We start from the raw sequence: 55,969 nt of genomic DNA, 5'->3' as shown, positions 1-55,969 counted from the left end.
GGTTAGTCGGATGGGGAAGACCGTCCGACCTTCCTAAATCGGATTCAAACTTTTTTGTTAGACAATCAACGTACACACTACACAATTTGCCATCCTAAATTTAGAACACAGGATCGGATCGGAAGAAACAGTGTTTTATGGAATTTCTGAGAATGGTAAAGCCATTCATAGAAATGTGCCATTTTTTACTGTGTACGTTTCTCAATCATTAATTGCAGTTACCGTGCTTCTTTGTTTGAGTTTGAAAATTTCCAGCAGTATATGTGTGTTCTAACATAATGTTATCACATTTTGTATTGTAATGCAATACAAATTTAAGAAAACAAACTACTAATCGGAACCGAACGCCCGACTGCGCTACACACTATCCGATCTCGGAACGAAAGTGGAGGGATCTGTTCTAAGTCGGGTAGGGAAGACCATGAGACTTTTCTAAATAAAAATTCTAAATCGGATTCAAACTTTTTTGTTAGGACGATCAAACACTATACAATTTGCCATTTTCATCCTACATTTAGGATATCGGATCGGATCGGATAGGAGGGTGTGTCGGGGCCTTTAACAAGGCTGTGCCCAATTTTTAATGATTTGTCGATTTTCAATGTTTTGTTGATATTATTTGATTATTAAACATGTAAAGTAATTTAGTTAAAACATTATTATTTTTAATTGTTACTTCAGAAATATTAATCTCTGCTAATCAAATAACGATAAAAAATACATAAGACTGTATTTCACAAACATGACTGTATTAATGGAATATGTACATTCCAAAGATATTTGCGTTTGATTTCATTTTACAGCCGTTATGTAAAGTAGAGGCCACGGCGTTATTTTCCAAATTGATGAAATCATGTTTACAACCACACCGCTAATGTTAGAGTACTATTTGGTTTTTATCCTAAAACCCCCAATAAAGACAAAATAAACATTTTTTAACCGGGGCTTACGTGAATTTTTTTCTTAAGCGAGTTGATTGTGTTACTGAAATACGGGATGGTCTTTTATTTTAATAGCATAGTCATGTAAACAAATAAAATAAAATAGTGCATTTTACTTCAATATCAATTTTCTATTTAACAAAGCTGGTATTTTCTATGTAGTTACTACTGGTAATTACGTGGGTATCTTATTCAACTGGTTCTGGATTTGAGTACCAACATAAATGATATTAATCTACAGATTTGTTAAAAATATTACTGTAAAACATTAGATATATTAATGTTTAAATGTAACATTTTCTAATGATATTACAGAAAAAAAGCAATTCTTGTGATGGTCAAATTGACCGCTGTTGGATGAATAAGCGGACTTATAATTATTACGACACATTCACATACTGTAAATATACATTAAGTAAACATAACTGAAAATATAATTTCTTCCAACTGGAAATTAACAAAATTACATGAACATATATATAACAAATTTTTTCCCTACAATTTCATGTCTTCTTCTGCGACTATATTAGCAGTCTACGCCCATGAATTCATACTCAAGTTTGCACAGTTGAAATCAAAATCAGCTGGTTTAATGTCAGGAACATATGCTGTTGTAGGACGGTATGCGATAAGAAATACTAACTTTGACGTGCTAAAATTGCTTAAAATTTTTATCTGTGTTCTCTTGGTAAATAGGTATTCATTCTCTTTTCTTCATGGCTGACGTGAAATCGTTAGAACATCCAACTTTAAAGGTATCTATGTTATTGTACTAAGTGAGGGATATGGGTGTGCTTATTTTAGACAATGCAATAAATTCCGCTTTCTTGAGTAGCAGCAGAATATTAGGCACGGTAGCTTGCTTCTGTTTTGTTTGTATGTAACTTTTCAATTGAAATTGTAAACCATTAGAAAGAAAGTTTAGGATTTTTTTGTTGTTAATTTTTTTAAGTAATTCTCCTCTGGACTATTTTTAACCTTAATGTAAAACTCGAAATCACATATTTTTAGAATGTAATTGGAATAACGAAGTTGTAGGTATTCAATTTTAGTTTTAGACGTTGTTTTTCATTAAAAAAATTGTGTTTTGCTTTTGGTATAACAGCCTTGACAGATGTATCGGATTTTTGTTAATTTAATTTTGAAACAGTATTTTCAAATTGTGCTTAAAATTTTAACTTTTTTATCCCGTGTACAATGTATTCATTATCACTGCCAAGATTATAATTGTTTTTAAAATTACATTTTTTAGTGAATTACATTGCACATTTCAATGTTTTTTCATAAACTATAAAAAAAAAGCAATGATGATACTTTCTACAAATGTGAAGTTTAATACATTCACAATATTATAATAATGAGCTGCTTTATAAAGCATTTCAATGTTTGCAGAAGTACTCTCTAATAAGGACAATGTACTTTAATTCCTTTTTATATTTTGTAAAAAATATGAGTTATTAAAAAAAAATTAACTTTTTTTGCCATTCTTGAATTTAATAGTATTGCTTGTGGAGGTAAATAATGATTTATGTTTAACAAAACCCTCCTATTTTTACAATTGATTTTATTTGAAAATTGTGTAATAATGTAATTTCAACTAAAGTAATAAGACTTTACTTAAATTGTAAGTGTTTTCTTGTGGCAGTAGTCCCAGGTAGAATTATTTCTATTTAACCACCATGATGTAATGACAGCAACTGAATTTTGACAGTTGATGGGATACTTAATGTGCTATCTTTGAACTAACTCATTAGTATTAAAAAACCTCATCTTTTTTTTGATTGTGTTATGTAATGTGAGTTTTTTACTGAAACAACTTAATTAAATTCCATAGCAATTTAATTTAGTAAACTTGTATACAAGTTCTCTTCAACTTCCATCATACAAGATTATGGAGTAAATATACAAGGGCAGTTAAAATATTAACTGCCTCTGTAAATAATTTACTGCTAATGTAAAGATTTCTAATGTAAAATAATTGAAAACAGGTAATGTTTGCTTCTGTAAATTTAATTTACCCATATTCAAAATCTATTGCTTATTACCTTTTCCTTGTCTCTACTAACATCACTGTCTCCGTTCCAGCATTTATAAACTTTTTAGTTCCAGCCTTAATAGATTCTTTTGACTGCTTCTTAAACCAGTTATTGAGCCGTAGTGACAACTTCATTATTAGAAGGAATAAAAATCATGTAAGTGACACTGAATTGTAGAATATGGTAACTTTTATTGTGTGTTTTGAAGAATTTATTTTTACTTTTCTTGGAAGAAAAGAGTTCATATATTTCCATCATATAAATTGCTATCCTTAATTCAGAAGTAAAAAGTAGATCTAAGTTATCACATTTTGAAAAGAATCAGAAATTTTGTATTCTACTTACTTAAAACATTAACTTTTTGTAATTTTATGTTCAGTACCTACTTTAACTTTCTCTACTATTAATTTCTAATATCTATGACAGTTGCTAAGGTTATTCAGTGATTGGTCCAAATAATTTCATTAATTTCAATATATTAACAGAGATAGGAAATTTCTGGTTTCTTAGTTTAAGGTTAATTCTAATTTTCCACACGCTTCTTATCTATCCAAATTGATTTTACCCAATTATAAACCTTACCTGCAGTAAATATGCTATGCTTGCAGTCATTAAAAATTTGATATTTGACCCCCTTATTTAAGAAAAATTCTGTAATGATCAGTACCACAAAACTGCTTGGAGAATTTTAAGAGAGAGATAAACTTAAAAGATTGAAAAGGTTTAGCATTGTGAGTTATTCATAAAAATTTGTCTTTTACAAATGAGAATCACCAGTTCTTTAAATTAAATTTTTTTTTTATGGATTTTAATGAAATTTCTCTTAGTTTTTTAAGTTAGTGTATGTTTTTTTTAGCATAAAAGCATAATTACTATATGTATTAACTCTTGAAAGTTATCCGTGGGTTTCATGATGTTATCCATGTTTCCATCAACATTACATCTTATGACATTTTCCCTTAAGGAAGTTTCAAATGCAAAGGATAATGATGGGGTTTTTGTCATTATAAAGAGACAGTCCACATCTGTTGATTGGTGTGCTGGTCAGATCATATGGAGTACCTAATAAAGGAACTGTATCTAAGTTTCTATCCTAAAAGAAGGAATGAATAGTAAAGAAAGGGTGTACTATTTCTCCAACAAAAATAGAACAGTTAGTATATTTAAATTATTTTTTTGATTATGTGTAAACACTAAAGAAGAAATAAGCTGCTTGCATTAATTTAAATTAAAAGTAGTTTTATTTACAAAATAATTAAGTATAATCATTAATTGAATTGTATGCATTTTATGACACCTATTTAAAACGTTCTCGTTTTTATAAAACTTAATCTATCATGTGTATAAATTTAACAGTTATTGATTACAGTTCTTGATGGTTATTTAAATAATGGAATTAACTTTTAAACTTACAGTTGCGTTACAGTATAGTTTAGACACATTAATAGCACTACTAATAAATTATAGTAATTGTATAAATTGACTGATGCAAACTATTTACATATAATTTTGTTATTCAAAATCACTTTAAAATTAACAAAAACCATAGTTGCATGTGGTACAATAATATTGTACAAAATTTCTACAGTGGTATTAATTTTGCAGCTAACATAAGCTATATTCCTGTAAATCCTTTTAAAAAGAAATTTTTAAGAACTATTTTATTAAATATCTTCTATATTCTTCGGAGACTGTCTTTGGTCAATTAATAAGCCTTTTTAGCATCACTACAAATGATTTGATCACATGCAGGTTTATTACCTGTACAATTATAAATACTTATAACCTTACTTATGGTGTTGTGCATTTTTCTGAAATTCAACTAAAAATTATATAGAATTTATCATGAACAATAAAAATTTTTGTTAGAAAATACAATATGCAACTTTCTTTTATAGTTCTATGTTATTCTCTCATCCTTTTACTTTATTTTTCTATTACTACCTGTTGACTTTCCTTCTCTTTTTTCTCTTCCAGGGTCTTCCAAAATATAAAACCTTTGTATTTCATTCATTTCTGATGAAAATATGTACACACCTCATGTGGCAGTATTTTGATTATTTCTAATATAATAAATAACATTAACAGCACTTCCTAAAAATTCAGTAAATTTGAATAATATTAACATTTAAAATTATGTTTTTTTTAAAATAACAACTTTGATTAAAAATGTATGATAAAAGGTTTTACGTTTTTGTACATAAAAGTAAACAAAATGAAATATTTTGTTCCAAGAATAAAAACATCAATCTATATTAAATATATTTTTCAGTTTGAACATACTGATGGTTAGTTAGTTTTAGTTAAAAAACTGATGAATTGATGTTTGTTAAAAAATGGTGAAACTGCACTGTTACTTCTCCTACATTCTAAGCAGATTAAATCTACGTATGAATATATATTAAAAGTATCACCTGTTGACTTTGAGGCAGAGTGTGTATTTTGTATTTGAGTTTGTGTATATTTTACACCAAAAAGGGTATGTTAATTTGTTGTTTACAAATTTATCTCAATTTTTCTGATGGTTCTGATGCTTGTAAAACATCTAGAGAGATATTGTTCACTATATAGCCAGTTCCTGCAGTGAACAAATGAAATGTCACATTAAGACTAATGTCACCTGCATATCAATTGGCTTGGTATGCTGATGTGCAGTGGTCTATTGGACTTAATGAAAAAGGTAACAGAAAACTATTTCATTTATCTCTTCCTTAATAAGTAATCTGGCATGACCTTATTGTTCTTGGCAAGGCTATGGTATTATTGGGCATGAGTGATATGTTCGATTGCATTTATGGGTGTTGTACATAACAAAAAGAAATTGCAAAATTTTCTCTATCGCATTTTTATCATTTGCATCGATCACAGTTTTGCCTAGGATTTTGCAAATCTTATTCCCCCAGCAAAAAAAAGATGATTAATCTCACACCTAGACTACAGTAATAGAAAGTTGCAACAGTTCTGCATCTATAACCAATATGGACAATACTTGCAAAAGTACTGCTGCGTATTTGTGCATATTTTTGTGCAGGATGTAGTGCTGCACAAAAACAGCTCACTGGGCTGGTCTAGTGATTAACTTGTCATCGTAAATCAGCTGATTGCAAAGTCGACAGTTCTAAGATTCAAATTCTAGTGAAGGCAGTTACTTTTATACGGATTTGAATTCTAGATCGTTGTTACCAGTGCTCTTTGGTGGTTGGGTTTCAATTTAACCGCACATCTCAGGAATGGTCGACCTGAGACAGTACAGGATTACACTTCATTCACATTCATATACACATCTTCAATCTTCATTCATCCTCCGAAGTAATACCTAACGGTGGTTCTGAAGCTAAAGAGATAAAAACGTACTTGCAAAAGGTTACTTGCTAGATTAGAGATTCAGTACCTTTGTTTTTCACAGCAAACAACAGCCTATGCAAAATATCTTAAAATTTATGTAAAAACCAACAGTATAAAATGAACAATAACAGTAGTAAAAAGCAAATTGTGTACATTTATTAATAACAAATAGTGTAAATTTAATGGAAAAGCAACTGGTAGGGGCGACATTATAATAAATAGGTATTATTTCAGTTAACAACTGGTGCCAGCTCTTTCCTACAGTTATTTCATGATAAGTTGTTAAATTTTTTTTCTAATACAAAATGTTACATGAAACTGGTATAAATCACAATTTTACATTCTGTATTTTTTGTTTAAATACTAATTGAAGAAGTTGGTGTTCATTATATTACCCATGGAAGTATTCAATAAGTTAATGAGTTGAATGGATAGCATATTATTAAAAAGATTGTTTAGACATTAACAATTTTTATAGATGAATTATATAATATTTTACTTAGCATATGGATTAACTGGTTTCAGTATAGACCAGAGAACTGAAGCTTGAGTTGTCTCAGCTGTTTGAGGACAATAATTTCATTAATAAGTAAGTAAATACCTGATACTGATTTACATTATTGCTGACCTAAGCAGGTCAGCTAGTTGAGTAATCACAGCTAGTTGATTTCTTGAGTTAACTAACTAATTCAATTAATGGAATTAATAAAAATTTTTTAATTCATATTGTCATCTAGTGACCGAAATATCATTTTAAATAAATCTTAATAATTTTTAAATCTTCCATTTAATATTATTACCAGTATGCAAATTTAGAAAATTGGATTTTTGTTTAGATTTTGTCATGGTTGCTTTAGTAGAATCATGGTACTTGGAGTACTTTGTCAGGATTAGAAGAATGAACTGTTGCTTCTGGCTAATATGATCCCACTGACTGGCCCTCCACAATTATAAACAGACAACATCAGTCGCACAACTACATACTTATGACCATACATAAAATTTATACTTATTAGTATTAAATAATGGTTCCATGCATTGCTAACCAGCTAAATTATAAAGTTTTAAAATTTATAAATGAATACTTCACATTGAAACAAGCCAGTATTAGGCAATACAGACTTGGATAATTTATTTCAAATTTAATAATTCAAGGCAGTTAAGAAATAAGTATACATTATAAAAAAGGTGAGACTACGGCCCACCGCTAAAATATTACACGGTTTATGTTTCATTGCACATGATTTTGTTAAATGTTTTTGCCAATCATTGATGAATTTAGCGTACTAACAACAATAACTTTATACAACAAAAGCTTCAAAATCCTGAAAATTTTTAGCTTTTTCTTGAGTTGTGATTTTTTAACACAGCTCTAACCCCCAATATTTTCATTTTTTATCCCCAAAACACAAATATAATTTTAGATAAATCATTTAAACAAATGAATCAATTGTTCATGAGCTGTGCGCACCCACCTGGCACACCCACCTGGCACACCACCATTGGTCCATCCCAACTCCATATGGGAAGACACCCACCCGCCTTATGACGCTTCCGGTTGCCATAGCCCACCCCCATTCTTAGCCCTGATGGGGTTTAACGGGACCCACCATTGGTCAAGTCTGCGCCAATATCTGCTAAAATAAAAATGTGAGCACATATAACAAACTTACACACATTTTTATGGTAAGTGATTATTCAGCCATACGTCATTAATATGTAATAGAATTTGGACTACAAAAAAATTATTTTTAAAGGTACCTGTAATAAATCTTTCTTAAATACATTTATATGAAAGGAAATATAAACAGAAAAGCATTGTACTATGACTGATAATTATATTATTTAAGAAATCTGTTATTCAGAAGTGTGGAGACAATATAAATAGTATCTTTTATATTGTATTTTTCAATAATAAGTAAATTAATATTTTGAAAGGAATTTATTTATTCCTTCAACAATAAATGTACGTAAAAAAGTTAAATTTGTGCTATTAGGCTACTATAATTATGAAAGGATTTCTTGTTTGAAATTTTGAAAAAGGGTAGGATATTGAAAAATTATTTCAGCAACATCTCTGAACTCAGGTCTAGAGAAATTGGGATAAAAGTTTATTGGTAGAAAATAAAAAAAAGTACAGTGATAATTTTATTGTGTTTAGATGAAATTAAGGTTGTTTTATGTATTAGGATGAGGATGATGCACATGATTAATTAGAAGAGAAACTAAGTGAAAAAATAGTCTAAATATATTTTCTTGAAAGATATTGTTAGTTATTTTTAATAAGCATTATTGCAGTGTAAATATAAGTAACTTTTGCTTTTGTAAAACCACAATCTGCGGCTTCCTACATAGCAAAGGTGCAGTGATTCATTTGTCTGGCCTGTAATCTCCATCTTCAACAGAAAGGACTATATCACACAAAAATTACCATATAGCAGTCTCACCTTAAACAGCAAAAACCAGATCACAGAAATACCACTACGTAGCAATATTCTTTGACTAAGTGGGATCAGTTATAACAAGAAAGGACATTGTGTAGTAAGTTTATCTTCAAACATTGAGCTCCATCACCATCTTGGCAAAGATATAATAATAAAGTTTCAATGAAATATGACCAATCTAAAAAGGAATGACATTTGATAGTAATTTTTTTTTTAGTGTTAAGGTAAATTAACTGTGATTTTTAAATATGTTTAAGTATATTTATTATAAATTAAATTTCTTGTTTTTAATTATGGTTAACACAAACCCTTCCAAGCAACTAGCCCAAAAGATCATTGAACTCATTAATAATGTAATTAAATTAAATCTAATGTAAGTATTATTTTTTGTTAAATGATTCAATACTTTTAGTATTTAATGTAGTCTTGAAAAGTAAATTTTTAATATTTTTATTTATTTTTAAAAAGTAAGTGGACTACAGTAATATAGCCTATTATTGTATAGTACAGTATAATTATATAATAGGCCTTTAAACATTTTTTAAAATAAATCTCTTCTACCAAATTTTGACCCTTGAGTTCATTCGTTATACACATGTAGAGATATGTAAACTATAATGTTCTATAAATTGTTAATATACTTCAATAAACTGTTTACAAGGCATAAGATTTCTTTTTTTGTACATAATAATCATTATTATACATATATATGTTTAGGAACAATGGTTTTCTGTAAATGCAGATGTCATATAATTAGCAAGGGATACAAAAGTTATTACAGGCCCACATACATTATTTTTTAAGGAAGCCTCCTGTTATATCATTTGTTTTGTGTAGTGTTTGTGATTACTAAGTTGTAAAAACCTACTCCTTTTTTATTTTCACTTGAAAAAATGTATTATGATTAAAAAGAGATTCTTATAATGTACAGCTTCCTGTGGTATTGAGTAAAACATACAAAAACTTTTTGTCAGTGAAAAGTCATGTGAGTTTTGTATTGTTAATCAGAAATTTAAGCTTTTTATTTCATTGTATGAATGTAATGTAAAATAGTACAATGTTCCTCACTACCTTGTAAGAATAATTAGGTCTCTATACAAGTTTTTAAAAATAATCTTAAAGTAATGGACATAAAACAGAAACGTTTCTTGTTGGTTAGCGAGATATCAAAAATATAATTAAAAAAAATAGTTTCTTTTTTTTAAATGAAGGTTGTTTAATTTTAGTTATTCTCATTTAAAAATTTCAATTATTAATTATATAGCTGAAAAGTGACAAAAATATTTATTTTTACTGATTTTATAATTAAATAATAGATCCAGTAAAAAGGGTTGTTGTGGAATGGAACTGTATATGAAAAAAAACTTTGTAATGTCTAAATTTGTTTATAGGTGATGCTTCGTAAAAAAAAGTGTGTGGCATGTGTGTGTCACACACACATGCCATTTATAATGTAAATAATTTTTTGAAAATTCAGATTATTCGTTAACATATTGACCAGTATGTTAATAAAATTTAATATATGAAATATAAACCACCAAAGCATAGTAATTAGATAATAGATAAGTTAAAATTACCATATTAATTTACAATAATTAATTTTTGCGGTATTCTGTATCTTTAGTTTATATTGAATTCTATAACTACATTAAAGTATAATTTTAATAATTTGTCATTTTATTAGATTGCTTTCTGTTGAAATTTCAAAACAACATTCAGATTTACGTCCGAATGCATATGTAAATGTTGCTGTCTAGCACTGGAATGTAGTCAAATTTTAATGTACTTATAGAATTCAATACCAGTGTGAACGATTTGTTTGCATATTTTCGTAAAAATATGCTTATGTCATTATTTCTTGATTATGAGAAGTTCATTATCAGTTGCTGTAGCCAAAAATATTTGATGTGCAATGAAAAATGAATTTTCTAATTAAAATTCTGCAATTAAAATGTATTTTTATGATTAACTACAGTTGATAACAGTTGCATTAATGATGATAATTCTTGTTGGGTTTGTTATTAGGTGCCTTATGAATTACTGAATAAGAAATTTAGAGCTGCACAGAAACAATTGGATAGAGAAGTTTCTCATGTTCAAGCTGCAGCTTTAGAGTTAGAACGAGGACTTGCTGCAGAATCTGTTGGTGCAAAAGAGATCAGTAGATTATTAGGAGGCATGGTGGAAAGGTTACAAGTTTTGAAAAGAAAGGTATGTTGAAATGTTTAAATTGTTAATTCAACATTTGTAAATAATTGACAAATTAAAAATTCTTTAATATTTTTCTGTTTTTAATTCATTTTACAATTTTTTTTCTTGAGAAATGTTTAATATTAACATATTTTCAACAAATGTTTTTTCTTTTCAAAAATATCTATTTGACAAAACTGTCACCATCTGGTATGGTTAACTTTTTCAATCTTTTTTTTAAATTTATATAATTTTTTATTGTATTTTCTGTGTATGAGTTTATGCTTAGTATATCATCATATTTTGTGTTGTTTTTACATTAATGCATCATTATTAAAAAAAAGAATGATCTGCCATGTTTTTACTGAAATTTTAGAAAATAAATATTTGTAGATTTTGTAGTTCAAGAAATTTAATGAACTCTAAATCAAGAAAATTAGTTGGAAAACTTAAAAAAAAATATTAAAAAAGTAGCATATATTCCTGCATTCCAGAGAGCCAATTCTTCATACTTAGTTGTAAGTTAAGTTATTTTTCTTCTTATTTTTATAAAGATAATTTTCTTGTCTTTGGGTTTCATGCAATCAGCTCTTTTCATATGGCAACATATTGTTGGTCTACATAAATTTTAGATAAAAATAAAACTACACATAAAATAAAAGAAATTTCTTAAAGAAAACACCAATGTAAAAAGATTCTACTAAAAGATAATGCTTTTCCAGATTTTTACATTTCAACTTCTTGAAATCTGTGCTGAATGAGATGGGTTAGTATGTTGTTCGTAGTTTTTTTTTTGTTTTGACTTGAAAATCAAAGCGAAGAGTATTGAAATAGTATTATTTTTTATTGATAGCTTTTTTAAGTTAAGTTTGGTTACAATTTACTGACAGTTTTTATCTCTTCAATTTAATTGTATGTGAATGAATAATTCTTGTACTTTGTTATTTTTTTCATGAATTACAGTTAATTGTGTAATTCCTTTTCATCACTTAAATGAATTTAAATATAAATGTATAATGTAATGTTTATCATAAAGGTAATATATTTTTAGAGAATGTAGGAGATAACAAGTTTACAGCGTAGATGTGTTTGTAAACATTCTTATAATTCCATAAAATAATCACTAAGTTATTAAAACAATTATAAAAAGTGATATCAGTGATAAATTAAAGTTAGTTTTATAGAGAAACCTAACAATGAGCTGAAGGTTCTGAGTTTCTGATTTTTGTCTTGGGTTTAACAGTTAAAATTTTTAATCATGTAAGTTTAACTTATGCAGTCAGATAAATGCTTATATAGGAGTTACCTTTAAATAAATAAAAAAATACTGCTTTTATGTAGACAAAAAATGTACTTCATGTTATGTAAATTCATTTTTATTTTGTGGTAATAAGCCTTATTTTTTATAAGTATTTATATGATTGTTATGAAAAGTTATGAATATTTAAAAGAAATGTTATTAATATAAATTATTTAATAGTTGGCCATCAGTAATTCGTCAACAGTTGTGAAGAAGTGATAAGTGACATTCTGCCAGCCTTGAAATGATGCCATTCAATAGTGTTTTGAACTAACCAGTCTTAATATTTAAATCATCATTTTTTAAAGCCTTAAAATCCTTTTTTAGACTTTCATTTCTGAAAGTCTCAGTAGCTAATTTTCTGAGTTTGATAGGAAATTTTTATGGTAACCTGTTGCTTGAATTTTTCAGCCAATTACAGACAAGTAGTAACACAAGGTTTTAAAATTGTACCGCTAGACTGAGCACCTGCACACAATACGATGCAACTTAGTAAATTGATGGAGTAGGGTTCAGAGTAATGACCTCCATTATCATGTATACTGAAGTTGCTGCAAGTACAGTCTGGTAGTATTCTAATACCACCTCATAGTTGCAGGTACAAGAGAATCAGTACCTGTTGATGACTCTTAATGGCTAATTAATTATTGTAGCAAATGGAGGGAAGATGTTCTTTTCATGGATGAAATTACTGCACTTCAGTGAGCTTGGCATGGTGATCTGCAATATTGTATTCAGCTTAGTGAAGAAGCAAAATATTTCTCACTTCCTTAGTGAAAATGATGTGGGTGCATCTTATGTTTAAATATGACCATGTCTTTTTTTCAGAGTTGAATTTCTTTTGTGACAGATTGCGTAGAACTTTGCAGTTATGACAGCTAACATACGATGGTGACTCAAATTTAAACTTTAATTTTGCTATTTACACAGCAAGCAGTTCCGAGCTGGATGGAGGAGTGGGGGATTAATGTTGTGTTTATTAGTGAGGCAGAACCAGAGCCTGTTCTATCAGTCATGAGTGAGCAAGAGATTCTGTCATCTGTTGCACAACATATAATTATTAAGCTTTTAATTAATGAAGGTGTTAAATCTGCGTGAATATTAACTCGTTTAAAGGTACAGTTTGGAGGACACTACACTGCCCAGAACAGAGTATATATGTGGGCCAGACAATTTAAGGGTGGGTGAGAAAGTGTAGAAAACAAAAGTCATGATTTACGTCCATGGTCAAGTCTCACAACTAACAACATCCATGTCATTCAAGAGCTTATTGCAGGTGATTGCTGGTTCACAATTGAAGAAATCATGTTAGAAGTGGGTATCAGTTATGGGAATGCTCAATCCATTGTCACCGATCATCTTGGCTTTAGAAAAATTAGTGCTTGATGGGTTTCAAGGTTGTTGACTGAAAATCAAAAACAGTTAAGGTTGGAGATCTGTGAGAGAGACTTCTGAATCGATTTCAGCTAGAAGGAGATGATTATTTTAGATGCATCATCACATGTGATGAGACATGGGTCCATCATTACGCTCTGGAGTCAAAAATGGGAAGTAAGGAGTAGTGAAGGAAGGATGAGGGCTGCCCAGTGAAGGCCAAAACGTGTTGTATCAGCTGGAAAAGTTCTTAAGTGATTCTTTTTGACTCGAGGGGAGTCTTACTCATTGATTTTCTCCAGAATCAACAAACGGTGAATGTGGCTTACTATTGCCAGCTACTACAGTCAACAAAAGCCGCCTACCAAAACAAAAGACAGGGTATGTACATCAGAGATGTCATCCTTCTCCATGACAAGCCAGGCCACATGCCACAAGCCACAAGGGATAAATTGGAAAAATTGGCCTTGACAGTCCAGATTTATTTGTCCTTGTGATTATTTTATGTCTGTGCCCTTGAAAGAATCACTTAGAGGGGAACAATTCTAAAACAATGAAGACTTCGATGAGCATATGCGCAATTCGTTGATGACTTGTCCCCAAACTTTTTATGAAGAAGGAATATTCAAGCTTCCAAATCATTGGCAAAGGTGTGTTGATTACGCAGGAGACTATATACAGAAATGATGACAGTATGAAATCTGTATATTATTAATCAGTAAATTTATTTAAAAAAATTACTGTTTATATTTGATTGTCCGTCATATATATGTATTGTTCTTAGTGTATGGCATGTGTACATCTCATAGTGCTGTGATGCAATCGAGATGTTGTTTTGTATTGATCGATGAGTGTCAGTAGTAACAGTAGTGTAAAGAAAAAAAAAGACAATAACAATTAAAAAAAAAAAATGCATGCAGTATATTATTCGTGAATGTAAATTAATATTGGTCGTCAATGTGTGTATTTATTTAAAGCTTTCTGCAACATGTAGATTTTCATACAGTGTCTATGAGTTTGTAATGTATGCTAGCTAGACTTTCATTATATAAAAAGTGTGATTATCTTTTATGTCAATTTCAGGCAGAGGAGAGCATATCTGAAGAACTTCAAGTAGGATATGTTTGTAAAAGAAGATTAGATCATCTCAAAGAACATACTGGAGGAAACCAGTGGCGGCGCAGGCGTCTTGATCGGATGTTAGTTGAATATTTCCTTAGAAGAGGTTATTATAATGCAGCTACTCGTTTGGCTCACACTTCAGATTTGCGAGATCTTACTAATATTGGTGAAGTAATATTTTATCTTGCATATCTGTATTCATTATGATTATCTTGTTAGCTCTTTTTGCAGCTTATTAATTTTTTTTAATTTAAATTCATTCCTTTTTATTTAACAAAGTTTTATTTTAAGGTATTGATTACTAGGGTTGTTAAAAAATTATGTGTTTAACAAGTATTTCTTCAACAGTTATTTAAATTTAGTGATAAACTGTTTTAGTAATATGTTGAAACCCAAGCTCAAAGAAACACAGCAAAAATTTCCGTAGCACTGAAACCCTAGTGTATTTTGGCGGGGTTGCCTTTTTTAATTGGTATAATAGAATTTAGTAGCTTTATTTTAAATGTTTGACTTGAAGACTTGTTAAAATTTTGATTAATTTGCTTATTATTAAAATATTAATTTTTTAGCTAACTGTACTTCAACTAGGGATTTTACTGTTAATTTAACGTTACACAATCTGGTTCTTTTATTGATCCGTTTTGTCTTGTTGAATGCTTTTTGTTGTTATATGGATTTCTGCTTTGCGAAACAATCCTGGGTAGCTTCATTTGAAATGGTCTTTAAAGTTTGTGACAAATTTGCTTTAATGTCATCAATAGTCTCAAATCTGCGTCCTTTCATCACCGATTTTAATTTCAGAAATAAGAAAAAATCACAGGGAGCCAGATCTGGTGTGTAGGGAAGCTGAGGGAATTGTCAAAACTGACAAATTGACAAAGCTGAGTGTGCAGGTGCATTGTCACGATGAAAGAACCATGTGTTGTTTTGCCACAACTCTGGTCTCTTTTTTTGCAGAATTTTTCAGTAACCTTTATTGCTTGGTTCACTTTCACCTTGAGGCAAGAATTCAAAATCCACAATGCCATTAAAATCAAAGAAAAAAGAGAACATCACTTTGACATTGGATCGAGACTGATGTGCTTACTTGGGGGTGTAGAGATCCTTTGCTTTTCCATTGTGATGATTAATCTTTTGTCTCAATTCCGTACCTGTAAACTCAGCTTTTGTCTCCCATTATGATTCTTTGCATGAATGTTTCATCGTCATTGGCTTGTTCAAGAAATTGCCGACAAATGTTCATTTTGCTGGTCAGTCATCAAACTAGGAACAAACTGTGCTGCAACTTGATACATGTCCAATTTTTCAGTCAAAATGTCATGACATGATCCAGATGAGATGCTAACCTCTTCTGCAAGTTCTCTGACAGTCAATCGATGATATGCATGCACCAGATTGTTGATTGTCAAAGGCCTTCCTGGTTGATGAAGGTCATCTTCAGTTGACTGATGACCACTTTTAAATTGTAAAACATTGCATACAACCCAGAGCATTATCTCTGTAAACTTGTTTCAAAAGTTGGAAAGTTTCTGTGAAAGCTTTCCCCAGTTTTTTGCAGAATTTTACATTGTATCATTGCTCCCAAAAATCACATGCTACAAAAGTTGCTACTAACATTTAAACCCGTTGCACTCAAATAACAATAATATAGAAACTAAATAATATATCAACAATCCAAGAACATATGTTTACTATGCGGAAAAAAATGCTGCCAAACGCATGTCACTAAATATTTCTGTTGGCGCGTAATTAAAAATATTCAGCTATTTTCTGAACAGATGTGTGTATCTATGTGGTAGATAGACAGTAATAACATAATCTAGCATAAATCTCTGAATGATGATATTTTTAATTATGCTTTTAAAGGTAAATTTTATGATAAAAATAATTCTGATTTTAAAGTACATTTTTCTGAAGCAAACTTCAATTACATCTGTTTAGGTAGTAACATATTATGCATGTAATACTTAATAGCCATGAAGTGCCATTTTATTTAATTATTACTACAGCTAATAATAACATTTTTTTTTTAAAAGAGGATCTAAGAGAAAAAGAAGTGCAGTAGAAAAACCAGTGACTGATTTAGGCAAGAATAACCCGTTTTCAAAATTTTGATGCATTCTGTGGCATTTGGTATCAATTGATAAAACATCGGGAGAAGTAATTTTTTTTAGAATATATGATAAAAAAGAGTAGAAACTAAAAGGTACAGTAAATTAGTTATAGATTAATTAAAGTGATCAGAACCTTTTAAAGAACAATGTGAAGTTAATTTAGTTTCTTAAGTAATTTGGTTTCAGTAGGGTCACTGTGGTGTGTTTTTTTTTTTTTTTTTGTCTTCAGTCCTTTGACTGGTTTGATGCAGCTCTCCAAGATTCCCTATCTAGTGCTAGTCGTTTCATTTCAGTATACCCTCTACATCCTACATCCCTAACAATTTGTTTTACATATTCCAAACGTGGCCTGCCTACACAATTTTTCCCTTCTACCTGTCCTTCCAAAATTAAAGCGACTATTCCAGGATGCCTTAGTATGTGGCCTATAAGTCTATCTTCTTTTAACTATATTTTTCAAAATGCTTCTTTCTTCATCTATTTGCCGCAATACCTCCTCATTTGTCACTTTATCCACCCATCTGATTTTTAACATTCTCCTATAGCACCACATTTCAAAAGCTTCTAACCTTTTCTTCTCAGATACTCCGATTGTCCAAGTTTCACTTCCATATAAAGCGGCACTCCAAACATACACTTTCAAAAATCTTTTCCTGACATTTAAATTAATTTTTGATGTAAACAACTTATATTTCTTACTGAAGGTTCGTTTAGCTTGTGCTATTCGGCATTTTATATCGCTCCTGCTTCGTCCATCTTTAGTAATTCTACTTCCCAAATAACAAAATTCTTCTACCTCCATAATCTTTTCTCCTCCTATTTTCACATTCAGTGGTCCATCTTTGTTATTTCTACTACATTTCATTACTTTTGTTTTGTTCTTGTTTATTTTCATGCGATAGTTCTTGCGTAGGACTTCATCTATGCCGTTCATTGTTTCTTCTAAATCCTTTTTATTCTCAGCTAGAATTACTATATCATCAGCAAATCGTAGCATCTTTATCTTTTCACCTTGTACTGTTACTCCGAATCTAAATTGTTCTTTAACATCATTAACTGCTAGTTCCATGTAAAGATTAAAAAGTAACGGAGGTAGAGAACATCCTTGTCGGACTCCCTTTCTTATTATGGCTTCTTTCTTATGTTCTTCAATTGCTACTGTTGCTGTTTGGTTCCTGTACATGTTAGCAATTGTTCTTCTATCTCTGTATTTGAACCCTAATTTTTTTAAAATGCTGAACATTTTATTCCAGTCTACGTTATCGAATGCCTTTTCTAGGTCTATAAACGCCAAGTATGTTGGTTTGTTTTTCTTTAATCTTCCTTCTACTATTAATCTGAGGCCTAAAATTGCTTCCCTTGTCCCTATACTTTTCCTGAAACCAAATTGGTCTTCTCCTAACACTTCCTCCACTCTCCTCTCAATTCTTCTGTATAGAATTCTAGTTAAGATTTTTGATGCATGACTAGTTAAACTAATTGTTCTGTATTCTTCACATTTATCTGCCCCTGATTTCTTTGGTATCATTACTATAACACTTTTTTTGAAGTCTGACGGAAATTCCCCTTTTTCATAAATATTACACACCAGTTTGTATAATCTATCAATCGCCTCCTCCCCTGCACTGCGCAGTAATTCTACAGGTATTCCGTCTATTCCAGGAGCCTTTCTGCCATTTAAATCTTTTAATGCTCTCTTAAATTCAGATCTCAGTATTGTTTCTCCCATTTCATCCTCCTCAACTTCCTCTTCTTCCTCTATAAAACCATTTTCTAATTCATTTCCTCCGTATAACTCTTCAATATATTCCACCCATCTATCGACTTTACCTTTCGTATTATATATAGGTGTACCATCTTTGTTTAACACATTATTAGATTTTAATTTATGTACCCCAAAATTTTCCTTAACTTTCCTGTATGCTCCGTCTATTTTACCAATGTTCATTTCTCTTTCCACTTCTGAACACTTTTCTTTAATCCACTCTTCTTTCGCCAGTTTGCACTTCCTGTTTATAGCATTTCTTAATTGCCGATAGTTCCTTTTACTTTCTTCATCACTAGCATTCTTATATTTTCTACGTTCATCCATCAGCTGCAATATATCGTCTGAAACCCAAGGTTTTCTACCAGTTCTCTTTATTCCGCCTAAGTTTGCTTCTGCTGATTTAAGAATTTCCTTTTTAACATTCTCCCATTCTTCTTCTACATTTTCTATCTTATCTTTTTTACTCAGACCTCTTGCGATGTCCTCCTCAAAAATCTTCTTTACCTCCTCTTCCTCAAGCTTCTCTAAATTCCACCGATTCATCTGACACCTTTTCTTCAGGTTTTTAAACCCCAATCTACATTTTATTATCACCAAATTATGGTCGCTATCAATGTCTGCTCCAGGGTAAGTTTTGCAGTCCACGAGTTGATTTCTAAATCTTTGCTTAACCATGATATAATCTATCTGATACCTTGCAGTATCGCCTGGCTTTTTCCAAGTGTATATTCTTCTATTATGATTTTTAAATTGGGTGTTGGCAATTACTAAATTATACTTCGTGCAAAACTCTATAAGTCGGTCCCCTCTTTCATTCCTTTTGCCCAGCCCGTATTCACCCACTATATTTCCTTCCTTGCCTTTTCCAATGCTTGCATTCCAATCTCCAACTATTATTAAATTTTCATCTCCTTTTACGTGTTTAATTGCTTCATCAATCTCTTCGTATACACATTCTACCTCATCATCATCATGGGCGCTTGTAGGCATATAGACGTTAACAATCGTTGTCGGTTTAGGTTTTGAATTTATCCTTATTACAATGACTCTATCGCTATGCGTCTTGAAATACTCCACTCTCCTCCCTATTTTCTTGTTCATCACGAAACCTACTCCTGCCTGCCCATTATTTGACGCTGAGTTAATTACTCTAAAGTCACCCGACCAAAAGTCGCCTTCCTCTTCCCACCGAACCTCACTAATTCCTACTATATCCACGTTTACCCTATCCATTTCCCTTTTTAAATTCTCTAGCCTACCAACCTTTTTTAAGCTTCTAACATTCCACGCTCCGACTCGTAGAATGTTATTTTTTAATTTTCTGGTGACCCCTTCCTTAGTAGTCCCCACCCGGAGATCCGAACGGGGGACTATTTTACCTCCGGAATATTTTACCAAGGAAGGCGCCTCCATTATTGCTTTTGAAAATGCAGAGCCACATTTTCTTGGGAAAAAAAACAGCTGTAGTTTTCCATTGCTTTCAGCTGCGCAGTACTCAGAGGACTGAGTGATGTTGATATGGCCGTTTAAGTCATTGTGACTTACGCCCCTAACAACTACTGAAAGAGCTGCTGCCCTCTTTCAGGAATCATTCCTTAGTCTGGCTCTCAACAGATACCTCTCCGATATGGTTGCACCTTCGGTCCAGCTACTCTGTATCCCTGAGCACTCAAGCCCCCTCACCAACGGCAAGGTCTCATGATTCATAGAGGAGGCTGTGGTGTGTAATGTTTTTATTTTAGTTATTTACACTATAATATCCATTATAGTGTTAAAAAGATATAATAAAGAAATAATTTAATTTATTTTGAAAAGTGGTTTTTAGTCTAAATAATTAGTGTAAAGAACATTCTTTAATTAACAACATGAATTGTAGTTTATTTTAAATTTTGTGGTTTGCTCTGATATTTAAAAAAATAATTTTTCTGATAATTGCAACAATTGATTGTCATAATTTTAATTGGGTGCAATAATTGTACAACTACATTTATGGAAAAATATATTACGCAAACAGATAGTCTTTTCCATGACAGTTTTTTAAAAACTGCATCTCTTAATGTACCATATTCTGGTTATTAACCACACATTTTGTACATTTCTAAAATCACTAAGTTATCTAAATTCAAAAAAATTTCAGTTTATCCCTAAAAACTGAACAATATACTTATAAATTTTTCTTTGTTCAAACATACATTTAACAAACTTTTATCTCCTTCTGTTGCATTATTGTACTGCTGCTGCATACCATAAGTATTCATGCTCTTTGCTAAATTTTCCTTTTCTTGCAGCAGCAAAAACACTTCCTGTCCTTTTCTCTATTACATGAACAAGAGTACTTGCTATAACAAGACTACTTTATATATTTCTTTTTCATGAGTGTATTTTTTGAATCCTACCAAAAATCCTGTAATAAGAGCTCAGAATCTGTAGTACTTCCCCTCTTAGCTAACAAATTATGTGAATCAATTATATTACTGATTGGTTATCTAAGACTTTAAAATTTCAGTACCGCCATAGATATCTTTTTGTACTTAGATTCAGGATGGCATGAATCTCATCCATATTTCTTCTAGGAAAATTTTGAAAATCACTGCAGGTTTTTAACTGTATATATTTTATTTTTTAATGGTTTCATGTTTTCTTAATGGATTTTGGTTTCATGTCAGTTCATTGATTCAGATATTATTCTCTTTTAATCCTGTTTTCTTCACCTTTTTTCTTCTGCTTCAGTTATTTCAGAAAAAAAGGAAAATTCTTCGTAACTTCATTATTAACTGCATCATATTTGCTTGATCAATTATGCTCCTATTTTAAAATATTAAGTTTTTCTAACATGGCACCATTGATAAAATACAATTATTGTGTATAATATAAACTGCTTATGTACTATTTATAATATACTATTGTAATATACTATTTGTAATATACTGCAATGTATTATTTGTTTCACTCGAGTGTATTTGGCTATTCTGCCATTTTCAGGAGGAATTATAATTTATGATAATTTAAAATATTTAAAATTATGTACTTAACAATTGATCGTTATTTTGTTTGTAAGTTTGTCAGAAGTGTTTATGTCAAAGTGACTACATTCGTATTATTGGGACCTCTGTAAATTGTCGAATCACAATTGTTTTGACCTCTGGAAATTGTGTAAAGATGAAATAATCAATTTATTAAAATTATGCCTTAAATATAATTATTTTAAATTCAATCATAAATTTTACCAACAGGGGAAAGCCATGGGATCACCACTCTCAGCAATTCTGGCAGACATTTTTATGAATTATTTTGAAGAAAACAATTTTACCGTCAGTAATTAATAAACATCAAATCATACTATATAAAAGTTATGTGGATGAAATTTTAATCATATTTAATCAAAAAACTAATAATGAAGAGAATATAGTAGTTAATGAAATCAACTGAGATGAAAATATTAAATTCACTATGAATCAAGAAATTATCATCATCAATATTGAGATACAATTAATAAAAATTTCAGTAATAATAAATTGTACATTAACATATATAGGAAACAACCATAAAATAGTCACATTCAAATCATTAATTTACAGAGCAATTGAATATCTCAAACATAATTTAATAAAATTAAATAACGAATTAAATAATATTAAATACATTGCTACATTGAATGGATATAATGATAATTTAATAGATAAATTATATATAAGAGAAAAAATAAAACTAAAACATAATAACTCAGGAAACGGTTATGTAAAAATGGAATATAATTTAAACTATAGAAAATTTAATAAAATATATATCATTTAATTTAAAAATGCAACTAATAATAAAATCATAAATTATATTAATAATAGAGATCTAACTAAAACCTTAATAAATGGTAATTTGAACAGACTAAAAATACAGCTAAAAATACAGTAAAAATGTGAAGATTGCAAATTACGATATATTGGTGTGATGAATCTGTTATTTTTAATTAGAACTAAAGAATTTGTTAATTGTATAACAAAGAAATATAAAGACCGTTCAAATTTCATGGAAGTATTTGATTGCTCTAATAATTGTTATAACATTTTTAATCTCAAAAAATCCCATATATACAATAATAATAAAAATAATAATAATAAATTAATAAATGAACAAATTAAATTTGATGATGATATTTTATATAAACAAAAATAATTAAGTTTGCTAAACGGATTCCACAATTTACAGAGCTCTTAACAATTGTGATACTATTACAATACAGACATAGTCACTTTAAATTAACTTTAACTTTTGAAGAACTTCAACAAAATGGCGATCAATAGTTATGTACACAATTTAATTATGTATGTTTTATAATTTTATATATTTTATATTGTTTATTTGTAATTTCCTCCTGAAGATGGCAGAATAGCCGAAAGCACTTGAGGGAAATAAATAATATATTGGTAAGCAGTTTATATTACATATAATAATTTAATATATTTTTAAATAAAATTTAATGGTGGGAAAATTTTTGTGTTTTTAACTTGTCATATAGAATATAAATTTAAACCTTAAATTATTGGGGAAAATTGGGAATAAATTACATCAATAATCGCTAATATATGTGTATATGGTGTAATGTAAGTTAACAAGTACATAGTAGCTAATAGAGTGTTTGATCACAAAATTATGAAAAATAAGCAGAACAGGTCTTCTACTTGATACAATCTTGCAGACCACTTATCCTATTACTACATATTTACTATTTGTACTTTGCATGTTGAAAAGTACAAGTGATATATATTTTTTATTATATTTTAATTATTTTTTAATTAAATAATAAACGATTGTTAACGTCTATATGCCTACAAGCGCTCATGATGATGATGAGGTAGAGTGTGTATACGAAGAGATTGATGAAGCAATTAAACACGTAAAAGGAGATGAAAATTTAATAATAGTTGGAGATTGGAATGCAAGCATTGGAAAAGGCAAGGAAGGAAATATAATATATAGGAAGGAATACGGGCTGGGCAAAAGGAATGAAAGAGGGGACAGACTTATAGAGTTTTGCACAAAGTATAATTTAGTAATTGCCAACACCCAATTTAAAAATCATAATAGAAGAATATACACTTGGAAAAAGCCAAGCGATACTGCAAAGTATCAGATAGATTAGATCATGGTTAAGCAAAGATTTAGAAATCAACTCGTTGACTGCAAAACTTACCCTGGAGCAGACATTGATAGCGACCATAATTTGGTGATAATGAAATGTAGATTGGGGTTTAAAAACCTGAAGAAAAGGTGTCAGATGAATCGGTGGAATTTAGAGAAGCTTGAGGAAGAGGAGGTAAAGAAGATTTTTGAGGAGGACATCGCAAGAGGTCTGAGTAAAAAAGATAAGATAGAAAATGTAGAAGAAGAATGGGAGAATGTTAAAAAGGAAATTCTTAAATCAGCAGAAGCAAACTTAGGCGGAATAAAGAGAACTGGTAGAAAACCTTGGGTTTCAGACGATATATTGCAGCTGATGGATGAACGTAGAAAATATAAGAATGCTAGTGATGAAGAAAGTAAAAGGAACTATCGGCAATTAAGAAATGCTATAAACAGGAAGTGCAAACTGGCGAAAGAAGAGTGGATTAAAGAAAAGTGTTCAGAAGTGGAAAGAGAAATGAACATTGGTAAAATAGACGGAGCATACAGGAAAGTTAAGGAAAATTTTGGGGTACATAAATTAAAATCTAATAATGTGTTAAACAAAGATGGTACACCTATATATAATACGAAAGGTAAAGTCGATAGATGGGTGGAATATATTGAAGAGTTATACGGAGGAAATGAATTAGAAAATGGTTTTATAGAGGAAGAAGAGGAAGTTGAGGAGGATGAAATGGGAGAAACAATACTGAGATCTGAATTTAAGAGAGCATTAAAAGATTTAAATGGCAGAAAGGCTCCTGGAATAGACGGAATACCTGTAGAATTACTGCTCAGTGCAGGTGAGGAAGCGATTGATAGATTATACAAACTGGTGTGTAATATTTATGAAAAAGGGGAATTTCCGTCATACTTCAAAAAAAGTGTTATAGTCATGATACCAAAGAAAGCAGGGGCAGATAAATGTGAAGAATACTGGACAAGTAGTTGTAACTAGTCATGCATCAAAAATCTGATCTAGAATTCTATATAGAAGAATTGAGAGGAGAGTGGAAGAAGTGTTAGGAGAAGACCAATTTGGTTTCAGGAAAAGTATAGGGACAAGGGAAGCAATTTTAGGCCTCAGATTAATAGTAGAAGGAAGATTAAAGAAAAACAAACCAACATACTTGGCGTTTATAGACCTAGAAAAGGCATTCGATAACGTAGACTGGAATAAAATGTTCAGCATTTAAAAAAAAATTAGGGTTCAAATACGGAGATAGAAGAACAATTGCTAATATGTACAGGAACCAAACAGCAACAGTAATAATTGAAGAACATAAGAAAGAAGCCGTAATGAGAAATGGAACATCCGACAAGGATGTTCCCTATCTCTGTTACTTTTTAATCTTTACATGGAACTAGCAGTTAATGATGTTAAAGAACAATTTAGATTCGGAGTAACAGTACAAGGTGAAAAGATAAAGATGCTACAATTTGCTGATGATATAGTAATTCTACCCGAGAGTAAAAAGGATTTAGAAGAAACAATAAACAGCATAGATAAAGTCCTACGCAAGAACTATCGCATGAAAATAAACAAGAACAAAACAAAAGTAATGAAATGTAGTAGAAATAACAAAGATGGACCACTGAATGTGAAAATAGGAGGAGAAAAGATTATGGAGGTAGAAGAATTTTGTTATTTGGGAAGTAGATTACTAAAGATGGACGAAGCAGGAGCGATATAAAATGCCGAATAGCACAAGCGAAACGAGCCTTCAGTAAGAAATATAATTTGTTTACATCAAAAATTAATTTAAATGTCAGGAAAAGATTTTTGAAAGTATATGTTTGGAGTGTCGCTTTATATGGAAGTGAAACTTGGACAATCGGAGTATCTGAGAAGAAAAGATTAGAAGCTTTTGAAATGTGGTGCTATAGGAGAATGTTAAAAAGCAGATGGGTGGATAAAGTGACAAATGAAGAGGTATTGCGGCAAATAGATGAAGAAAGAAGCATTTGGAAAAATATAGTTAAAAGAAGATAGACTTATAGGCCACATACTAAGGCATCCTGGAATAGTTGCTTTAATATTGGAAGGACAGGTAGAAGGAAAAAATTGTGTAGGCAGGCCACGTTTGGAATATGTAAAACAAATTGTTAGGGATGTAAGATGTAGAGGGTATACTGAAATGAAACGACTAGCACTAGATAGGGAATCTTGGAAAGCTGCATCAAACCAGTCAAATGACTGAAGACAAAAAAAAAAATTAATTCATATAGATTTTGTGATAGAGTGATGTATATTTTTTGGTTATAAGGTTTGTAATGTTTTCCCTTTTTTTAATTGGTTTATGTATTGATTTTTAGTATATTGTTTATACAGATGTCTTCCTGGTTTCTCGTGAAGTAGAAAAATCCTTAGCTGAAAGAGAAACAGCAAAATGTCTTGCTTGGTGCCATGACAATAGATCAAAACTGCGTAAATTAAAATCATCAATGGAATTCAATCTACGTATCCAAGAATTTGTTGAACTCGTGCGAGCAGACAGGCGAATGGATGCAGTCAAGTGAGTTTTAGTGGAAATCTATTGTCAAAAATGTGCATGATTAAATTTACGTACCTGCAAAATGCTACCATATTATTAAAATAATGATACAGTATATAGCAGTGGTTCCCAAACTTTTCCGAGTTGTGGTGTCCTTTTTCAATTAAAGTTTTTCCATGGTGCCCTACCCTAAGTAAAAGTATGACTACTCGTAAGTAAGAGATAAAAATAAATAAAACTCATGTATCATCATTATTTTTTTTACTTTATTAAGATTAAATTAATAATTATAAATGTCTTAGTTCAATTAATTATGAAGTTTTTACAATATTTTGCAGCATCCCTGTGAAGAGGCCATGTTTCCCCGGGGCACTGCGGTGCACAGTTTGAGAATCACTGGTGTATAGTATATAGTATGTATTCTATAATTTTAATTATATGTTTTTCTTTTGATGTATTGAAATGAAAGAGATAAAATTAAAGGTAATTCTCACCTTTATATTCGAGAAAGCAGGGATGTGAAGTTTCCAGTTCACGTGCTGTAATTTTATTCTAAGGTAGAATGAGGGAACTGAGTCATAGACCCAAAAGGTGTGTACTACTTTTTTTATACCCTCTGATTAAATGGCAACATAATTGAAGGAGGACAATTATGTTTTTGTAACACTTAGATTGACAGTAGCAAAGTTGAATTATTACTAATGTGAATGACCTACTCATCAACCAGTTAAAACTAGTTCCCTTTCCACCTCTGTTAGCTTCAAATGTCAGTATTATACTTTAAATAAAGTATAGCTTTACATTCACATTAATATAATAAACAGATAGAAAGAGCTAGTTGGAACTGGCTGGTGGAATTGGAAAAACCAGAAAGGGTTTTAAAAGTTATTTACAAAAAATAATTATTTAATAAATCCTTTACCGAAATGACCATTTTGAGTTTGTTAAACATCATTATCCGCCGATACTAAGAAATTAGAGTATAAAAAAGTAATGAAATAATAAATAAATAATTCTAATGGAATGCCACAGATGAGTATTTTTACCAGTGTTTATTGAATAAAAATAAAAGACTTAATCACAAAATACAACAACTATTGTTTTAGGTGATTGTAATTGAAAGTATAAAATTAACTTAAAAGCACTCTAAGACACTGAAACTGCCAACTTATGATCGCCCTCCACAATGTAATGAATAAATGAATCTTTAATTCTTATTGGTACATAGTAGATTATGTAGGCCATGTCAGGAATGTGTATAATTAATCTTTTTTCCCCATAAAAAGGGATGGTGCTTGGGTTTGTTTGTTGATATATGTGCTCACATTGTTATTTTAGCTGCTATTGGTCAGAGCGGATTATATGGTGTATCAGGCAGCTGTGTGTAGTACACAAACAATTCATTCGTTCAAACGATTTATACTTCTTGAATGATCCATTCATTTGAATGATTTATACTTCTTTATACGAACGATTTATTTAAAATGATGTTTGTGTTTTGGGGATAAAAAAGGAAAACATTGGAGTTTGAGCAGCGTTAAAAAATCAGAACTCAAGAAATGGCTAAAAATGTTCAGGATTTTGAAGCTTTTTGTTCTAAACATTTTTGTTGTTAGTATGCTAAATTCAACAATGGAACAGTTTTATCTACTTTTAAAGTAAGATGATTATCCATCCAGTGAGTAATTTTTGAGTTGCTATCGTAATATTTTTTAATTCTTTATAAATAATTATTTTATGTAGATGCAGTTGTGTTATCCACAAAGAAGGTAATAATGATTGGTTAAAGATTTTTGGGGGAGATCATTAATAAACAATAGCAAAAGCAAGGTATGCCACGGACACCTCCTTATGGCACTCAACATTTTAGATCTTTAAGTCCTAAATTCTTGAAGACCTAAATTCTACTTTTACATCTTCTCAAAAGATGAAATTTCATCTCTTTACTATTGATAAGGTATGACTAACCAATTATAAGCAGCTCCTGAGATATGGTAGGTATTAAGTTTTTCATTAGTAAAAATATGCACCTAAATTGAAATGCTTTACTGAGATTGCAAGAAATTGAAAATTGAACCTTTTTATTATCTACACAATTTATTTTCAAAGAACTGAAAATGACTGTTCCGATAAGTTTTTTTTTTCTAAAACCATGCTAAACATTTTTTAATACATTATGCTTTTCAGAAATGTTAAAAGTCAATTTCATCTTTTTTTCAATTATTTGGACAACAATAAAATTGGTCCATATTTTGTAAATGAAGTTCTGAGTCTTTCTTAAGGAGGAGAATAAGTTCAGAAGTCTTAAGGCAGTTGAGAAATACCCCATTGTTAAAAGACTCATTAATTAAATTTATAAGGGGGTGTTACATTTTCACCTCCTCTTGCTGTCGGGTGCTGAAACCTAGCAGTAGCTAGGATGCCCATGGCAAACTGTGGTCGCCAGACATCATGCCACTCTGTCACAAGCTGCTCCCTTGAGCACTGTAGGTAGCGTCTTCTGCCGGTCTACTCTCATACCTGATCCAAGGCGGTCATGTCTGGATGGACTCTCAATTCTTCTTCGGATGAACATTATTTTAAGTTTTATTTAGCTTATGTTTGGTATCTTTAAAGTTAAGTTATAAGTTACAAGTATTATGTTACAAAATTCTTTTAAACTGCCAAGACGGCGTACAATTAAACAATCCTTCAGGAATCAGTAAGGTGTTTTCATTCATCACCTATGAACACATACAGTACACCCTTGCTCTAAAATCTACCATGATGCTGTTGAACAAGGGTGTCCCATCGACGCTGCAACATGGTTTTTTGGTCTTCCGGGTCGGATAGTCAAGTCACGGCCCAGATGAGCCAGTTGAAGCCGGATCATTCAAGCCAACGCCCACACATTTTATGGCCATTTGTCTTCACATTCAAGAACCAGATGGTCAAGTCACCGTACCTACCGGATCAACTACTGCATCTGTTAACCAACATTTCATCATCAAGTCGCTTATTAACAACACAGATTTAGCCGCTCTGCAGCATTCATCCATGGGTTTCGATTGGGAAGTTTCTTTGTTGCGTTGTACAAAGCACGCACATGCACATCTCAGTAATCTTTCTATTGTTCGCTGACCTGCAGACGGCAGATGTTAGCAATATCGTATCATATTTACAACCAATCCAGTTCATTTAACTTTACGCATAGGCTATACTTTAACAATATTATTGTATATGGCATTTATCTTTTGACCTTACTTTATAACTTTATTTCATTCAAATTTAATATTATTTTGTGTATGATTCCAATAAAAATGGAATTTTAGGATTTAATTAAAAAACGAGGCATTATGAAGAATAGTATAGCCAAATTAAAAACATTCATTGAAAACTTTTTGATCTTAATTCAGGTGATTATTATCTATTTACCATTAAGTTTGGTAAACTGTCAGAATACAAAAAAAACTATTTTTTGATGTTTAATCTGAAATAGAATTGCACCAAGATGCGACTGATAAGGACCTTGAAGTCAGAGACACTTATGATAACCTTTTTGTAAAACTTAAATTAAACATAAAAAATTGTTTCAAAATTTCAGAGGTAACTGATGCAACTAAAGTGATTAACAAACCTAATCCAGTTACTTTAAAACATACAAATTCAGCCCTTTCACGGTGATGTGAAGGCTTGGGATAAATTCTTTGATCTTTTTAATAGTTTAGTTCTTAACCAAGAAGAATTTTCTAATGTTGAAAAATTTTATTACCTTACAAATTTCTTAAGAGGCCTTGATGTAATAAAAAAATTATCAGTAATGTCTAAAAATTATGAAACTGCAATAGAATTACTTAAAGCTCGTTATGATAACAAAAGGCTAATAGCAGCTAAACATGCTATTAGCCTTTTGTTATCATAACGAGCAATGTCGTTAGCAATGTCATTACTAAATCTAAGCTAAGTATTGATTTAAATATTAATTCTATATATGAAGATTTTAATTTTAATTTGAAATGTCATGTAATGCCATCCATTACAGGTTTTTTACCCAATCATTTTGTTAACATAACTGACTGGGAAATTCCTTCTCACCTTTTTCTAGCTGATCCTCTTTTTAATATTCCTGGGCAAATCAACATTCTCCTAGGAGCTCAATATTATCTTTCTCTACTTAAGCCTGTATTAACTCATAATTCCAATCATAACCACACTTCAAGAAACTCATCTTGGTTTCATAGTTTTCAAATCCCTACTGAACCTAGTAAGCAGAAAAACAATTCAAATTCAATATCACTTTTTGTTAGTAATGAACAGCTTTCCTCTCAATTAGAATCATTTTGGAGATCTGAAGAGATAGAAGATCGTTTACCAACCAAAGAGTAATCTTTCTGTGAAAAACATTTTGTTGAAAATACCTTTCGTGATCAACAAGACAGATTTGTTATGTATCTTCCTCACAAGGAAAATTGTACTTAAGGAGATTCGTTTGCAAATGCCAAGCATTGTTTCAATTTGCTACAACGTAGATTTAAGAAAAATCCTAAACTCAAGGAAGACTACTACCATTTCATAAAGGAATATCAAGAATTAGATCACATGCAACCTGTAGATTCATTTCAGTCCAAGGTTCCATCTGAAACCTTTTATTTGCCTCATCACACAGTATTTTGTGAATCTTCCACCACTACCAAAACAAGAGTAGTATTTGATGGTAGTGCAAAAACTTCAAATGGACAATCACTCAATTCAATTCTTGCTGCAGGTCTAGTAGTACAACAAGATTTATTTTCAATTATAATTCCTTTTAGAACTCACAGCTACGTGATATCAGGAGACATTCCTAAAATGTACAGATAAATTCGCATTAATCCTTGAGATTTTTCATTACAAAGAATTCTCTGGTATGATGAAAACAACTCATCAATCATTCTGTATAACATACAGACAGTTACTTATGATTTAGCACCTTCAAGTCTTCTAGCAACCAGATGTTTGATTGAAATTTCCAATCAAAATGAAGCCTCTTTCCTGAAGCTTGCCAAGTAATTAAGCAAGATTTTTATGTCGATGATCTGCTCATTGGTTGTGACAACATCGATCAGTTGAAACAATTATACAATGATGTTTTGTTATTACTTAGCAAATAAGGACTTTCACTACATAAATGCCATTCCAACATTCCAACATTCCAGATATGTTTAATGATTCTGATTCTTTCATCAAAATAGATAAAGATGAAAATATCAAGACACTTAGATTATTTTGGAATCCTCAAGGCAGTGATTTCATTTATCAATTAGAACCAAGGAATAAGAATACTTCTTACAACAAGTGTTCCATTTTGTCAATCATTTCTTCATTGTTTGATCTTTAGGACTACTTGCTTCTATAATCGTTCATTTAAAGTACTCATACAAGAGTTATGGTGTGCCAACATTCACTGGGATGAAGTTCTTCCTGCTCCGTTAGCAGAAAAATGAAATTTTCTGTACTCTCAACTCAAATCTTCAAGTAATTTTAAGAATCCTAGATTAGTTAAAATTAGTTTTAGTAAGAGACATCAATTACACGGACTTTGTGATGCAAATAGCAACGCATATGGTGCATGTCTTTTCATCAGATCTGTTGATAACAATGAACACATTGAAACCCAATTATTGTGTTCAAAATTTAGAGTTGCTACAGTCAAGCAAATCTCTATTCCTAGGTTAGAGCTGAATGTGGCTCTTCTATTATTTCGTCTGTTCAATAAAGTTAAGTGTATTTTAGGTATAAGGCTTTATTTAATCCAACTTTGTTCGGATTCTCAAGTCGTACTTTACTGGTTGTCATCACTTCCTAATCGATGGAAGATATTCGTCGCAAATAGAGTTTGCGAAATTCAAGAGCTAACTAAGGAATGCTTATGGAAGCACATTCCGTCAAGGTATAACGCCACAGACATCCTGTCACGTGGTTGCATGCTGGATGCATTAACCTCGTCACAACTCTGGTTGAATGGCCCGTCTTTTCTGAAGAAAGAGGAGAACATCTGGCCATCCAATCAATCTGTTATTTCTATGATTCCACCAGATTTGTTCAAGGAAGAGAAGTCTAGCAAAACTAATGTGTTTTTAGCTGCTCTTCAAGCTACAGAAGCTGTAGAACTTTCAAAACCATTTTCTTTGTTCACATGAACACTAAACATATTTTCATATTGTCGTCGATTCATCCACAATTTGAAAAATAAAAAGTCGTATGTTGTCAGATTTTTCTCTACAAGAAACCAGTTTCCACATTAGAAATTCTTGTTCGCCAAACTCAAGAATTATATTTTGCAAGGGAATTAAATGATTTAAGAAAAAATTCTGCTGTATCCAGGAAAAGCAAATTAATTTCTCTGAAGCCATTTTTGGATCAACATGGTATTATTTGCGTTGGAGATTAAGTTTTTTAAAATTGTCTCTAAATGCTAAGCATTTTATGATTTTAAGTCCTCATAGCCATCTAACTCGATTGATTATTTATCATGAGCATTTAAGATTATCTCAAGGAGGATTAAAATTAATTCATTCTTCACTCAGACAAAATTATTGGATTGTCAATTCCAAAATCATAATTCGCTCCGTCATACATAAATGTTTAACTTGTTTTCACTTTAGAGCTCAATCTCAGAGTCAGTTACTTTGTCAACTGCCAAAAGAAAGAGTCACAATATCCAAACCATTCCAGTTAACTGGTGTTGATTATGCTGGCCCAATACTTATCCGCCATGGTGGGCTTCATACTCAATCTACCAATCTTTCGACTGTTAAAGCTTACATTGCATTGTTCGTATGTCACAGCACAAAGGCAATACACCTTGAACTCGTGACTGATTTACCAACAGAAAGTTTTATAGCTGCCCTACGAAGATTTGTAGGACACCAAGGATTGCCCTTTCTCATTTTTTTGACAGTGGAAAAAACTTTTGTGGTGCAAATTGCCATCTTCAAGAAATGTATGATTTTCTTGAAACCAATACCTCTAATTTCAAAATTAAATCTTTCTGCACATCAAATAACATAAAATGTTCTTTCATTCTTCCATACTCCTAGTTAGGGTGGTTTATGAGAAGCCACTGTGAAGAGCATGAAGTTTCACCTGCAAAGAGTCATGGGAAATTCTGTTCTCAACTATGAAGAATTATCCACCCTGTTAATCCAAATAGAGGCATGTTTAAATTCAAGACCATTATATTTACCTTCATCTGACACCTCTGATCCCACTCCACTCACTCCTGGACATTTTTTAATTTTTGCTCTTTTAACTTGCTTACCTGACCCTGATTTCTCAGGCATTAATGTAAATAAGCTCGCTAGGTGGCAGCTTACATAAAAATTACTAAGAGGTTTGTGGAAGGCATGGTCTAATGACTACTTATATTCTCTACAACAGAGAAATAAGTGCAAGGTTTCAAATACCAACTTTTGTGTTGGTAATCTGGTTATAATTAAGGAAATAACCTTCCTCCACTCATGTAGAGGTAAAGTGTAATAGTTCAAGTGCATCCAGGTAAGGATGGACTCACTGGACTAGTAGACATAAAAACAAATAACACCACCATAAAAAGAACCATTAATAAACTGATCATTATTCCAAATTTATATGATTGGGATGATATGAATCATTCTAAATCCAATCAATGATTTTTTTCTTTTAACATCATTTCATTGTAATTTTTATAAAAATTATAATTTGGTGGGCGGTGTGTTATGTTTTAACCCCCTCTTGCTATTGGGTGCTAAAACCTAGTGGTGGCTAGGGGCCCATGGCAAACTATGGTTACCAGACATCATGCCACTCTACGTCACTAGTTGCTCCCTCGAGCACTGTACGTAGTGTCTTCTGCCAGTCTACACTCGTACCTGACCCAAGGCGGTCATGTCCAGATGGACTCTTTCAATTCTTGTTCAGATGAAAATTACTTTAAGTTTTATTTAGCTTATGTTTGCTATCTTTAAAGTTAAGTTATAAGTTAGCAGTGTTATGCTACAAAATTCTTTTAAACCGCCAAGACTGCGTACAATTAAAAATCCTTCAGTAATCAATAAGGTGTTGTTGTCTTCATTCATCACCTGTGAACACATACAGTCCACCCTCGCTCTAATATCTACCACGACGCTGTTGAACAAGGGCGTCCCGTCAACATCGCAGCAGCGGGGAAAACATCGGTATCTATGCCTTTTTTTAATTTGTTCAATACCCACTTTTTTACTCTTTATAATTGAAATACCAGTTTTAACTTACTGGATATCTACAAAAATAAAAATATTGATTCAACAAAATCATTCAAGGTAAATTGTTTTGTTTGAACTGGATCAATATTATTGTTGTTTGAAATACTAGAATATAAATTACTAAATTCACCTGTCTACCTGAATAGGAAATGAGATCCTTTTGAAAAGGGAGTTGAGTCCTTTTGTATTTTTGGTGAATTTATCTTAGGTGTTTTATTTCCACTTTTGATAACTTGCATAGAGTTTTAGATTTATTGTTTGAATTAGGTATTTAATTATCATTATGTAATCTCTTAACATTTTGAATAGCTTCAGCATAAATTTTTTTTGTAATCTTTTAAATACACTGAAATTTATTAGGCAAATTATATTTGGACGTTTCATGGAAATTTCTTAGGGTAGAACTAGATTTTATAATTCCTTTAGTAATACATGAGTTTTCCTTTTAATCTTTGAAACTGATTTTTTCGTTATTACTTTCCCAATTTATTTCTGGCAACAAGTTGTCAGATTTCTATATGAATCTTTATTGATCATCATTTAAAAAAAAAAAAAAATTAAAGTAATCATTGTCTCATTGTATATTTTCATTAGTATTGATTACAAATTTAAGTGGTAATCTGAAAGATGTTATGACATTTGGAGAAATGAAGCCAAAATGTATTATCAGAAATGCAGATAGAAAACCAATGTTAGGAAGGCAAGAAAATTAATGGAAAGCAGGAATAAATATTAGGCCTATGCTGGGGAGAAAAAATTAACAGATGACATCTTAGAGGGGGGGAAATGAAATCGATTATGATATTAGAGGATTACCTTGAGATTAGAATTTGATAAGAGCTCTAAAATAGAAACAAGGCAGTAGGGATAAATGGTATAACATCAGAATTATTGTTATTTTTTAGAGAAAGCAGAACTAAACAGACTCTTAGATTAGTATATGTAATGTTTATGATAATGATGAAATACCCACAGATTTTTAATGGTGTAATTTTTACACACCAAAGAAAGCAGGAGCAGGTTAAGTGTTAAAACTACCACACCATCATTCAACATCTAATATATCAATAACAATCACTAGGAAAATTTACAGGTTATTAGATGGCTCATTTAAAGGTGTACCAGATGAAGGCCAATTCAGTTTCAGATAATGCTTGGGTGCAAGGGCCAACTAATCTTAGAAGAAAGGCTTGAAAAAATAAAGCCACCTACATGGTTTCTGTAGATCTGTTGAAGCCATTTTCAACAGTTTCGATAGATCTGTTAAAGTCTTGTATACATACTATAAAAGAATCAGGTAATAGCGTTGAGTAAAACATAATGAAAATCAGCTTTGATACAAAAATGTAATCTGTTGTGTTGTTTTTTTTTTAGTTTGCATATAAAGAAATAGGAAGTGAAAGATAAATTTGAGAGTTGAGTGACTGTTGAGAACAGCAACAACAAAATTTTTTTACTGGTGCAAAAACGAAAATTGAGTTAACAAGAAATTATAATTGGTTTGGATTTGTTCCATCTGTCCATACAATTAAGTCCTGCATCACCAATTTGAAGAAAATGTATCAATCCTAAGAGAAGAGGTAGGAATGAGAGAACAGTGCATACTTTGATAAACAGTGAGAGCACGAGAGAATTGATTGGAAGAAGTCCTTATAGATTGGCTTGTCAGCTTCTCAACACCTGTATTTTCACTCTCTTGCAGAGGATTTCACACCTATATCTTTAAATCGCTTAAAAGATTCAGATTCATGTTCATGTTCTAAAGGAATGATTTCAAACAATTCAGGAGGAAGTGCTTAAGGTCAGTGGAATACTCATGCGTAGGCAAGTCAACTCACAATACAACTGTAGTCAGTTGAGATATGGACCTCACAATAGAAAGTACAGTGCATGCATTTGCTCACAGTTTAAATCAGTTACCCATGTTCAATGGCGTGTATGAACTGAATGGAATATTGATCCTCATACATCCAAATTATTCATTTGAGGGATATGATTTTAAGTGTGACTGGAAGCTTGGTTTCACAAACTGGAAGTCATTCAAAAGTTTCAGTTAGTGATGAGACTGTGGATAATGTGCACGATGCATTCACTGCCAATCCTTGAAAGTTAATTAGGCAGGCTAGTTATGAACTGCAAATTCCTCATTCCAGTGTTCATAAATGGCTCTTGTTTGTGAGCGTACAAATTATAACTCCATCGCATTAAACCAAATGATAGCCGCCTACGGTAATGCACCTTGTCGAAAACAATCCTAATTATCTTAATATGTTGTTGTTAGTGATGAGGCAACTTAACATACTTTCAGGAAAGTTAACAGATACAATTGTCAAATTTTGGGTACTTAAAAACCCCCCATACAGTAATTGAAAATGAAAGGGACACACTGAATGTCAGTGTCTGGTTAGAACTGTACAAAAATGCCATCATTGGTCCATTTTTTCATGGAATTCACTGTGACAAGACATATGTATCTTGACATGCTTGAGAACTTTGCTGTTTCTCAGATTCCTGCAGGCTTCAGTTTTCAACAAGATCGTGCGCCACCATGCTTTCATCAAGACATTACAATGTTCTTGAACAACCCTTTCCCTGGATGTTGGATCGGACAAGGAGGTCTAACTGTATTGTCACCCAAATCTCCAGATTTCACTCCTTTGCACTTTTTTGCTTGGGAATTTATTAAAAGTTGTGTGTACCAAAGAAAATTTCAAGATTTGGATAATTTAAAACAGACAATTGTTGAAGCTGTTTGTCTAATAACCGCAAATGATCCTAAGCACCAGGCAAGAGTTCAATTATCATCTAGATGTCTGTTGACCTATTGACCTACAAAAGGTCCTCACATTGAACTTGACTAACCTACATTAAAACTTGATAAGTTGCTGTGTTTATTAAAAAAAAAAAATGATTAAATTAACTGATTCTCTTAATATAAGCTGTTACTTTTGAATATCTTTAGCGTGGACACTCTGTATATTAAAGAAAGGGATTAGTAATATAAGAGATGAATTTAGATTCATGAAGTTCTCTTATAAAACCAAGTATTCATTCACTTAAGTTTAATCATAACATCAATTTTAACTAACATTATTATTATTATTATTAACAAAAACGAAGCTTTTGCTACACCAGACATGTTTAAAAATGCTCCATTGTTTATACAAAGCACTGACATTCTCATTTCTTCTGTTAAATTGAATATTATTTTACCTTTCACAAAAAAAGTACATTCAAAACATATTGATACAAAAATTACCAATCATGTGTCAACATAAGTATAAATAGTAAGACAATATTTTGGTATGAAGAAACAAGAGTGCTGTGAACATTTTATACAATGATTGATGTAAAAATATGATAATATAATTGTGATATTTTTTTCCAAATTTCAGTAATCTTTTTAAATTTATCAAATGGATACTTAATATTATTCTAGGCATGCAAGAAAATATTTTTCAACGTATGAAGAAGATCAGTTACAAGATATTCAGCATTGTATGGCTCTTCTTGCATTTCCTGCTAATACTGGTAAATTTTATTCATTATAAAATTTATTTCTAACAATAATTTTCAGCCATCTTTTAATAATTTTATATTTTCAATACTTTCTTGGAATTTTATTTTAATTTTATATTAAAGAAAAAATGATTGCTTGTTTGACTATGTTGTAAAATTGAAAATTATTTGCTTTTGTTGCACATCTCAATTTTTTTTTTTTTTTAATTCTTTCAGACATAAAAGTTAAGTTAATTATTTTGGATTTTATATTTTAGAATTTTATTTTGAATGTACTATGGGAAAAAATGTAATTTTTGTTTTTTCCTAAACTGGTGTGGACCTATTAATTAGTAAAATAAATTAACAACAAGCATGCTGTTGATGCTTATAGTTGCACACACAGTGTAATTTATTTTCTAAACTATTTAGTTTTTAAATATCAATTAGCATGTCAGCAGATCGTAATATGTTAAAAGCTGATGTAAATGTATTGTGAGTGTGGGTTACCTGTTTTGTAACTGTTTTGATCAAATTTTATAACTTTGATCAAATTTTTTAGTTTATTTTAATGAACTAGACTTAAATGAAACTAAGTAAATTTTTCTTTTGTTTAAAATTTGTTTTTATTATGTAAATTGTTTAGTTTGTATATGTTTCCATGCAATCTGCCTGCTTGAAAAAGAAACTTTAAATGCTGTTTGCAAATAAACTACTGTAACAATTATCTATTCAAATTAAAGAAATATGTTTTAAAAAAGAAAAACTATCATGAATAATAAGTTTGTTACAAAGGATTACCTTAACAATAAAATATTAACTATTTGTAGGCATGAAATACCTAAAAAAAATCTAATACCTGTTGGGGAGTCGATCATATATACATGTTGTGCTTCTACCAAACTCTGGTCTGTTCCTGCTTAGACTATGGTTGCGTAGCCTATTCATCAGATGGGCCAATGCTCTAAAAGTGCTTAATGCAGTCCATCATTCATTCATCCTTTTTGCCAGGAGTGCATTTCGCTCAAGCCCCTTGGTATTAGTCTGCTGGTCCACAGTGGTGGACATGGTGGACAGTGGTTCATAGAATAGAAGAAAGCAAATGATAAGCTCCTATATGGCTCGCATTAAGGTGCAACCAAATCTTCTATCCTTTTATGTGGTACCAACCAGCATGTTAATTTATCAGTTAAAGAACAGGCAAGATCTACCATTTACCAGGAACAGGCAAGATCTACTGCTTCGCTAGGCATCAGAGCTCAGCACCTTTTCTCAGCTCTAAATATACAATTAACTCCTTACTGTTGCTCCATGTTATTAACCCCCTTGGCGATCTTCTCTCATTAATTATTGTTTTGATCTTTGTCAGCATAATAAAAAGAACACAAATCCGGTTGTCTCGCAAAATGAATTTTATATTATTTATAGCATTAATCTGGATGTTACATTTTATACAGATGCTAGAAACTTTAATTCTGTTGATTGTGCTTTTGAGGTTGGCAACAGAATTTACATATTTGGCCTTCCCAGCATCGCCAGTACTTTCATATAGAACTATATGCTATTAATAAGGCTTTACATATAATTAACCCAATATTTCAACATGTTCTTGTTTGCCCAGATTCAGTGTGATGAGATTCAGTGTGTTATCTCACAAATATATCACTGTAATACAACTGTGAGCTTCTGCTGGATCCCCAGCCACATTGGAATTTCAGGCCATGAGTGTGCTGACAGTGCTGCAAAGGAGGCTTGTTTCTGGCCTCCTTTCACAAATTGCATTGCTTCAAATGATCTTGTCTGTTTTCTAAAGATGGTGGTTCATGATGACTGGTAAAGTGAATGGAAGGGCTAGTATTAACAATAAACTTCACCCAGTTAAGAACACTGTGTCACCATGGAGCTTCTTCTCGTACAGAAATAACCATAGAGAGGAGGTTATTATTTGCCGTTTGCGAATAGGATACACTAGACTCATTCTTGGATATCTGATGATGCAAACAGATGCAACCATTTGTGCATGCTGCGACAGCTAACAATGCACCATGTGGATTGTGTCTGTTGTGCAGTATTGCATCGCAAGTTAAACTCTAGGGGCTGATATGCAAAGTATGTTGAGGAACATTGCAATGATGTTATCGAATGTCTTACTATTTATGAAGGCCATGCATCTTGATTCAAAAATTTAATTTTTATGTGGTCCTTTATCATCTGTGTATACCATTTGGCATATGTCTGATGTTAATTTTGTTCTTTGAAGTTTCCTTTTTTAATATGTCATGGAATCTTTCCATCTATGGAAAGAGTCAATTTTATTATCTTAATTAAGATTCTTAATGTGATATATCTTTATGTTTTTATCTCTCTTTTAGTATATGTTTCAGGCATTTTCCTTTTAAGGTGTATTTTTAAGTTGCTGGGTTTTACCTTTAATTAATTAGCAATTGTCAGTTTTCAAAACTTATTTATTTACACCAAATATATTGTGTCCAGACGATGATAACATGAAAGATTTTTCACCCAGAAAAACCAAAAAAAAATTAAAAAACTTATAAGGCCCACCATTCTCTGGAAAAATTAATGCCTGAATAGGTTAAAATAGTCACCTGACTTTTGTGACAAGCACAAAAATGCAAGTAAAATCTATTTTTTTAAATAATGTTTTCTATTTCTATTTTCTATTTTTTTCAACAGTTTATTAATAGTTCAACAATTTTTCACTTTTACCTCACAAATGTACTTATCCTATACATAGGAGTGTATATATATATATTTTTTTATGAGGGGTGAACCTGGAAGGTTAGGGATAAAATATTGCCAAATGTAAATTTTCTTGGTAGTAGGTAAAATAATGATAGTTTGGAGTATTTAATGTTCCTGAAAATCTCTAGAAAATTAAAATGTTTAAGATGAATAGAGTAGAAAAATTTGTAGCAGAATCTTCATAAAAGAACTAGTTAATAATCTTAATAGTAAGATTTAGTGGGTTTAATCTGTTACTGTCGAAAGTGTAAATGGTAAGAACTCTGAATCCAAGGTTTAGAAACGTAGTAAAGGTAATTAAAATGTAGGATGTAGGAAATTTGTTTTGGTTGTACTATTAGCACACAGTAGAAAAGAATGGAAAAAAGGCACTGTAAACCAATCAAATGATTGATAATAGGAAAAAACTTAGTGCATTCTGACCAACTCAGATGTTTGTGCTTGCATACTTGTGCATGCAACAGAAAAAAATTTCATGAATTGATTAAAAAGGTAGGTGAAAGCTGAATTGATTGGTTAAAAGATCCATATTTCTTAATAAAAAGTTTTTTCTTTTTTGACTTTTATGAACATTCTCAAAGCGCTTATTAGTGATTTATTTTATTCCAGAGAAATTAGCTTGTATAAAATTGTTGCATTTTTTATTGATCAAATTTATGTCAAATATTAATTTCCAATTTTCTTTCTGGTACATTGGATTATTACATTACATAATAATGGTAGCTTTGAATAAGTGTAATAAAAGAGGTAATAGCTTTGATTAATGAAATACTGTAAGCACTTGATTATTTTTTAGGTAATTAATTTTTATAAAATTGATTGTTTCTTAATTAATTATTTCTTTTTAGAGATATCCCCATACAAAGAAATGCTTGATGAAGGTCGCTGGGAAAAACTAGTAGAACAATTCCGACAAGAAAACTACAGGCTATTCCAATTAGCATCACAGTCTGTCTTCACAGTTGCCTTACAGGCTGGTCTTTCTGCACTGAAAACTCCATATCCTTTTGAACTAATAATCATATTTGTTGATTTTTTTATGTTTAATTGTATTTAGTTTGACTTATTTAGTCTTACTTTTCAAGTAGTAAAAATTACAACATTAGCCTAATTACCTTATTAGCTTTTGTATTTTAGAAAATTAAATGTAAAACAAAGCTTTTTGAGATATGATGTTACAGGAGAATTAAATTGGTTGACTGACAGTATGAAAGGAAAATTCCTTCCTTTTAAGACAATTTGGAAAAGAAGGAAGTGTGTATTATCACACACTTCCTGGTTAATGAATGTAGTTTGTGAATGAAGTGTGCAGAATAACTTTATGACAGTTAATATTTACAAATTAATAAATAAAAGAAGCTAAGGAAGCTTGCATTTGCCTGGCCTTCATCAGACGTGTTCTCCATTTGAGGTTATGCACGATTTATAAAAAAAATTGTTTGAAAATGGTTGGGATGTAAGGGGCTGAATGTTTTAGGCAGTAGACTACGTTACATTAAAAGTAGTGTATTGCCATGGAGGTCATCAGTGGAAGACAGTTATTGTGAAGAGGTTGAATTTTGTCATTTGTGTTTGGTTTACTCATGGATTCTTAATGATATCTGGTGATTCTTTGATAATTCCCTTGTCATAGGGGCAGTTATCCAGTCTGCTTCATGATGATTCATTACATACTGATAGACTGTATACATTACATGGCAGTGCAGCAGATTTAAACTAGAATTGGTGATTATTTACATGATGATGTGGTAAAAACTAAAAAGCAGTTTTAATTCTTGAAATCCATCAAACTTGGATTGAAATTTATTTTTTTCAACAGTTTATTAATAGTTCAACAATTTTTCACTTTTACCTCACAAATGTACTTATCCTATATATACGAGTGTATATATATATTTTTTTTCTCCTAATTTAATCTTTTTGAAAATAAATAATGTGCATATAAATGTACATTATTATCAGTTTTATTTTTTTGTTTTTAAATTAACGTCTTTCTGATTATAATTTTAGATTACACCTATCCATTTCCCATCTTTCCTTTTTATTATTTAGCCTCCAGGAATTGCCGTCAGGTACTACTGCATAGGATGAATGAGCATGATATGAGGATGATTGTTTTCCATTTGTCTTAAGTTGTTCTTAACAAATCTGATATATTTTCCATTATATTTAATTAGTTATATTTTTTTTGAAAGTTTGTTTCTTGTTATGATTCATCTGTAGTAGTGTTGTAATGCTGTACTATTGTAATGTTCAATCCCAGAGTATATCAATCAATTTACAGCAAAACTATCATGAATTGGTACCAACACTACAAGCTAAAAAAGAAACATTTTTCCGGTGAGACGAGACAGGAATATCCAGTCATGGAACTAGATGTTCCTATAATGTTAATATTTTAAAGTCTAATGTAAATGTTAAATCAAGGGCTTACTGTATTCACTTGTTTTCCTTAATAATAGTTAGTCAGTGTTATAGCAGTCGTGAAAACCGCAATCCAAGTTGCCCAGTATGCCAAGATTGGTTAAATGTTCTTGCTATGCCATTACCTTTTGCTCATTGTTCACAGTCAAGACTTGTGTGTCATATTTCAGGACTACCACTAAATGAGCACAATCAACCCATGGTTCTTCCTAATGGTTATGTTTATGGAGAACAGGTGAGTTAATAATCTTAAAATTTATTATTGATTCTGCAGTGTCCTTAAATTATTAAAATAGACTTTGGAATATGTTTACTCTTACCTGCATATGTATAGTTTATTGATACAAAGTCCAGTTTTAGTCCCACTAACACTACTTATCAGCTTCTGTGCCAAGCCTTAGCACATTGGTGAGAGTTATTAAAGTACTGGATTTTGAATGTTTGAATGCAATGTCATTAATTAAAAGCATGACATTAAATTAAATTAAACTTTTAAACTGCATTTTTGTTGCATTTCAGCTGTTAGAGATGAAACACTGTGGAGGTTAGAACTAACCTCTATAGTGTGGAGTAAATAGTATCTCTGCTTTTTATCCGGTAAGTCCTGGGTTTGAATTCCATTCAGGCTTGGCATTTTTTATGAGCGTTCAGTCTCACCAGAGGCTCTAATGGGTGGTAGCCTGTAGTTGCTTAAAAAGAAAAAAACTACTATGGCCAATATTCGCAATGAATAATTAAGAATTATTTCAAAACACTTTATCATACGTTGGAACTAACTTAATTCAAAAGCAATTCTACAAAAGATCAATTGCAAGAGATGAACATTTAATCAATAGTGAATTCAGTTGATGAATTCCTATCTTCGTAAAACTAGGTTTGGTGTATAAGTTTGTTATATTTAGTATTTTTAACTGGGAACATGGAAATTTAAGAGAGATAAATAAAAAGATATTATCTACCTAAATGGATATCTTGATTGTAACTAATTAGAGCATGTAGGAAATGAAAGATTATGAAAAGGATGGGTGAAACAAGAAATGTAGTTGAGAATATTGAAAGCACAAGATTAAAATGTATGGCATTTGTGAAAATTGTATAGAAGCAGATGACTTAAAATTGTAAAGGGGGCTGATCACCGATCAGCCCCCTTTTATGGAATGTAATGTAATATGAGGTGCTAAATTTGGAGTATCTGGAGGGGGTGTTAGTCACCAGGTTTGCTGATGATCTGTTGTTGGTGGTGACCTTTAAGATGGAGGAGGAAGTTGTTGAGAAAGGTGATGCAGCAGTTGGTCTTGTCAATGGATGGTTGGCAGCAAGGGGGTTCTCTTTGACTGCGTAGAAAACCCCGATCATAGTTATGAATGGTAGTTGGAAGTTGCGACCTATTGGGTTTACAGGGAGAGGAGTGCCTGTGAAGCCAATTACTTAGGTGTTTGGCTTGACAGAAGGTGCTCTTTTAGGCCGCACCTAGAGGAAGTGCTTGTCAAGGTTGAGCGAACAGTGGTTGCAGCAGTCCTTCAGCTTATGAGTAGGGTGGGCGGGCTGTGCACAACTAAAAGGAGAGTGCTCGTTTCGGTGGCCCAGACTGTGCACAACTAAAAGGAGAGTGCTCGTTTCGGTGGCCCGGACTGTGTTGTTATACGCTGTTCCTGTATGGTTTAGAATTTTGAGGCAGATTACAGCAGTGCAAAAATTGGAGCATCTGCAGCGTAGACTAGCTGTACGTGTGGCTGGTGCTTGTCAGACTGTGGCTAGAGAGGTGATTTTTGTGGTGGCGTCTGTTCCTTCGATGCAGTCGTTGGCGGAGAAAACCATAGAAAGAGCCACAGGGAAAGCCAAGGGTCTTGCCTGCAAGGATCTGCTGAATAAGTGGCAGCAGAGATGGGGTGGTATCAGGCAGACAGCTGGACTAAAAGGTTGATTCCTCAGGTGGAATCGTGGGTTGCTAGGAAATATAGTGAGTTGAGCTTTGAGCTCACATAGTTTCTTACCGGCCTTGGTAATGAGTATCTGCACCAGATGCGTAGGTGTGTTGTTTCTGACCGGTGCATTTATTGTGAAGAGGTAGATTCTGTGGAGCACTTAATTGGTTTGCTGGCATTTCTTCTGCCACCACCCTATTCGATCACCCTAAAGCATAAGACCAAATGTCTGTGCTACAAACAGCTACTGAGCATCGAAACAGTTTAGCGACCAGTGTCCTATATAGCTTACCTTATAGCATGAGGGGATTAAGCATGGTGCCATACACCACCAGCTTACATGTCCCAACCGCTTACTTGTCATATATTTACTAAAATGGGTAGGCACACCCCATCAACTTCTAAAAATATATATGACATCCATAAATTAAAATTTACTTTGTTTAGACAGCAAATTCGCTGCTATGCCTAGGTCGCTGAATGCCAGCAAGTACCTGTCCATCTTATTAAAGTGCTTGGAGCCTTAATTGGCTGATGGTCAGTCACATATATCTCTAGGTTAGCTTCTCACAGCAGTGCGGTAAGAGTCTTTTCCCTTAAGTAATCTACTGATGCCGGTTGAAAATAGCAACCGCTTAAAGAAACTCGCACATGGTTCAACAATGCGGCAAAAGCCGCATTGACTCGCCGCTTGCGACTGGCCAATTTTCCCCTTGACCTCTAAGTTCCAGGGTGACCCGGTCTCTGGCCCCCCCCAAGAGCAGGGCAGTCAAACATCAGTCAACATTCATTTGACTGGACCTTCCTGCAGATGCACAGCTCATCAGCTGCCAGACAGAACCGAAACAGATATTGGTTTAAATAAACATGGTTGGTGAGCACACGGGCACCTGTTGCCCTTAAAAATGAGCTCGAGGAATACCATCCCTCCAGATCCTGTATAAAGTTATACAAGGATCTTCCCTTAGTCGTGGTGTCCCATTCCAGCTCCATGCTTCCATCGCAAGGCCCTGCAGCCTCTTCCCACAGGTGGGAGATGGGCAACTGAACAATATTTAGATTCGGTGCATTGTGATTATCGTTTCACTCCGGTATCGGACACCTCGGTACACCATGTACATTTGATGGCCTGACAACCCATAGTCTTTCCAAGAAAACCTCCTAAGTCAGTGCATCACTGAGACGGCATCTGCCACTGCTTGCCGATTGTGGTTACTAAATAGTAATTTTTCATCAAACAAAATACCTATGTACTTATAAACTCTAACTCGGCTGATTACAAAGCCTTTATATTTAATATGGGGGTTACAACTGTATGATAATTTGTCTGCACCCTTGAGTCTTCGTCTTGGGCACAGAAATCTTAAATTTTGATTGTCCATCCAGCCCTTTGCGGTTGACAGGGCCGCCTGCACCCAGTCTTGTAGTTGTGGTCATGAATTACCACGAACTAAAAGGAGACATTCATTGGTGAAAGCCTGGGCTGTGACCCCTTCTGGAAATGTCAATCCCAGAAATCTGTCGAATACCAGGTTTCACAGCAGGGGACTGAGAACCGAACCCTGCGGGCTTCCCCTGGTGATGGATTTTTCAACAACTAGGTGTGCATCCTTAAACAGAGCCATATAGACATATAGTCACGTACCACGGCCGGCAGGACTACAGGAACATTGCAGCGTTCGAACTCATAGAGGACAGAACTCCACTCAAGGAAGGAAATGCTTCCTCTATGTCTATAAAAATTGCCAAAACATATTTACAGTTGGCACTATCCACCTTGGCAAGAGCATTTAAGATACAGTCCACAGTGCCAGGGAATGGCATAGTCCCTGCCCTAACGCCAACCTCTGCTTCACCCTCCGAAGCATCTGGAAACAAAGTGTCAAGGAATGCGTGGTGAGTCGCTACAGATGTTAAAGTGTGTGATCACGACCACCAAACTTGCATCAAGCCCTGGACAACACATGCAATGGCTTTGGCCAGTAACATGATTTTGCAAGTTGCCAGGGGTTGCGCTGCAACTTGTGCTCAGAGTCTTGCCATAACTTGCGTCTGGCTTCCTTGATGGCATGAACATACTCAATACAGGCATGCCGTTAGATCCGCAGACCCTCAGCATGCACGTCATCAGTGATAATCCCTGTTAGGCGGCAACGCTGGTATTTTCTCTTGGTGAACATAACTCTTGTGCACAGCATGCTAAGGTCAGAGGACCACAACTTTTTCCTGGGTTTCTGCCTGTGTTTAACAGATGGCTCTTCAGAAGCAGCAGTCATGATGGCTCCAGGCACTCTCCAATCAGCAAACTGGCCACTACCTAAGGGTCTGTCCATTGGCCAAGGCCACCATAGGACCCTATCGCAGCCAGTCTTGATGGTCCGGCCAAATTGTTCAGCCATCAATTCCACCTCCTCCCTATGTTCCATGCGCCATTTCAACCCCTGCGACAGCTGCGCACTTGCTCCACAGCCTGACCTGATCCAGGCCCCTTATATTATTGTGACCTGAATCTGGAGCTCTTAGACCACCTCCGTAAATGATCTCATAGGTTATAAGTCTGTGATCACTCACACTGGCCTTGGGCTAGACACTCCAACTACTTGTGCTTCATAGCAAGTCGCCTGTCACCAAAGTGACATCGATGTAACTTTCTCCCAGTTCAGAAGAAATCGTTGGCGGTTCCGCATTGTTAATCAAGTAGAGGTTCAGGCGGGAGATTTAGCATTAGCATCCAGAGCAACCAGCACTCTGGTGCCCGGGAGACCATCCAGAATCTTGCTCAACTTTGCCAGCAAGTTATTGATACTCCATCCAAGCTGGAAGTATCCCAACTGGTACAACATCAAGCCTACCCCTTGTGATTTGCATGATGGTGAATTGCTCATCAGACCAATGGGGCATCCAGAAGACACCCAATGAATCTGAGGCAACCACAATCACGGAGAGTGGCTGTCCCCCACGAGAATGAATAAAATCCACCCTGCAGAACCTGACCATCCTATCCCTGACTGCATATGACTCCCGGACCAAGAGGACCTCGAGGTTGTACTCCTCTAGGAGCCTCATGGTTTCACTGGTGGTTGCCCGAGAATGATGCAGGTTTAACTGCCCCAGGTGCAAGCGTTTTGACATGTTGGAATCTGTCCTCAAAGGCTTCCCCCAATTCAGGTGTCGCCATAAGCTGTATTTTCTGTAGCTCTTACCCGAGCAATCTCATATGCCCTACACTGCCTACCTCCGACCTGATGTCCAGCATTGCTGCCTTTCACCATGGTACAGGCGGCACACTTGGCAGGGCAATTGGCTGCCCTGTGCCCCAGAAGAGCACAGTGACCACACATCTCCAACTGTGCTCTGCAGCGGAGAGAGGTGTGACCAAAGCCCTGACACTTGAAGCATTGAGCAACTTCTATATGGTTGACAACCCTACATGAAGTCCACCGGCCACCAAGACCTGCCAGATCTTAGGCGAGGTCTCTAAAACCCAGTGACTCTTTTGGCCTTCCTTTCTTCCCAGCTGCTGAACCACCTTGGTTTCTCTGAGGAAGTCCTTGACAGTCTCGATACAATCTGTGGAGCATACCATATTTAGGAGATGCGATCTGTGGAGCATACCATATTTAGGTGTGCGAGTTGGGATTATGCCAGGTTGGAGGTGGAGCGGCTCATCAGACAATTGACACTGGAAAATTTCATGGGTGCTAAGTTATTTAGCCCTTGGAATTAGGACATAATAAGTGCTATGGTGAGCAGAATAATGCGTCGTAAATTTTGCAGAGGAGGAAGATTATTGCAATTTTGGGTAGATTAGGGATTGTGGACAGCTCCGTTCGGGACGGGTGGTGACGCTCTGGCTCCCACTTTGATGAGTGAATGGAGACTCCTGGGGGTCTGTAGGATGGGTAAAAAGAAAAGACCGGATCCCAGGTGGAGGGCCCTCTAGGTGGCCTGCCACTTAGAGGTAAGGCAATGAAGAAAAGACCCAGCCCTGGCTGACCAGGAGGGTATCCTGTTCTGGGAACAGCATAGCCAAGTCCTGGCTGACTGGGCAGTACCCCGTGCTGGGAACAGCAAAGTTTTACCTCTATAGTAGAAGCTGTGGTTTTTTTTAATACAAGGAGTAAATTGTATTTTTCATAAATCATTTATGAATTATATATTTTTGAAGTATACATTTTCCCTAGAACAATTACTTTTCTGTATGAAAGTGCAAAATTATTATAATTTCAAGGGCTGTTAGTAAGTACTTTCAAGGGTGCTGTTAGTGAGCATTATCCTGGGAAATAAGAAAAATGTGAAGTAAGAATGACATGTCCCTGGTTGAACTATTTTCTGAGGTCATATATTTAATATACCCAATGGTAATTTTTCTTTTGACAGGTGACTGCATATTGTTGATAACCATAATAGTCAATATTATAAAAAATAAATAAATAACAGCTATTTTTATGTTACAGTATAACCTCAATTTTGTTGGCTAGGTGGGACCAGACATGGTCTCATTGAATGAAAGTCCAGATAATCCAGAAATATTATAACCGATTGAAATCATACATATATACAAACTGTAGAGTACAAAAACTTATTTGAAATAATTTTTAAATTATATATTAATAAAAAGTCTGTTGTGGACACCACATGACTTCCTTGTACACCTATTAAATTACATATACGCATTTTTAAAAGAACTTAAAATTTTATTTCACTAATAACTTCTAATTTTTTTCATTTTTGTTTATTGTTATTGAATTATTATTTATTGTAAAACTTTTTTTACAATTAGTGGTTAATAATTATTAATAAATTTATATATTTAAATTTAAAAAATGAAAGGAAATGAAGCTGGATTTGAATCGATGAGCCTTCCTCTTGTAAGATCCAAATATTTCATTAATTAAAATTTTATTTGGCTATTACTCACAACCAATGAAAATAAGTACCACTTATATACAGAGTGATTTTTTAGTCCTGTTACCCAATTTTAAATGTAATTTAAGAAAGGAAACTTTAGGTGGAATAAAAAAATGTATTTGTTACTTACAAAAAAAATTTAATAAAAAGCTATTACTTACATAATTGTTAAAGAATATGCTCAAAATGCCCACCCCTTGCGATTATATACGCACAGACTCTTTTCAGCATATTAGCAGAAACCTTTTAAGAGTTGCATTGGAAATATTCGTGATTAAGTCTGTAATCAATAATGTTCATCAATAGTGTGAGGATTGTTTTTTAAGGCCTCAGACTTAATATAGCCCCACAAAAATTAGTCAAGAGATGTGAGGACTGGGGACCTTGGAGGCCATAAGCCCTTGCTTATTATTCGATCATCAAAAAACTCTTACAGAAAATCCATGGTTTCTCGAAACTTGTGGCATGTAGCACCGTCTTGCTGAAACCAGCAATGCCGTTCTTGAGGTTCCAGGAGGGACACAAATTGGCGCACAATATTCCTGTATACTTCACCATTTACTTCGAAGAATATTGGTCCAACTATTCGATGACGAGATATCTCATACCACACACCAATTTTTTCAGGATGCAAAGATTTGTCTTGTAAAGTGTTAGGATTTTCAACCACCCAAATTCGACAGTTTTGACTGTTCACATAACCATCAAAATGGATCCAAGCTTAATCACTAAAGAACACTGTGTTTAAAAATTTGATTCCGTTATCATTTACAAGAGACTTAAACCAACGGCAATATTGCAATCGCTTGTTTAAATCTGGAGGCTGAAGCTCTTGGACTAATCGTACACGATACCGATACAATTTCAATTTTTTAGCAGCTTTCTGAACACTCGAATATGACAAACCGACTTGCGTGGAAAGTTTTCGTAAACCTTTCCATGGAGAATTGAGCAATCTTGTTTTCACATTTTCTAAAACGTCATCTGTCAAGCGAGTTGGTCGACCGCTACATTTTCTGTCACAAACACTACCTGTCTCTCGAAATCGGTTTGCTAGCCTAGAAATTGACATTTTTTCTGGCGGAGGAACACCAACAAATTTAATTTGAAATGATTCTTTTACACGCGCGTACGATTTCGTAGCAAAATATTGTTCAAGAATGGAAACTCGTTCTTCTATGGTAAAAGACATTCTGTTCATAACACAACCGGAAACGGCACAAATGTTTACACAGCTCAAGGAGAATCAACTCACACTGCCGTATCTATACCGGTTGTGTAGCGCTACCAACTTTGTCACAAAACAAAATTTCCCTTTCTTAGAAAAAAATTACCAGACATTAACAATCGGGTAACAGGATTAAAAATCACTCTGTATCATTGAAAAGGTCTCAATGAGGGCTTATTACTGCAGTTAAGAAAATGCCCAAAATCCAAATTTTTTGGATTTTGGGCTTTTATGGACACTCTTGGTCAAGTCGATAGCAATCAAAATGGAGGTGCACAACTAAACTAGATGTTACAACAGTCCTAAATCCAAAATTTCAACATTCTACGGCTAACCGTTCTTGAGTTACATGAGATACATATGTATGTACATAAGATGTCATGGTGCAACTAGTCAAAATGGATTCAGGGATGACCAAAATGAATATTTCCGTTGAAATCTGAAAACTAAAATTTTATGCAATACAATACTACTTCCTTATAGTTTGTGCAATGAATTTTGGTTTTATAAAAAACAGAATCATTAATTTTAATAAGACCAATTTGAAAGAAATCGACCTACGATGTATGGAGGATAAATAAATAAAGTGTGCTATTATTGCTACAGTAGTTAATACTTGTATTTAAACACATGCATCTAGCTGTTGGCTCTATAATCTGTAGTCTTCAATTTACTTAAGAGTCGTATGAAAAATCTAACCTTTCTGATTAAAAATAAAATGTAATTAAATTATATTTAATGAATACTCACCGTTTTGTTTAGAGTTTATATAACTTTTTAAAACTGAGGAAATATGAATTTTCATTCTAACCTAAAGGAATGATTTCACATTCCATAGAACAATTTTTTCCTCAAAAAAATATCTTTTGTATTTATACATATAAAAATTTTTTAAAATCAAGATGTTATATTAATAATGGATTTCATAGTGAGATGTTCTCGGTCTTGTGAAATTATTAGATTGAAATACAGAACAGCCTTTACTCAAGTCTTGAAAAATTGTTTTTGGAGTTATACAGTTAGTTTTTCTTATACCAGAGAAAAACACAACTGGGTATATTAATTTTCAAAGCATTATAATTAATATGTATGCATTATGATTAGTTAGTATGAAGTGATAAAAAATTGAAAAATGGTTTAACTGTGCTTGTACACTTTTCAAATATGAAAAATCTAATTCATTTATTTTATTAAGTAGCAAAATATATTTACTGAATTTCCATTTATAAATTAACTAATTAAGTATAAAATAGTAAAGATGCGTGTGTAATTAATTAATCTTATTGAAAATATTATAAGGCATTGTTTGTAAATAAGAATTGTGTGAAATTGAATGACAAAGTAAACAAAATGATGCTGTTGTCTATGAATAGACTTGTCAACAAGTAGATGAAAAAAATAGTTTCTGAGAATACTCATTATTTTGTTAATGATTGTTTTATTTTATACCCATCAGTTGTGAAAATAATACAAGATCACTTAATTTCTAATGATAACCCACTCCAAATCTAATTTACACTTATTACATGTTTTATCACGTATGATAAAATTGCTGTAGAAGAAAATGAAGTAATAAATGTAGGAAGAAGGAGAATAGATTGATTAAGGTTTGCAGATGACATTGTGTTTTTAGAAGATTTCAAAATTAGAATACATTACAGAATAAGGTGTGTTAAGAAAGCTAAAGTAATGAGGTTAAGAGACAGTAAACTTATGAATGTCTAGAAAAGAAGGAAGAATTGAACACAGCCTATAGGTAACCATGCTAATGAAGATTGCAGAAAAGCGAAAACAAAATAAAAATAACAGTAGTGATGATTAAGGAAGCTTTTCACAGAAAAGAACAATTATTATGTAGTAAGATGGAGCTAAACTTGAGATAGTGTCTTGTAAAGTGTTATGTTTAGAGTGAACTTCTGTTTGTTTAATGTGAAACATAGTTATTAAAAAAAGGGAAAAAGAAAGGCTGATGACATTTGAAGAAACATAGGACTGGTAGAGTCCTAGAAGAAACATAGAGTGATAGAGAACACTTAATGAATAGTCAGAGTGAAAAATGACTATATTCTTCATTTTTCACTCTGACTATTCATTGGGCATGAATGACAGTAGAAGCTTAATCAGAACAGTTCTGAATAGGAAATCTAACTAGCTGGGAGAAATTGTAAGAAGATAAAATGTTGCTAGAAGGTTCAGTAGAAGATGAGGAAAACTATAAACAGTTAAAAGATAATATACTCTATCAGGTTCTTAAAATCCTAGCTAGAAATAGAGGAGAATAGAGATGAATATGGTGCAATGGACCTGCCTCATCTCAGATAACCATGGTATGATGATGTATATTTTTATGCTTGATCCATGAAAATTTTCATTAACAGTGATTCTACTTGTAAATTTCTTGGTGGAAATAAAAAAAGTCGTTTACTGTAATCTGTAAGCATGGTGACTGGTCTTTGTGAAAGAGTTAAAAAATGTTTTTGTGAGAAGTATCTTTTATAAAGTTAATTAAATTAAAAAAAAAAAATTATTTTTATATTTAAGAGCAAGTTGTTTAAAAAACAACTTGCTCTTTTATGTTTCTTTTAAATTTCAGCTTTGTTTTATTTTGAAATCTATATCATATCATTGATGTTGTTAACTAATAAAATGAAGTACAACCTAGAGAACAGATTTAGAAAAAAATTGAGATATTTATTTGGTAACTCAAAACAGTTCCTATTCTCCTAAAAAGAAATATGATGTGAGATATAGTTTTAATTTATTTACATTTTAAAAACAGTTTGTTTTGATATAAGTATTTTTAAGGTGAATATGATAAAATCCATTTTATTTTCCAGGCATTAATGCAAATGGCTGCTGAAAATAATGGCCAGGTTATCTGCCCAAAGACAAAAGAAGTGTACCCTTATAAGAGAGTTGAAAAGGTGTATGTGATGTGAGGAGGAGTTTGTGCTGGATGGTCTTTACTACCTATAAAGCGTATTAAGTTTTCATTTATCTTAAAAAAAAATCATTCTTGATGTATTTGAGTTGCTGCTATTTTACTCTTGTCTATACTTTTTATGTTTTTCTTGTACTTTGTACATATTTATTCATTGTCTATTACTTATAATATTTTAATAATGTTGAAGTTTTGTGATAAAATCGGTTCTGTTTGTTATCTATTTTTTGTTAGCATAAATTGATGTTCTAAAATCATATTTAATCAACTTTGTATTTTTTTTTTATTATTACTCTACTTAGAATTTATTGTACAAACGGTTTTAGTCAGCCTTATATTATTAGTTTTTTCTTTGAAATTTGATAAATTAAGTATTTTATTTATTTTGTATTCTCATTAACTCACTGAAGATTGATCTATTTTTTAAATGTTTTTATTTTAAAATGTATTTAATGTGCTCAGTACAGTCATTTTAATACTTATAAAAAATTATATTTTGGATTAGCTGAATGAATATTTTTTATCAAATACTTAAAAAATGTTTTCCAATATATTCTTTATTCTATTGTATTCATTTGTTTTATACTTTTTTTAATATCTTAAAATAATTGCTGTTATAGTTTATTCAAATTTATTAACAACTATTTTGTATTTGATATTTAGTATATTAAATGATATTTCAAATGCATTTACTTGTTCTTGATATATAATTACATAGTTCCTTATAGTTATAGTTAATATTTTGATGTTTACTTCCTATGTAATTGAAAGTAATCAAAGAATCTCCTTTTTCTTTATATAAAGCTAAATGAATTCTGAATGTATAATCCACAATATGTTAAAAAATATATGTGTGCGATCTTTTCAGAAAGTATCAGACCATAGGTTGTGAAAAAAATTAGTTTTCCTAATTTCAATTGTATTGTCAGTAGGCTTTCAATCCTATTTTCCTTTCAGTAAGTCACCTTGTACCTCCATACACTTAACCTAGCGATCCTTCCATTCAACATATTTTTTGTAATGCTCTTTTGTAATTGCTACCATCTGTGCTGTTGTGTTCATTATAATATCCTGCTGACTGTCAAGTCAGGATTCTTTTAGTGGCACCCTAAGCTTGAGGAACAACCAGAAATCTCAAATAACCATATCTGATGAGTAAGGAGAATGGCAAACCTGAGGAGTTACATGACCAAGAAATCCTGGATTAGATGTGTGGTATTGGAATCACAGATTCCACAACTGTGTGATTCCTACAAGTCTGGTTTCTTGCAATGGACTGCATCACAGAGATGACACGGAACCTCCAGATAGTATTGCTTATAAACAGTTTAGTTTTCTGGTAGGTATTTGTGATGCACACAAAGTTCGTAACAAAAAAAAAAATAGCCTTAGCACACTTTCATTTTGCTCTTCATTTGTCTTGATTTCTTTGGCTTTTCGATGATGCTAACTTCCACTGTTATGATTAAGCTTTGGTTTTTAGGTCATACCTATACAGCCAGGATTCATCACAGTATCAAGGAAGAGTCATTGTTGCCACATTTCAGTATGTCCTGTGCAACATTAAAAAAAATTCTTTGTGTTCAAGCAAAGGCAACTTTGGCACAAATATTGTAGCCACATATTACATGCCCAAATTATCCATTAAAAAGGGAGTGTAGCAGCACTATCACTGATAACAATGTCACTAGTAATTTTTCTGACAGTTTATACAGACTGTCAGAATATGCAGTCAGGCAGACTGCTGATC

At 32.4% G+C, this 55,969-nt stretch overlaps 1 protein-coding gene across 1 annotated transcript; it reads left to right on the top strand.

Annotated features, from left to right (window-relative positions):
• Positions 1-1,497: 1,497 nt before the first annotated feature.
• On the top strand, positions 1,498-54,907 carry Kaz (E3 ubiquitin-protein transferase Katazuke). The gene is made up of 8 exons (XM_075358492.1): positions 1,498-1,696; positions 10,792-10,977; positions 14,714-14,918; positions 26,127-26,310; positions 37,969-38,060; positions 41,639-41,789; positions 43,257-43,449; positions 54,116-54,907. Exons 1-8 carry the CDS (start codon positions 1,658-1,660, stop codon positions 54,215-54,217), a joined length of 1,152 nt encoding a protein of 383 aa, XP_075214607.1. The 5' UTR covers positions 1,498-1,657; the 3' UTR covers positions 54,218-54,907.
• The last annotated feature ends 1,062 nt before the right edge of the window (positions 54,908-55,969 follow it).

This window comes from Lycorma delicatula, chromosome 1 (assembly GCF_047948215.1).
Source record: "Lycorma delicatula isolate Av1 chromosome 1, ASM4794821v1, whole genome shotgun sequence".
Lineage (NCBI taxonomy): Eukaryota > Metazoa > Arthropoda > Insecta > Hemiptera > Fulgoridae > Lycorma > Lycorma delicatula.
The sequence above is the reverse complement of the archived record's forward strand: the minus strand, read 5'-3'. Positions and strand labels throughout refer to the sequence as shown.

Bases quoted from the DNA above. Each gene is read 5' to 3' on its own strand.
- Kaz (XM_075358492.1), top strand. From the start codon at position 1,658: ATGGCTGACGTGAAATCGTTAGAACATCCAACTTTAAAG. The intron at 1,697-10,791 runs GTATCTATGTTA...GTTTGTTATTAG, and splicing joins TAGAACATCCAACTTTAAAG to GTGCCTTATGAATTACTGAA. The intron at 43,450-54,115 runs GTGAGTTAATAA...TTTATTTTCCAG, and splicing joins GTTATGTTTATGGAGAACAG to GCATTAATGCAAATGGCTGC.